This window comes from Apus apus, chromosome 5, assembly GCF_020740795.1.
Source record: "Apus apus isolate bApuApu2 chromosome 5, bApuApu2.pri.cur, whole genome shotgun sequence".
Classification (NCBI taxonomy): domain Eukaryota; kingdom Metazoa; phylum Chordata; class Aves; order Apodiformes; family Apodidae; genus Apus; species Apus apus.
This window is the reverse complement of record NC_067286.1, coordinates 26,193,020-26,253,967: the sequence shown is the minus strand read 5'-3', so window position 1 is coordinate 26,253,967 and position 60,948 is coordinate 26,193,020. Positions and strand designations below refer to the sequence as shown.

Here is a 60,948-nt window from a genome sequence, read left to right as displayed (position 1 = left end):
AAAGTTACATAATACCTCATTGTCTGTCTTAGGGACTTGAGGATGCAGTGACAGGTTGTCAGCATCAAGCTGCTGCATTCACTGCTTCTGAAGAGAAAATGGGGTCCTTCTTCTGGAAGTCCACTGCAAAGGACTAATTGGGAAGAAGATGGCAGTTCAGTGGTGTATCTGTGCTTAAAATGTTTAGTTATTCAAGGGAAGAAGAAACAGCAGCTGAAGGAACATTCTGAGTGTCAAAGGACTGTTCACAAGTCCTCGCTGCTGCTCTTTTACTAGTGATGTGAAAGTTCATGAGGCCAACCCAGGCTACACAGGAGAAACAAAGCAAGGGGCTCTCCATGTGAGGTGGCAACACAGGTTGGTTAGTGCACATCTGCTCTTAGATCCCATCAGGGGTGTCTTTGTACCTTTGAAACTTCAAAAGCTGTGAATATGTTTTTGTTTATTCTGGAGATATTCTGGCATGTGATCCCAGTCTTGTACTATTAAGGGGGTGTTCCCCTGCAGATTAAGTTGATTCTTTAACCTTTTGATTTTCCATTTAGGAGATAAAGCCCCCATCTGTAAAAGAGCAACTGGAATGTATCAAGCTCTGCCTAGTGACAGATGAAGTCAGAATTAAGGGGCAAGCTAATATGGGTGACACTGTTGTGGATGTTTGTTACAGGCCACCCAATCAGGAGGTCAGTCAAGTCTTTTATGGACAGCTGAAAGTAGCCTCACAATCACGGGCCCTTTTTCTCACAGAGGACTTCAACCACCCTGATATCTGTTGAAAAGGCAACAGAGCCAGGTACACACAGTCCAGGAGGTTCCTGAAGAGTATTGATGGTCACTTCTTGACACAAGTGGTGGAGGAGCAAATGAAGAGGTGTGCTGATGGACCTTGTACTAACAAACAAAGAAGGACTGGCTGGGGATGTGAAGACTGAGGGCAGCCTTGGCTGCAGTGACCATGAGATGGTGGAGTTCAGGTTCCTGCATGGAAGAAGCAGGGCAAGAAATAGGCCTGCATCCCTTTCAGGAGAGCTAACTTTGGTCTCTTCAAAGACCTTCTTGGAGGAGTCCCATGGGTTAGGGCCTAAAAAGTAGGGGATCCAGAAGAGCTGGTTAATATTCAAGCACCACTTCCTTCAAGCTCAAGATGGATGTATCCCTATGAGTAAGACATCAAGCAAAGGAGAGAGGAGATCTTGGGATCCTGGTAGACAATAAGTTAACCATGAACCAGCAGCATGCCTTTGTGACCAAGAAGGCAAATGGAATCCTGGGATGCATTAGGAAGAGTGGCCAGTATGTTGAGGGAAATTATCCTCCCCCTCTCTTCTGTCCTAGTGAGGCCACATCTGGAATTCTGTGTCCATTTCTGGGCTCCCCAGTTCAAGAAAGACAGGGAACTACTGGAAAGAGTCCCGTAGAGGGCAACAAAGATGACTGGGAGACTGGAGCATCTACCATATGAGGAAAGGCTGAGAGAGCTGGGACTGCTTAATCTGGAGAGAGGACTGAGAGGGGATCTTAAAAATGCTTATAACTATCTAAAGGGTGGGTGTCAAGAGGATGGGACTAAGTGCTTTTCAGTAGTGCCCAGTGACTGGACAAAGGGCAACAGGTGCAAATTGCAACACAGTAAGTTCCATCTGAAAATGAGGAAAAAACCTTTGAGGGTGACAGGGGACTGAACAGGCTGCTTAGAGAGGATGTGGAGTCTTTGTCTCTGGAGATATTAAAAACCTGCCTGGACACCATCCTGTGCAACCTGCTGTAGGTGAACCTGCTTTGGCAAAGGGTGGGACTGAATGATCTCCAGAGGGCCCTTCCAACCCCTACCATTCTGTTATTCTATGCAGATGTTCACTTTAAGTGAGAGGATCCACAGAACAGGGAAATCAGTTTTCTCTAGTCTGTTATCCCAGAAATATGCACCTGCCCTTAATTAGTGGTCAAGTCAGTTGTTTTAGTTAGTTTTCACTCCATCACTCAAGTCTTGAGGCAGGTAATACTGGTCGGTACAGTGATCTGCAAGTGCTGAGGCAGCTGGTAACCGGAGGAAGCAGAAGGGCAGCTGCACATACCCCGGTACACAGCACACCCTGCACTGGGCAGAAGAGAAGTAACAGTCTCAGTTACTGCAGTCAGCAGACCTGGCTGCAGCAGCAGTTTCTTGGCCTTCCACTATTACTTCTTGGAAACAGCAATGCCAGAAGTTACACTCGAAACAAAAAATCCTTCGACCTGCCAAGTGCGAGTTACGTTTCTGTGCCTGCCCTGTCCAGGCAGCAGGGCTGGCTTGTGTCTGTTGTCAGCACTGGCGCTCCGGAATCAACAAGACCTGTCAGCTTAGAAGGAAGTCACTGAATCCCCTTTTCTGAAAGGTGAAGAGTCAGTGGGTGTCTTCCAGTAGATCCAGCAGAAGCAAACTGCTCAGCAGTGAGATGTATTTTTAAAAAAATAAATTAAAAAAACCAAACATAGAAAACACAGGAACTGCTGCAGCATCACCAGCTAAGGTGGTTTTTTAAAAAAAAAAACAACAAACAAACCCAAACAAAAACAGCCCAACAAAACAAAAACCAAACAAATTTGAACTTTAAGTCAGTAACAAAAATAGACCAAAGTACAGAAAACTGATTTTGGCAGTTTATTACTGGGCACAGCACAGTACCACCTCATCTACATACAAGCCACAGTAATACAAAAACTGCCTGTCCCCTTTTTTTTTTTTCTAAATACTAAAAAACCACATGATATTTGGGAGGAGTCAAGTGTCCCAGGGGTCAGCTCTCAAGAGCTATTTTGCTGCAGTTGCAGCAGTTTTCTTATAAAATACTGTGTTTTCATGCTGTTAATATGTGAAGCTGAAAAGTCGGAACTTGCAGCAGCACCTCTGCTTAACATGGTCAAGGCAGGCTTTTCAGTAGCTCAAAGGCTTGCAAATATGCTCAGTCACGGTCCTTTGCAGTCAAATGTCCCAGACAGACACCCAGGTATGGAACTAGAAACCTCATGTGCTTCTACAGCAGCCCACATCATCCTGCAGCACCAGAGGTTTATCCAGTGCACAGCTAGTTAAAGTGCTGCTGCATCTGGATGGCTTTCCTGCAGACAGCAGAGACTTCCCAGACAGGCAGGGCTGCTGCTTGTGCAGTCAGTTCTGTAGCAGCACAAGGTCAGCGACTCTTGGGAGAAAAGCTTCTGCTGTTAAAGCAGGCTTAGCTCCCCAGAAAACTGATTTGAAAATAGAAGGCACAAACGCAAGGTTGAATGTGGGCTACATACCACTGTGGCATGTGAGCAGTTTAGATACTCCTCCTCAGAGGAAATAACACACAATAAATACAGTATGACATTTTAGAAAATAAGTGCATTACCGTGATCCTTGACAACATCAGGAAGTAGGATCCACAAGAGCCTACAGAGGCAAATTTACTTAATATTGCACAGAGCTCCTAAAATTTAGTGTCAGGTCATTGTACTGGGGATGGGACATGGCAGGGGAAAAAAGAAAAGTGGTTTATTTGGCAGAGCCTGCCCAAGTCTCCACCACCCCACCAACAGTTTTTTGCCAATCTGAGGTAGAATTACATAGATACTGCTTAAATCCAGTCAAGTCCTGCTCAACTAGTCTTCAAAGAGAAAAGAAAAAAAAACAAGTGCACAGAATAGATAAGCCTCTTTCTTCTCTAAAGAAAGCAACTCTTACAGAGCAAAATTCCAGCGAAGATCCCTGCTCCTCACCTGGAAAGCAGTGATGATGCTTTTGTGGTGCTACAACTAAGGAGTGTAACAGTCCTTGTAATGTCAAGTCCTATAGCAAGCAGGTTTTACTCCACTTCCTCCCCTCCCCTTGTCCTTGCTAATTCTCCCTTTATTCACTCAGGCCAGTACATTTTATCAGAGTTAAGATTGTCCCCATTGCTTTCTCCCTACTGGGACCCTGCAAAATAATTTTCTATTTCAACTCTTAGACTTCTGAGGGACATTTGCAGTTTCTTCTAGAGGCTCCTCTGTGTAGTATAGGCATGGAAGGATGGAAATAAGAGCCTCTTCAATTGAGAAGAGATGTTTATCCTCTGCTTGAGGACAAAAGAAGCGCATGAAGTCTGCCAGTCTCAGCAAGTACTCAATGTTATGACCAGCACAACCACTTGAGACAATGATTTGAGCTGCAATGTCTTCTTCAGATGCTGGGCCAAGGTAAGAAGGGTTCTGGGGTGTCGCAATGTAAACAAGAGCCAGGATGGGTTCCTCTGCATCTTCCTCCTGAGGGTGGAACTTCACCAGCTTGGTGTCGTAGCCTCCCAGAACAGCTTCTCGCATGTTGAGGTACTGAAGTGATGCAGCGATTTGTTCCCCGCGGACTTCATAGGCTACACCCCACGTGCACGCCTAGAAGTGACAGAGCAAGGTGGTTACGGGATGCTGTAACTGCAGCGGACAAGTCCACCGACATTTCGAGGTACCCCTGCCTCGTTCTGGGGTCCCCGCACAACTAGTAACAGGGAAGAGGAGGATAACGCCCCCCCCACACACACACACACCATCCCGGGAGGGCTTCAGAGCCCTCGGCTACCGACATCAGCTTCCAGCTGCTGACGCGGGCACCGCCCCGCCGGCCAGACCCGCACCTTTCCCCGCCGCGCCGGTACTCACCCCGCAGTCCTCCAGCAGCGTCACCACTCGCCCGGGCTGGGGGGAGAGGCAAGGGGGAAGCCGTCAGAAGCCGAGCCCGCGCCCCCGGCCGCCCGAAGCCCCCCTCCCCCGCTCCCTCCCGGCCGCCCCGCCCTTACCATCCGCTGGCTGCCGCGGTGGAAGGTGTCGCCCTGCCAGAAGCGGCGGCTGTAGCCGCGGATGAAGCCCACCTTGCGCGACGTGAACTCGAAGCCCGGCCGCCACACCAGCGAGCCGTACCCGAAGATCCACACCGGGGGCGCCGGCGCCGCGCCCCCCGCCTCCCCCGGGGGCGAGGCGGCTGCGGGGGCGGCTGCGGGGGGAGGCGGCAGGGGCGGCTCCTCGGGGCGCTGCGGGTCGCCCTTCATGGCGCGGGGCGGGTGGGGGGGGGCGGCTGCGCGGGGCCCGGGCGCTCGTGGGGAGGCACGCGCCGCCGCCGCGCTTTAAAGGCCGGGCCGCCCCGCCCCGCCCCGCCCCGCGCGCGCCGGGTGATGCAAGGCGGGCGGGGGGTTTCGCGGGGCGGGCGGCGCGCGCCGCGTCCGGCGGGGGGCGGGGCGGTCCTGCCCGCGCGCCCGGGCTGGGCTGCGCCCGGGAGGCTGAGCTGCCCTGCGGGAGAGCCCCGCGGTGAATGTCAGGCCGCGTGAAACGACGGCTCCTGACCGAGGTCGGCAGGGCTGGGGCGTGGGGCGCCGGCGGAGCCGCGGCAAGACCCGCCCTGAGTGCAGCCAGCTCGCTGCCTGTTCCCTGCTGTCGTGCTCAATCTGGAGCCAGGGCTTGTAGGGCGTGACATCTGTGGCAGAGGTGATCCGAAAGCTGGGGAAGAGATCGGCGTTTGGATCATGTCCTGGAGGCCAGGCTGTACGTCGTGTCTGTAGATCAGCTCCGAGCAGGTGGTGACGGCTGAAGAGCCTGGCCAAAGAGATGGGCTCAAGTAGCAAGGCTGTTCATTTTGGTGGTGGAAGAGAGAAGGGGGGTGGGAAGAATTGAGAAGCAAATCCACTGAGATACTTATGTAGAAATATTTATCATGATTGTTCTTTTCCTCGACATCTAATCTCTCCAGACGGTCTGTTGTTTCCTGTTGGGTCCCATCCAACCAGCACCCACCTTTCCATTCCACTTAACAGGGTGTTGCAACTACAATGCCCGCAGGCGGTGGTGGGTGCTCCCGCTCCTTGGCACGTTCACCGTGAGTGACACCAGCAGCCTGCATGGCTCCTGCCTCTGTCCATACACAGCATGCCCTGCTCTCCTGCCCTGCGTCACTGACTCTCTGACTTGTCACCTGGGATGACCCTTCACAAGGTCAGCTTTAACAGAGCCCAAAGCTTCTTAATTTTTGTTTCCACTTGCGCTTTTCCCAGCCACCTTGTCTGCCTTACTCAGGCTCAAAGGTATGGATGGGGCCTGGCCAGTGTTCTCCCAGCCCTTCACACTGCACACCCATGATGTCACAGGCTTGCAGCCTCTTACTCCCTCTCCATAGGTCCCTTTCCACAGACAGAATGTGAATCCATCCCATTTGAACAGCTGCCACACTCAGAGGCCTTAGTAACAGACAAGAAAGTGCTCTAGAAAGTGCTGTTCTTAGCTGTATGTATCAAATCTCTGCTTGGCAAAACAAAAAATAAATCTCTAGTCTTGTGTTTTCAGTCTTTCAGTGGATCTGGGCTGATAAGATACAAGACTCCTGCCTTAGCCACATAGTTTATCAATGCTAAAACAATGTGGTCTTCCAAGGGAGCAAAACCAGTCCTGTGTGTCCTATTGCAGCCAGCATGTATTTTTCATATTTATTTCTGGAAATTTCTTGTGCTAAAATCAAGGAAATTTGAGCAAAACGCCAATATGTAGTTAATGGAAGCATTAAAATATTTGGCTGTAGCTGCATCACCCTTATCAAGCAAGGGCACAAAGAGTGACAGAAAAATCAGTGTCTGAAAGATAAGCTGAAGAAGCTTTTGCTAGGTTCTGGTCTTAGTGATACCAGTAAAAAAAACAACAAACCCAAGTAGCCCCTTTCTTCAGCTTTCCCCAGCATGTAAATTTTATCCATCCAAGAAATGTGCCAGATTATGAATATCTTACAAATGAAGCATTAGATTTCCTATCTGCTAGTACAAGCTGAAGAAAATTGGCTAAAGAAATAAAAAATATGCCACTGGGAAGTGACTGCATGCTTGCTGAAGGGGGAAAAACTGCTCTTTTCTCTTGCAGAGCTGTCTCAATTGTGTGTCTTACCTTGCTGAAGGACTCTGCTTCGTTTGTGATGGAGCTCCAATGCCTAAAGCAAAAACCTTAGGGGACCAGCTTCAGATCCCACCAGGTAAAAGCTACAGATCTCTGTTGCCTTCAGTGCTGTTACATGCAGAGCAATTAGGCATGAGGTTAGAAGCTCCTTTTGAAGTCACATCTCTGATTTTCTCATGTAAAGATGTTGGAATATTTCTTCATCATTAGGAGCCTGGGGGGAAACTGTTACTGAAGCTGTGACATCTACAGAAAGAGGTTAAGAATTTTTTTTTTGTTTCAAGCTTTCATTAATAATTTTCTTTTTACTAAATGTACCTTCTTTGTACTTTGGTTAAACAAACCAAAGAACATTAGAATCACCAGGGGTGAAGGGCTGAGCAGAACAGGTATCTTGCAGATGGTATAGATGCAGCTGTAAGTTAAGCAGGTAAATGCTAAGGAGAGGATTTAGTGTCTGTTAGTGCATTCGTAGGGCAAAGAGTACAGCCTGCCAAGCTCAGCCACAGGAATGCTCAAACAGGTGTGAGGGAGGATGTGGTGGAGTTAACTGTTAAGGAGCATGATGTAGATTCAGGAGTACAACAAAAAGAGATGTAAAATAACATGCAGCTTAAAAATAACTAAGAGGGAAAGGAATGGAAGAGAATGGTCATACTCTATTAATGATAATTTTAAAAAATTCTTAACAGCATTAAGATTTTTTTATTTTGGCCCAGAAAACTTCAGAAAGGAGAAAAGGCAATTGTAGCTTTATTTGTTACATCCTGAAATGCAGTTTTTTCAGGTTCCGGGAAAAGGAGGAGCTAGTTTCAGCAGTATATGCTCTGCTTCCCCAGAGTGAGCATTCCCATATTAGTGCCAGGTGACTAACCCTGCCAGGGCTGCCTGTTTTTCAGGATAGTGGTGAATCAGCCCACAGCCAGAAGAACCAACAACAGGGCTGGCATGACACATTGCAGTGGATTGAAACTGCCATTAGCTTCATCTTGTGTTTCAGGCTCTTACTTGCATGAATAAGCTGAGGGTACACAGTGGGTTTTACCAAAAGTTGCTCTATTCAGAGAATACTGGCTCAGGACAAGAGGATTGCCAGTTCCTTTCCATCTTGGCACTGCTCTCCTCTCTCCATAGCGAACAGACAGAAGAATCTAAAAATAATAAGTTTTCCTTAAGGCTTCAGTAAAGAACACAGCTACTGCAACTGGAGGTGAAGGTCAAATAACACCGCTGACATGTAAATCTCTTTATTCACAATGCCATATCCTTGTGCATCACCAAAGGTCTTACTCACTTCTCTGTATTAAATTCAGTTCTTATGGCATTTACAAATCTCCTTCAGATGTGAACACTTACCATACAAATATGCAGTCATCCTTGTTTCAAACATGGAAATACTGAAGTAGCATTGTCAAAGCTTGGGGTTCATCAATAATGTATGGAACAGTAGGCAGGGGTGTATTTGGAGCATCCAAAGGGAGTGCACTTCTGTTGGTAAATGTTTTAACTCATGGGGTTAAATCCAGCAAACAGAAGGGAAAAAATGGCAAAGGACATTCTGTTACTTTAAGGAGAACAACCCTAAACTCTAATAGATACAGTACTCTAAGAAAGCCAGAAGGTAAAACAAAAGTCTGCATATCGAAGACAACCCGGAAACTGTGCATACAAAGCACCATTCAGGTGGAAATTAAACAAAGAAAAGAAACCAGTCTCCTCCTTTCGGTGGCCTGTCTGTCAACTCTAATCACAGGATTAACAGTATGAGGGATTCTTCTGCAGAGCAGAACTTAAGCTGCTGCTGCCCCACCCCAGGTTCAGTCCCTATGGCTGCCACTGCTTTGGCTGTTGTCGGTTGTATTGGTAGTTCTTGCAGTGTGCCTGATTCATATCCCAGAGACTACCAAAGGCCCACAGATGGCAATGACAAACTTGATGTGAGCCACAACAAACTTAATTTGTATTTGAACTAGTTATGTGAGGGAAAAAAATAATTAAAAAAAAAAAATAATCAGAGATACAAAGAGCATCAATCTCCAGTGGCCTGGTAGTTGTCCAGAAAGCCCTCTGAAGAAAACCCAGCATTAACTTCTTTGCTTTCAACTGTTGAACACCAAAGCGATCTGCTGCATTATGCTTTTCACAGAATCACAGAATCCTAGGGGCTGGAAGGGACCTTGAAAGATCATCTAATCCAACCCCCCTGCCAGAGCAGGGTCACCTAGAGCACATCACAAAGGAACGTGTCCAGGCAGGTTTTGAATGTCTCCAGCAAAGGAGACTCTACAACATCTCTGGGCAGCCTGTTCCAGTGCTCTGTCATTCTCACAGGAAAGAAGTTTTTTCTGATGTTTATGTGGAACCTCCTATGTTCCAGTTTGCACCCACTGCCCCTTGTCCTATCACTGGACATCACTGAAAACAGCCTGGCTCCGTCCTCCTGACACTCGCCCTTAATGTGTTTGTAAACATTGATGAGGTTGCCGCTCAGTCTCCTCTTCTCCAAGCTAAGAGACCCAGCTCCCTCAGCCTTTCCTCATAAGGGAGATGTTCCACTCCCTTAATCATCTTTGTGGCTCTGCGCTGGACTCCTTCAAGCAGTTCCCTGTCCTTCTTGAACTGAGGGGCCCAGAACTGGACACAATATTCCAGATGAGGCCTCACCAAGGCAGAATAGAGGGGGAGGAGAACCTCCCTTGACCTACTAACCACACCCTTTCTAATGCACCCCAGGATGCCATGGGCCTTCTTGGCTACCAGGGCACACTGCTGGCTCATGGTCATCCTCCTGTCCACCAGCACCCCCAGGGCCCTTTCTCCTACACTGCTCTCCACCAAGTCAGCCCCCAACCTGTGCTGGTACATGGCGTTTTTCTTCCCCAAATGCAAAACTCTACACTTGCCATTGTTGAATTTCATCAAGTTTCTCCCCGCCCAACTCTCCAGCCTGTCCAGGTCTCACTGAATGGCAGCACAGCCTTCTGGTGTGTCAGCCACTTCTCCCAGTTTAGTGTCATCAGCAAACTTGCTGAGGGTACACTCTGTTCCCTCATCCAGGTCATTTGCTGACTTACCCTCCTGTTCTCACTTCAAGCTGGTGGGCAGTGTCGACCCTGCTGGCAGGAGGTGGCCTCCATTGCTCTGGTCACTCTACCCCTCTGTCACAGTGCATGTTGCTGAGTAATAATGAGGTTTCCCCCAGCACTGGTCCATAAAAACATTCTTCATAATAAATCAGAACTCCAGTTTCAGACTGGATTTTATCTTGGTTAAAGGCAGATGTAGTGAGCAGAGACTGTGGAGTTAGTGTGGAGGGTTGACCAAACACTTGCTATGAGCACAACTTGAGGGATGAACTAATTGGATACTGCACATATAAGCCAAGTACCTACCTGCTTGAAACCCCTTTTGCTGGATCCCACAGTATCCCAAGTGGAGGATCTCCTCTGAGTGCCAGACTGTGAGCTGTGAACTAGATCAGCTCACCCTCTGCTGCAGTGTAACTCCCTGCTCTTCACTCCCCATGGGCTCACTTTGCTCCCCAGACACTGCACTGACACCTAGAAGGGTGTTTTGAAGAGTCATGTGGATGTCCACATTGGCAGCTTCAAGGTGAGACACAGGCAGAGGGGCCATGGGCTCACATGGCTTGAGCTGGGAACCTCAGCCTTGACTGTAAATGTCAGCACCTTGTCAGGGCTGATTGAGCGATGTCATTTAGCTTCAGTTCAGGAGGTGATTTAGTTTCACTTCAAAGAGAAGAAAAGTGGGTTTATATCTAAAATTTTAACAAAGTGGATTTGAGAAAAACCTGGTCAATACAAGCAGGTAGGCTGAAGAGTCCAAAGACAAAAATGTGGAAGGCCCTCAGAATTTTAAGTCAGAGGTAGAAAGGGGTCTAGAATTTGCATTCTAAGCAAGGAAGGAAAAGTGTTCAAGGAAATTACCAGCTGATTTCAGAAAGGGTTTAGGAAATGTTAGGGATCTCATACAGGACAGGAAAGGGAAAATGCAACAAAGAAACGTCTGTTTTGGCACTTTACTGTGGAATGAGGCAAGAACTGCACAAGTTAATGGTAAGTTACACACTGCGGAGAGTTTAAAACTCAGACAGCTTTTTAGTCAAATAAAAAGAGGATCAAATAAGAAGAGAGAGCACAGGCAGCCATATGACTGTCAAGACTAAAAATAGCTTAGATGCAAAGCAATAGAAGACGTGATTGAAGACGTGACAGGATGGTGATTGTTATGAGGCTTTTAAAATTACCACACTTGAAGCAACAGCACAGTTCTAAAAACTCCTGGTGCTAGTGTCACAGGAGGTGAAAGAACAGATACAAACCAAGAATTTATTAGCAAGGAATGTAAATATATCTAAGCAGGGCAGGTACCACATGACTGGAAAACAGCAAGAAGTGCCTGTATTTGAGACATGAAAAATAAAATGCAATGTAGCAAACTAAAGACCTGTTAACCTGGCCTCAATAACACAAAAAACTTTCAGTTATGTGCTTTGACAGAAAGAATAACTCAGGGTATAGTTGAAATATGAAACAAAGTTCACCCAACAGTCTAAGTACTGTTCAGTCAGTATTCTTTATTCATGGCGCCAGACGCACAGGGGATAGCTCCTCCAAAAATATGTGAGCCTCACAGCTGATACTTAATTATGTGTAATATTTCTAAGAAACAGTTTACATATTCATTAGTTTCCCGATAAATCATTTACATAAGTATCCACCCATTATTGCATGCATGTTAAGTCCATTAGGGTGTCTGGGGGTCATTTACTTCATCCTCGACTCTTCCTCACAGGAACCTCTAGCGGAGTTCTGTCTCTTCTCCTGTTTATCTCTGCTGACTCCGAAGAGGAATTGGTTACAGCAGGCATCCCTAGTTGCAGTTGAGTGGCTTCTTTCTTCTTCAAGGACTCTTGTATTTCTTCCCTAAAACTACAGATAACCTCACACAAAAGGCTTTTACAGCTCCCTATCAGCAGGCCCAGATGAGAAATTTAGACCCTACAAGCAGTTAACTATTTGAAGTCAGCGTTTGGTTAATGCTCTGTTTCAAATACACAATGGGCTTAGCAAAACATTTCACTGCAGACTAACTTCACAACTGTCTTTGATAACTGGCTTTTACAGGGAAGAGAATGTGCAGTAGGTGTAGTTTGTTTAGGCTTCAGCAAAGTATTAGAGTAACGCATGACAAGTTATTAGGTGAGATGCAGTCAGGAACTGTAAAAGGGGGGAGGACTGCACCAGATGAGAGAGAAAAACTGGGGGACATTAGCTGGGTACTGTTCTTTTGAAACACACCTGTGTGGCTGCAGGAGGGGAACACTTGCCAAAGTGAGTTAGTGCTGTTGCACAATACCCCACTGAAGCTGCAGCTAAAAGAGTGTTTACGCTTCAAAAGAAAGATGCAAGTATGGACAGAACAGGGAAGAGCTATTAGGCTGATGGAGTGGATGAAGAGCCCTCCCTCCCAGAGGATGTTGGACTTGCTTAGTCTGGACACATGTAAATGGGGAAATAGGACTGGTTTACATCACAGAGTTTATCCTAATGAGTGGGAGAAAGAGGAGGAGGAGGGAGCTGTTACTCGAAATGAATTGGCACAAAAGCACTTGAGCATTAACTGGACACGAGTGTTGTAGCCTGAAGATTGAAAATAATATCCTAACCTGCAGAGCAGCATGCTCCACTCCTTCAGATGAAGAACCAGCAACTGAAAAAGAATTAATTTATGTAGATTTAACTGCAACAGGTACTGTAGGATGTCATTATATCTATTACTTACAGTGCCTTTCCACTCAATGCTCATTTTTGAAGAGCAGAAAGTTCCCATTTCAGGAGCATCACAGGAAACAGCCAGTGTAGCTTCAGTGAGTTGGAGTCAAGCTCCAGAATTTCTGCAGATTTGCCGTGTTGGAAAGGCTTCATCACTCTGCAACAATAAGGCTTTGTCTTGACTTGCTTGCAGCTGTTGTCACCCACGTTTTTATGTCTTCATACCAAGAATTGCTTCTCTGTGGACTAGATGTTATGGATTAATTTTCTACTAAACCAAAGACACAGATAGCAGGAGAATGAACACAAAGCCCCAGACAGGCACAAACTGGGTGTCCTGAAATATCTGATTGACATACTAACAGCAAAGCAGAAGCTGCAGAACAAATGCAAACCCTGAAGCTCCATCTTACCCACTGACTATTGAGAAACCCCAAACAAGGTGACATTACAGCATCATCTGGAATTTTGAAGGGTGGAAGGAGGCTGAAATTCACATTCTACTTGCCAGCAGAGGAACAAGGTACAAGATCTGTCACCAAGCTTTAAGAAAGTCTAGAACTAACCAGCATGCTTTCTGAAGACAGGAAGCAGCAGGTTCCCAAGTGTAGTAACAGCAGAAGAGCCTCCTTGGGAACAAAGCCCATAGACTACACAACTAAAGAGATGTGAGAAATGCCTATAGCAAGGGAATAAGGGTGAAGTCTGCAATGAGGCTAAGCAGCCCAAAAAGGAACCAAATCCTCCTACTACCAGCCAGTGGGTAGAACCCAGCAGGCATTACTGTAAGAAGAGCAGCCAATCCCCTGGTATCTCTAGCCTTCCATGCTGTGGCCAAAGGGAATGATTTGCACCTTCAGCAGCCACTAGTAGTCTTCATCTGAGAGAGAAAGGAAACCCACCTGCTACCCACTCATCCAAATCCTTATCAAGGAAAAAAGGAGGGTAGTAAAAGTGCTTCTGTTTAGACTCCTGATTGCTGCAGAGCAGGAAAATGTGTGTGTGACGTGTCCAATCAAAGTAACAAAACACTCACCATGTAGGACTTACAGATCAGTGTGGAGAAAGAGAGATAAGCAGCTGTTTTGATAAGAAGCTGCTGCTTCACTGGGCCCTTTTTCCTTTACAGTTCCTAATGTGTAAGTATGCCTCACTTGCATTTCATTCTTCTGAACTTTTGAGTGTTGCTGCAAGAAGCTGGGCTAGCTAACATGATTTTTAATGCAGAGGATGACAAAATGTTTACATTGTTGTATCAGCAAATGAGATTTACTCATTTCCAGAATTACTAAAACTCTGGTTATTGTGACAAAAAACTATAAATGGTCGTGAAGTTATATCTCACACAAAGCAGATTATTGTTAGTTGCAAATACTGAAAGACTTTGCTTTAAAAATTACCACACTAGGTGGAATTTTGCATTCTGATGTTGAGATTATGTCTCTGTCTGAAGAGAGTTTGCAGTCCTGGGGAGAATACCTATAATAAACAGCTGAAAATATTTGCCTTTATATTTTAGTACCTCTGGCACCAATACTGAGAACAGTTTGTAGTTTGAAAAATAGCTGTAGAAGTGTTGCATGTGAGCTAATGTGTTTGGTTTTGTGGTATTAATAAGATGGATTCTGGCTCAACAGTAACTCCACTCCTTTTGTGATTTCCTAAATAATTTCCACTTAAGCTTTTGGCCCTTAGTTCTCAGCTGTCTTCAAATAAAACCCAGTTTTCTTCTCTCTTTAGTTTGGTAACCTAGGTCTGCTGAATCTTTTTGCGATTAGCCCAGCAGATCTAAAGATCTGTCCTTTCTAATTACAGGTGCTCTTCCCAAAGATGAAGAGCAGAACGCACCAATGATCATCACCTTTCTGAAAGCACAGTGCTATCTGTTTAGAACAAAATATTATGGAAAAAAACATGCTTAATAAGCCAAGAAATTACTCGCACACCTGCTAAGTGTTGCCTGTCTTCCTTGTGCCCTGGCAAAAATGATAACTGAATTCTGCCAGCTCTTTAATTCAGAGAGAGCATCTGTGTGTCAGATGAGGCTGTCTCTCTGCCCCAGAAGACAAAGCAGAGTGCCAGCATAACAGGCATGGAGGACTTGACTATGTGCAGGTCCCACAGAAACACTCTCATTCAGTCTGGAGGACAAGTACATAAGGAACATGTGCTGCCACGCAGTCTGTCCAGACCATCCTTTCCATGCTGTGGGCCAGCGGCCAGTTCTCGAACATCTCTCTGAATTTGGATATGCTGCTGCCTGTAACCTGAGTACCAGTCATGCTGCTCTATGAAGTCAAGTGCCTGCCACCTTCTTGCATGTGGGGTCAGCAAGAACTTGCATGATGGGACAGCTGAGAGTACTCACAATTAATCAGTAGCTGTTGGACTTTTGGTACGGCCAGGAATTGGCACTGTCTTCCTACGCTCGACCACACACAAGATCAAAACACGAGAAGCATCTACCTGGACCAGAGCTGTTGTGTGTGTTGGCTGTGACCTGTCCCGGGTAGTCCTGGTGCATTCCATGCTTCATAACCTAAGTGGCAGTTCACTGTAGTAGCATTTGAAAGCTTGGTGTTATCACTTCCATCATGGGGATATCATGACTCTCAAATACTTAAAAACTATGAAAGATAATGAAGATAAAATTATTTCAACAGTAAACCTCCTTCAGTTTAGGAGTTAGGATGTTTTCAAGCCCTCTATAATGAAAGGTCAGAAAGTGTAGCTGTAGCCCATGTGAGAATGGAATTTTTCTAGTAAAACAGAACAATTGTCTTTTTCAGAGAAGGTGTAATGTTTATGGTCAGATACCAGACTGTCAATGACTCTGGTTGCAGCCTCTTTGAAGTCTGGGCTTGGCTTAAAAAGAAAAAACACCTATATGTGTGTCTTAATTTTGGGGGGGAGCATAAGCTTCGTTTCTGCCTCATGTGAAAAAACTGGGCCATGTGGCAGAATGGTTGTGCTGTCCTGCACTAAGATGGAACGAGAAGGTTTGTGAGGGCAGATTGCATCGAGTCACAGGCTGTGGTGGTAACAGAAGGCAGGTAGGAGGAACACCAGTGGTCAGGCTTCAGGCATTTGGCTGCCTGGCCAAGGTTGCTGTTTTAGTAGCTGCAAAGAGAGAGGCTGATCAACAGGGTGAGTCAGATCATCAGCATAAATTAGGGTGAATTCCCTGTGGCTGCACTGTGCAAGGGGGTGTGTTTCGGAGAAGTTGACTCCAGGCACGTACAAAGACTGGGAGCCTCTGGGCTGCTCCACCTCTACTGCTCATGATTTATGTCACTGTCAGTGCAGAGAGTTTTGGACCATGTGGCTGTACCAGCTGGGCTCACTGTGACGGCTGGCGTTTCTGCCCTAGCTTTGTGTCACCTAGATGTGCTTGTACCTGGAGGCACTGACTTCACCTCCCTTCTCCATGCAGAAACAAGAAGTTGCTACCCACAGGCTTTTCTGCCCTGGGCTTAATAAGGCATGGATGCATTTTGCATGAAATGGTGGCTGTGCTGCCGTGCTGTGCCTGAATGCCTAAGCAAGCAGGGCTCCTGCAGCCCTGGACAGACAGTCCATTAACCAGTTACAGCTTCCCTGCTCCCAGTGCAATGTCAGGTGGCCATTGACAGCCTTTTGGTTGAATGCACAGTAAGGAAGGATAACTCAACAGCTTTGCTAGGTGCAGGGAAGGTGTTCCTGATGCACATCCTTGTCATGTAAGCTGTGCGTGGGAAGTGTTGACAGTGCAGTTCTGTGGTCCATGCTCCTAATTGGGAGGCAACAGGAAAGTGACTCATGTGACACTGCATCCCCATCTGCACAGGGAACACAGTGACCCGAGAGACATGTGCTGGACCGCACAGTAGCTGAGCGATTGACAGCAAAATGATGTAAACTGGCAGTGACCAAGGTCTTGGCTAGTTCGTATCACTAGGCATTTGAGCTCTGCTTATGAGTTCCTCAGTTATCCATGACCTGTAAGTACAGCAAATACAGTTCTGTTCCCTCAAGAGCTGTCATGTTGCCAATGTTTTAAATCCTCTGACCAAAACCAGCATCCAGTATTGGCAGAACAAGGTATTTACTGTTAGTCTGTTTGCATGTCTGCTTGGATAACTGTGTGTGTAGCTGCAGTGGCATATGCTGAACTTTTTCCTGCACTCACTGACCATGTGCTGACATTGCTTCTCTCGTGGCTGACTTTGGCCTATCAACATTCCCAATGAGATTGTTTATCTTCATCTGCTCTGGTTCTCCTATTGATCCTGACCTGGCACTAACCTTTTCCAGCTCTGCCGTAACAACTCTCTGTTGCAGGTAAATTCTTCTCATGGTCCTAACCTTGTCTTATCTCAGCCCCTGCTACATACTGAGCTTTTTGGAACTTACCTAAGAGCAAAAGCTAAGCTTATGCTGAATTAATTATCTTCATCTATTTATACCAAGGCCAGAGTTTTCCTTGTTGCTCATCCCCATCTATTGTCAGCTCTCAGCAGCTATTTGGCAGTTTGATGTGCTGTGGTATCTTCTCAGTGCCAAATACCCTGCCTAGTTATGTCTGTCTGTGTGTGGTGACAGCAACAATGTCACCAGATCAGAAGGTAAGTGCAGTTTATCTGCCTTGGCTTGAGTGGGTGCAGTGACATAGACATCTGGGCCTATTGGGCTTTTGAAAAACAAAGGGACTTTTTTGAGGAGAGATGGAGAAGAGGGAGAAGTGAGGCTGCTGTGGCTTACATGCTTTTTTATAAGTAATCTTCTTAAATTAATCCTATCTGAATTCTATCACCTGTATTGCCTGTATGTCATTTGCAGCACTCATTCCCCAGAGCTACCCAGCCAGTCATAACAATACAAGGTGAAGTGGGATCTAGTTTGAATGAATCTGGATCCTCATTTTACCAGGGCACCCTCCCTGTTCATGGCTAGTGTGAGGTCTGGCAGTGAGCTGTACAGTGCTGACTATGGGGAATCTTCTCTTGAGGCAGACTAAAGCTGCAGGCACTCTGGTTGCACTCTGGAGGCTGATGACTGATGTGTCAGTGGAATATCACAATCATAGCCTGAGTGACTGGTATGTGATGTAATGATTCCTCTGGAATGCTGTACACAAGCAGAGGCATCGTCACCACCTGTTTACTAACTCTGGTGTTACACATAGCCTGAGGTTACAGCAGGCTAAGGAGAGCACAGCCAGATTTTTGTGAGGTGGGAGCAAACAGTAGGCTGGTGCCAGAACAACAGCTGACAATGTCGGGTTTTTAAATAGGTATCTTCCCCTTTCCATTTCAAAGAAAAACCTTTAAATGTTCCCTTGACGGTATCCTTAGTATAAGATTTCACAACTCTCAACTAACATTTGTATTTCAACCCCTCAAAGATGTGGGAACCCCACCTTGGTACAGATTTCACTGTTGAGGAAAGAATCTCTGTCCTGTTACCTGCGTATTGGATAGAAACCAGTTCCTTGAGTCCATCTTTCCTGTGAGAAAATAAATACTCTTATCCCAGAGCTCCCAGACAATTATAACAAAGTGGTTGTGCAGCTGATAGTGTTCCAGCTTCTAATGAATATGAAATTGCTCTCGGCAGTGCTGGGAATGCACAGCCCCTTCTTAATCTTGTGGGGTACACATACATGTCATCTTGCAGTATAGTGGGGGCTTTCCAAAATATTTAGTCTTCTCTATTACTACTCCCATTTTAGGAAATCTGAGCCATCTAAGATAGGAAGGCTGTTGCTTAATAGCCCTTTAAGAGGCTAATGGTTCTTTAGGATAATGATTTTCTCTTTTTTAAAATCACCTTCTAATCCCATAGCCCTTGGTTACAACCTGCCAAGACCTCAGCCTCTGGCAGCAGGTAGCTTGCAATGTCAGCTGGAGTGCCTGGGCACTGTCTGGGTCAGAGAGGCCTAATGTGGAGGCAGATGCAGGGAGAAAGGACAGCCGTGTTCTGCTCTCTAGGATCTTAGTTGGCAGACGCTTATTCCTAAAGTCTGCCGCTGCAGGCTAATGCCAACATTTTAGCTTTATTCCATATTTCACTGCTTCAAACAGGAAAGGGCAGTCACCATGCTGCCCATTTGTGGGCTGACCATCTGCACTTGTAATGTTATGCTTTAAAGCTTACACAAGAAAATAAGGATCTTAGCAAAGCAAGAATTGATCAAAATTATCAGAAGTTCCTGGGCAAAGACTGCTAAGAACATGTTCAAATCACTTGATGCTGAATTTAATCTTGTGCCTAAGATCAGTAATGATTCCTTTAATTTGAGTGTGAGTCTATGCATAACTGATGCCTTGAGAGTCAGAGGTATGAAGGATCCATTCAAATCTGCCAGTGTCTTTTCTCTCCGATTCTGGAGATGATTGAGGTGATCAAACTGTTGTCCAGGGACTGTTTGATGCTGCAGCTCTACTTGAATCATTGATCACCTATTCCCCTCCTATCCTGCACTTCAGGCACACTCACCTCCAAGCAGTCCTTTTTCCCCTTAGCTGCCTCATTCAACTGGCTTTCCAAGTTTGCACTGCTGCGTAATGCAAAGCAGCATAGCAGAGCCCTGGGCTTTCTGCACTTGGATTTCCATGTGTGAGCAGACGAAGGGGAGTGGAGCAGACAGCTGTCGCATGGCACAGGCTTGGCTATGAACGAGTGATTGTGGATGGATACAGGGGTTGGCAGGTTAAGTGCAACACCAGCAAGGATTCTTCACCAAAGTGGTGATGAATGTAGCTGAAGAGGGCTCTCTTCATCTAATGCAAAGTCTATGTGCCGCATTTCTTGCAATCAAGCAGTACGAGAAAGCAAATCTAAGCCAAGAACTGTCTCTTCTCTTCAAGCCCGGGTGACTTGGTGTAAGTTGAATGCAAAGTTCTGCCATTTGTCTTCTTTCAAGCATCAGAAGGTGTGAGGTCTTCTAGTTCTGTCATGGTAATGAGCTCTGCACCAAAGAAGAGTCAAAAATAGACTAAATGGAATCCTTTGTGAAACTTTTAGCCTAAGAAATAACCCCTGTGTCAAACTTTAGCCACTTTCCTGTAACAGATGTTGCCTATTTTCTTTGAGCTATTTTTGGCTGTTCTTTATATATGTATTTGGTAGAGGAAGATTCTGAGAGCAAATAAAAAGGAATTTCAAGATACTGTGCTGGTGGTAATGGAAGAAAGGTGTCATGGTATGGTTGTGCAACAGCCTCGTGTTTTCGATATTGCTCATCCTGACATGCACTGTGAGGTGAGAGGACTCGGTACCTGAGTGGAAGGCTCACTGTGGCACGTTAAAGTATTGGTGATACGTGTAGCAAAGGTTGCATTAGATGACTGAGCATGAGCAGTAAAGAGCCCTAATGTGGGAGAAATCCATGTGGGAAGGCCAGTTGGTGGCTATGAGTGCCTTTTCCCGAAAGACATCAGATCAAAATAGTTACAGCCTGAATACCCCAGTTTTTCTGTGCAGTTTGCTGAGAACCTAGTGCACTTGATTTGAAAACGAGTAATTTCACACCGAGTGACCAGGCTAATAAAAAAGCAACTATAAATGGGAAACTGAGAAACAATGGCAGGGCAGAAAGCAGCATTGAGCTCTCAGTTGGACCCTTTTAATTGAAAAAGCTAAAAAAGTTTGGCATGGGTTTAATAAACAAGGGAGCTGAGCAACAACACAGTTTGAAAGTATCATTGTTTTTTGTCAAGTTTGTATTGACAAAGCTTTTCCCTGGTATGTGCAAACTACTTACATACTATTATTTGTTAAATGTTGTACTTATGGATCCTCTAAGAAAACTGAGCAGGCAAATTGCTTATCTTCCCATGCAGGGTTCTCACTCCTTTGTTGTTTGTTTTTTTTTTCCCCTCTGTTGATCCCTTATTCTCCTCATCCATTTCTGAGGGCCCTAAGCAGAACCATTGGCCTCTCAGCAAGCTCTAATCTGCGTGTGGACAGATGACGTTAAAAGAGGATGCTGATAACTGTGACACCTGAAATGATTTTATGCCTTCAGCAGACCACAAGCACCACAGAACCAGAGTGTTGGCCTTGCTGTATTCATTGCATACTTCCTGCCTGAGCAGGCTCAGATATTGCATCAGTGTCCTCTAGTAACACGCAGAACTCTTCTTACGCTGGCTAATTGAGTCTAACTATCCCTCTTGGAAGCAGATGAGTAGGTATGAGTCCCACTTTACACCTAGGAAGAGTGGTTGGGGAAAGTGGCTTGCCCAAGGTTAAGTGGCAACCAGTATGGAGTACCCTGGTTGCCTGCACCCAAGCCCTGTGCATGCAGAAATTCCTTGTGGAACATGGGAGATGAGTTAAGTGTTGGGCTATGCATTCTGTCTTAGATACTATAGTGCTTGCTGGGTGCTAGGTAATGTATTGAGAAAGGCATGAGGAGAGCAGGCTCAGGCACAAGTGGCACAGCCAAGCAGAGTAACAGTTCTAGTGACATGGTGGCAACAGGCTTGTCCTGGCCTGCTGAGTGCTGGCAGGAGGATAGCCTGGATAGTCCGATGGCAGAAGGGATGCTGGCCTCATTTCAGCTGCTCAGTCTGACTGCATCAGTGCCCTGGTTGGTATTTTCTTCCTTCTTCTCTAGAGAAAAGACAAGATAATTTGAAGCACAAAGCCAAGACTTTGCCCTCTGGAGGGATTCCAGGATTGCAGATGGACTGGGCTCTTTGCAATGCTGCTGCAAAGCAATTACATTTGCAGTTCAGGGGATGGGAAGAGGAGGAGGAGGGAAAGTCAGTGAACTGACAGCAGGGATAAGAAGGTAGCTCATTAGCACATCATCTTTTCTGCACCCTTCTGTGTGGGAGCAGATCTCCATATGATGACATTCAAAGTCTGGCAGGAATGTCATCCTGAGCTAGTAGAAATTTCTCTGCAAGAAAGTGTGAGTGGGTAGGTTTAAAGAGATCAAAAGTGAGCTCCTCTGTGGTCCAAAGAGTATAAAGGTTAATCCTTCATGGGCATTCTTCAACATCATCTGCTGACCTGGAATTTGAAGAGGATGCACGGAATAAGGAGGTATTTTTAAAAATGAAAACAAAACAAAATAAAACCAACAACAACAAACCCTTCTGCTGCACATCTCATCCACTTTCCTTGCTCCAACCTTGGAGTGCACTCCAAGAAGTACCTATTTGTTGCACTGTGTCTATGGTAAATCATAGCTGGGAAATACAGTGTCTCCCTTTACTCCATGAACATCATATATGGGAGATAAATTTTTAAGTGAATGTTAGAAATAGAGAGCTGATAATGTGCCAAGCCTAGCCTTGTGCTTGGAGAATTACAGTAGGAGCTATGCAGAAGACCCTGCTGTCTCTGTATGGCATTGATCATGATTTGGAGAGCGTGAGTCCTGTGGCAGTGACAGTGGCCTGTTGGACCCCCAAGGTACACTAGTAATAAAGATATAATACACTTAATTACGAGCTGAAGGGTGAATTCCTTACAGGCTTATTCAAAAGACTTGGAAGTGTTTAACGGCACTGAAGTATATGTTCTCTCATCCCCTGAGCAGTCACCATGGCCCCAGAGGAAAATGTCAGTGAAAGCACAGCTTAACCCTTCCCTAAAGGCAGTAGTTGTGAATGGGAAATGTGTGTGTCTCACCTGCCAGGCAAGTAGACGTGGCATAAATTCCCCAATCCCTATGGGTTTCTCAAAGATTTTGTTTCATCTCACAGCTTTGGGTGAGGCCAGGAGTTTTCAGTCTCATTGAAAATGTTTGAGTTGCCTCCCATTGGCTGCATGGGTCCATTCTGATCCCTTGTCTGCACCATGGTGGGGGTTTCAGTGCCACACACCCTCTTGCTGTAAGTCCAATGCTTCAGTTTGTGTCCCTTGGCAATAGAGACTTGCTATTTAACAGGGTCACTTGCGACCTTGCCATTGCGCTCCCAGAGTCGCGCAAAACCTTCCAATTCTAAAAAGCGCTTTGGCCAGGCAAGCAAGCCTGTGACCATGTGATGATGCACCTGTAGTCCTGATGTTCATAAGCCAGCCCTCTGGCAACAAACTTTGCTTGCAGCAACAGAAATGCCTGCGGCTGTGCAGCTCGGGGCGTGTCACTCTCTGTCGGCCCCGCTACCCTGTTTCCCACTAAGAGGAGAGCACAGTGACAGCACTGCTGTGTTTTCGGTTACAAGAGACCCTTCACCCCTTCTCAGTTAAGGTTCCTCTTGTGACAGGCAGGCGGATTCTGCCACCTACCCTGAGCTTCGAAGCCCGAGAGCTGCAGCCTCAGGCTGCAACTACTCTACAGACCTCTACTGGCCAAGCAGTGTTGGGCAGGGATGCCGAGGGACTGCGAGACTGCGTGAGCTCATGTGCGGGAGAGGCTTATGGAACTGGTGCAAATACTTGCTCCCTTTTCCTGCTGCTCTCCCTGCCCTGGCACAGATGAACGTACTTTCTAAAGACAAACTGTGAGTTCAATAGCTGCTGCAGGGTGAAGAGCTCCTTCAACACCAGAGCTCACACTCCCACAAGCTGCCAGTTTGGATGTGTATGGTATGATCTGTTCCTCTCCAGCCTCTTCCAAGCAGTGTGCCCCACAGTTACTCATGGTGGAACAGTCCGTAATGAGATTAATGTACAGAAAATGCTCTGCTACCATTGCCTGCTCAGATTTCTGACAGCAGTGCTCAAATAGACAGCAGTGCTCAAATAGAACAGCCATAAACATTGTTCTGCAATCAGACCACTAATAGTGATACAGTCTTACTTCCATGTGTTTTAGTAAGAAAAGAGGTAGTTCAAAGCACACATATGTCACATTCATTTAGGGTCAGGGTCAGCTAGGGATTTTTTTTTTTTTTTTTCAGATCAGTTATTGTCCCTTTGATGTCCAGGATCTTTCCTGTGCTGTGTCTCAGAAGCACCTGAATATTATGAAAGCTACAGCAAAGAACAGCTCCTTCTTCAAATAACTTACAGGTTAAATAGACAGGACAGGCAAAGGAAGGATGGAGGGGCTTTTTTTGCCTACTGCATATGAGATGTGAGGAAATAAAGTGCCAGCTCATGGTTTAAGCTTAGCATCCTGCTAAGCTTAAATGGGCACGTGCCTCTGGTGTATGTCTGCAAAGGCTATTTTTCTTCATAACTGAAAGGTGGTGACCTGACACAGTAGGTAACTGGTATTAGCTAGGCTGGGCTCTGAACTGGGTTCTGCACACAAAGAGGATTCACTTAATCTGTCTGTGACAGGTCATTGCTGCTATAATTGCAGGAGAGCAGGTAAAGGCAATTCAGCTTGTAACAGAGCTATGTAACAGATCCAAAGAGGCTCCTCTGTGCCTTAGTGTGAACTGGTATTAAATGCAGGTTATTCTCCCAAATGTCCCTGCCCCCCATCCCTTTAAAATCAGATGTGCGGAGTGTTTGCTTTCTGCCAGCCTGTAGGCTGCTCCCTGTCTCTGAGAGATCTCCAGGATCCTGTTAGGACTTCAGATACACTGTCAGGCAACTGGCGAGAAGACAGCAGTCCTCCAGGGGTTGTGGAAAGGGATCCTTTAAGCACCTTGGGTGCTTAAACAAGAGTGTAGAGAGTAGTAGAAGTTGTTCTTCCCACTTAAGCCAAGGAGCTCACCTCAGTGTTAGAGGCTCTGATGTTCAGTGAGAAACTTAAAGGGCTCAGCTGCCTCAGGTACTGAAACAGGGCTGGGAACATCACTTTATTATAGGTGCACAGAGAAAATACCACACACAAAGAGGCTCCAAATAGAGTAGAGAAAGACATACCCAGAAGCGGCTGGGTGCTGAAAGCAAATTCAGCTATGTAAGTGGAAGAGTATCTACCATGATGGTGATGAGCCACTGAGACTAGCTAGTGGGGATCACGTTAATCCCCTATTCTTCGGTGCCTTAAAGTGCTTTCCCTCAGCATTTGCTTATCAAGGTCAGCGCCATGTTCACTGCTGAGTGAACGGGAAGCTCTGTGACATACAGGATGCCTGAAGAGATGGACTCTGTGAGTCCCTCAGATCACCACCTTCTGCATCCACCCCACTCAGATGCCTTGCAGGCACCTCGCTGCCTTGCTCGTGCTCACCATCAAACCCTGGGAGTCACCAGCACCTCACTGCTTCCTCTCCCACTTTGTGGGATGCGTGAGAACCACTTCTCTAGCCTAGGGCTGGGCACCCAAGTGGGCAGGAGGAGGGAAGGGGCAGGTGGGGGGAGTGGGCTGTGCTTTACAGGGCAGCCAGCAGCACCCCTGCCACCAGGCCAGTGCCAATGAGTGTATGATTGTGTGAGCCAAAAAGGAGGGTGCTGGGAAGCCGGTCAGGCTTGGGAAAAACAGTTGGCAGGGTCGTAATCAGGCAGGAAGCAGGAAACGGTGTTGTGAGGTAACAAACAGGAAGCGGTGATGGCAGCACAACGTGGCTGGATTGGGCTCCAGCTCCAGGCGGGCGTCCCTCTGCTGCGGGAGAGGCGGCGGGAGCGAGGTCGGCCTCCTGCGCGCTGCTCCTGGCTTGCCCAGGTGCTGTTTACACTGAGTGGCTGTTTCAACAATAAGAGGGGACCGGTAAAGGCTTGTTGGCACTTCCTCAGCCACGAGGAGTCTGAAGGATATGAATGAGTCCTCACAACATCCTTCTGAGTCACGTTAGTGCTACCAACTCCATCTTGCATGTCAGGAAAGGGGAACAGGCAGCCTTCGAAGGGGAGGCCTTCCAAGGACAGGTAGGGGTTAACCATCCACATCCTGCTCCCTTCAGGGAAGCTGTTGCCTGCTCCTCAGGTTCACCCTAAGGATCACTCTTGCACAGCCCGACCTGTCTTAAAGGTGGTTGTCAGGTTTCAGTTAATGAAACTTCCAAGAGTCACCCTCCGCTCCCAGTTATTTCAGGTGCCTCTCCAGGGGATAACTGGAAGGGTCTGCTTTTCTCCATGAACCCTAAATAAGCCTCATGGTTGGCTTAAACGAGACGCTTCACGCTTGGATGGCTGCAGTGAGGTGAGATGAACCTGTGTCTGCTGAAGGTGCCTGAGAGCAGATTGTGAAGCAACTGCCAGAATAGCAAGGAAATTCTTCCTCCCCACCTACGAAGAATGTGTATCTGATGTAAGGGCTTTCTAACCATGCCGTCCCCAGGAAAAAGGAGCTTTTTATAATTATAAGCTTGTGGGCATTTCTACCTGTTCCTAGGATGTAAGTGAACTCTGTCTCCAGAAACCTGCCCACGCATTGTGAATTGTATCTAGAGTTTTGGAGAACTTAAAAAATCTCCTCCTAAGAAACTTCTGACAAATGCAAATACCATGAATCAGTGAAAATCAGTGCCATCCTCATTAAGGGAAGGGGTCTGGAGGAAGAAAAGAGCCTCTGCACTATAAGGAGATGTGAGAGGAGGAGAAGATACTGATTAAACTAATACCAGGAACTGGTGGGCTGCATTGAAAGAGAGGCATTTCTTTTGTAATTATTACACTTCTATCCTGTGTGAGGTTTTTTCCCCCAAAAAATGCATTTTGTTCAGATCATCCTGTGTTTTTTTGCTGAAAATCTTCCAGAGAACAAATGAGTTTATAGGCAGAAACAAAAATGCTTTGGCAATGCTTTGGCATTTTCTGCCAAAGCAGAAAATAAAAGGCAAATATTAAACAGTGTTGTGGTTTGGGCCCAACACAACAACAAAGAAACAGCCCCATGGCTGCTCACTCAACTCCCCCCCTGCACTGGGATGAGGAGGACAAAGCTCATGGGTCGAGCCAAAGGACAAGGAGGGTTCTTCACCGATTAAGGTCCAGGGCAAAACAGACTCAACTTGGGGAAAAAGAATAATTTCATTTCACACTAATCACACACACACAGACACAGACAAGACACAGAGCAGGGTTTGCATATGTTACCCCACCCCTCCCTTCTTCCAGGGCCCAAATCACTTTGTTCCCAGTTTCTCTCCCTCCTTCCCCCCAGGGGCACAGGGGGACAGGGGATGGGGTTTAGAGTCAGTTCACAGGCTGGTGGTTCCTGCTGCTCCTTCCTCCTCAGGAAGAAGGATCCTCACAGTCCTTCCCTGCTTCCCCATGGGGTCCCTCCCATGGGAGAGAGTCCTCCACGAACCTCTCCTTCGTGAGTCCTTCCCACGAGGTCAGGAGCTGCTCCAGCCTGGGCTTCCCACAGAGTCAGGGGCTGCTTCAGGAACAGCCACTTCCCGTGGCACCGGGGTCTTCCACAGCTGCATAATCAGAGTCCACAGGCAGCAAATCCTCTGGCCACAAAATCCAAGTCCACTGGCCAAGTTCACCCCCCCCTTGCGCCTTCAGGGAATGTTCCACCACGTTCCTCCATGAGTGCAGGGGGACAGCTGCCATCTTGCCATGGGTTACAGGGAAACTTCTGCTTGGACACCTTCTTCCTCACCAACCACCAGCACCGCTCTCCTTCCCCCACACTGCTCTCCTCCCCAGCACAATCCTTCTCCCCACAAGTGCCTCTCTGCTCAGGTGTTATAGCTGTTCTTTTGTATGTTAATTGGCTGGTTGTGGAGCAGTGGGAGCTTCTCAGCTTCTTACCAGAGCCACTCCTGTGGCCCTTCCCCTGCTATCGAAAAACCCACCAAACCAAACCAGAACAAACAGTTTTAATAGAAAAGGAATTTCAAATGCACCGTGCTTCATATTTGCACCAGGAATTTTCACCCTGCTCACAAACCATCATGGGAGCCATGTGTTCAAGTACAGGGGTTGTCAGAGCTTTTGCCTGGTGCCAGGAATGGTTGAATATTGTTCTGTCTGGTGATGGCATCTCCAGCTGAAAACCTAACTCTTAGCAGATCTGTTTGGATGTTAAATACGAGTTGGATTAATTTAATGTATAAAAACAAACATGGTGCCTCTGTGACCTTCTAGGCAGTTTGTGAAAAACATAATCAACAAAACTGCTGTGAAGCAAGTAACAGCTCAACAAATAAGTCATAAAGCACAGATAAAAATCTCATCACCAAACAGCCTCTCCTCAGACTGCATGTTTTCCTCATTTATCTCTGTATTTGCAAAACATTACTGTGAACAAGGTGCTGTTTTGCACCTTGGAACTCTTCCTCGGAATGACCTGGTCCTCATGCAGAGCAACCTGCAAGGTAAGTTGGCTGCAGGGATAAGTGGAGCCTGAGCACTGTCTCCATCTTGATTGGCAGAAGGAAAGACATGATAATCACAGAAGAAATGGAGAAGTATTAGGCCTTTCTGTGGTAGTTATGTACTACATTGCTACCTATGTAAGCGGCAAGTCCATTGCTATTTATGGTATGTGGAAGAGATAAAGCAATGAGTGTTATGCAGGTCACATAACATCCAGGGTTATGTTCTCTCCAGATGTGAATCATTCTATTTGCCTTTGCTGTCAGGCAAAGGCAAATGGGCTGGGAAACAGTTTCTATCAGGTGCAGATACAAGGAAACACCAGAGTCTCTCAGAATCAGGAGTTCCATTCTTGAAACTGTTGTTGTATCACATTGCTTTTAAGTGAGTTTGTGCAGCCTTTTAAAAGTGAAAGGCAAGTTTAGGTGCAGTCCTCAAGCCAAATCCATCATCTTGCCACAGTAGGTGCAAATCATGCTGAGAGAAGTTATTTGTATAGTTGGGTCTGAGAACTCTATAAGCTTGTTAAGAGAAAAGGCATTATTTGTCAGGACATGTATGGTCCTGGCATCATCTGTGGTCCTCAAGAGGAATCTTTGAAATTCAGGTTGAGCTTTTACAGCCCAGAAGGATCTCAGAGCTCCTCCTAGTGAGTCCATACACTGTGGCTCTGAGACAGACTCACTTGGGGGGGTCAGGCTACAGCAGCCCTCAGTAAGGAACTTTCTGGCCGAAGATGTGGGTTAAATCCAGGTCGCATTATGTGTTTGACTAATATGCTTGTAGTTTCTTTGGCAAGGACTTGGGGATGTGCACACGTGCACAGATTCACATACTCTTTCCATCTCCTCCTGTGTGGAAGCAGGCACCACCATTCCTGTTTTTCCTGTGTAGGACCTGTGATCTATTCTGGTAGCTGCATAGTGCAGTTCTGCCTTCAGTAAATATTCACAGATTTCCTTGTAAGCTGATGAGTTTTTTTCTTTCCTCTCTCCTGTGTGGATACACAAAGGCATGTGTTGTACCTGCTTTACCCTGTGGGATCTACATAATCAGGTCCACAGGTTTTAATGGGTTTTAACTCCCTTCTGTCCACAGATAGAGTTTCCTGTCTCGTTTTGAGCAGGAAGAGCCGAGTCTTTTTTGGTCTTAGCATTCCTGCTTGCCTAGGCTTTGGGAAGAGTTCTCTGGCTATTTTCCTGTTTGATTTCTGTGTGTGTTTTAAGCAGGACAGAGTGCATGTGTGTATGTAATCCATGTGCTCAATTAAGAGAGGCATCTGTTGGGTTTATTTCACATTGCCGAGGAAGGACTGCAAGCAGGGAGCATCTGCTCGGCTTTTTGTCAATGGCTTGTTTTTCATAATTTGCTCTACAGGGTGAATGTTTGGGGAGGGGGAGGTGGTTTTTATTTCTGAGTTTCATCTTAAATTTATTTTAATGGTAGCCAGGGAAATTGGCTGGGATTTGAAAGTTAATTTTTGCTAAGAAAAGAACTGAAGAGGGAGAATCAAAACCAGCCAAAGTAAATAGTATTCATGTAACCTTAATAATACATGCAGAGGGACCCTTATAAACCATTAGTTGCAGTATTTTAATGACAAAGTAAAAATAACCACACCAGTGAGGTTTCTGTTTTGTATTTCTTTAAAAAAAAAACTAGCAAATTTTGGTTAGATTTTATTTTGGAGAGAGATAGGGAAGGCATCCAACACCAAGATGCTTTTTTTGGCATTTTGTCAACAACATCAATAAAAAAAGTCTGTTTTTAAAACAGAGCAGCAGTGGTTTCCTGTTCTTACAGTTTTTGCTTTTGTGCATTCAGACACTGGCTGTATTGCACCTAGCTGATCTAGTGAGAGGTTTAATTGTCTGTAGCTCTGTGTGCTTCAAAGGCTACTGAACCTGCTGGGATTGTTTTATACAAGTGTGCTTTTTACACTTTTTTGGAGGGGAACGTCCTTCAAAACGGCTCTGGAGGCTAATGACTGTGATGCCCTGGGAGGACATGGCTGCTGGTGTAGCCCAGGGAACACAGGAGGAGAAAGCCTGAAATGCCTCCTAATCCCACAAGTAAAGACAATTTTTACCCATTGCAATCCAACAAACAAGGATACAATCTTGCATGTGTAGATGCAGATGCTGTGCAAGAGTAACATGAGCAGGGCAAGATTAGGGTTTTACTGAAAAGTATTTCAAGAAATAGGATTTTAAAAAATAGTAATAATATCTTGTTCTGTAAGTGAACCCAAAGGCAGCACATTTATTAAGCCACTTTTCAATGGTATTAAATCTGAATCTTCCCTGCCACAAATTATCAGGAAGAATGAAGTGTTAATAAAAGTAACTTTCCTGACAGTTCAGTCCCACTCCATAGTTAGAGAATACGTGTATATTTAAATATTATATAATATCACAATGTAAATATGTATAATTTTTCTGTCAGAAACAGCTGAACAACTTTGTTGACATCTGTTAACTGTTATAAAAGCAGCTGACAGCGGTTGTTGTGCAAAATGTAAATGCAGGGTTGACTGCAGGAAGCAGGCAGACAAGCTGACTTTTGGGGCTTCAGGTAACCTTTCCTGTCACAGAATCATGGAACCCGAAGCCTAAAAGGACAAACCACAGTAAACTTCATGGTAGCAGGAAAGTATTTTCATTGCTTGAAAAAAAAAATAAAATTCAAACTTTGTCATCACATTAAAAACATTACATGAGAAGTAATAAACATATTTACATTTCTGTTTTGATTATAAATATACATTATATACAAAATAATGTTATAAAACGTAGAAAGTTCAGTGCTTCTGATTTTTTTTAAATTACTGAAATACTAGTCTTCAAAATAAACTACAAACAGACAAACTAAAACCCATATTATTGATTTCTGAAGGTCATCTTCAAAATGGTCCTATGTGGTCAGAGCAGAAGGTCAGTAGTGGACATTATGAAGGGGTCTTGTCTGCACAGTTCAAGGCAGTAAATGGGCTAGTCCAACAACAGGATTTACAAGGGCAGGAACGTCGCTGTCCGACAGAGCATGGTCCAGGTTTCATCAAAGAGATCTTGTTTCCTCCCTCCTCATTCTGCCCCACCCCACGGTCTCATTAGTGTCACAGCACTTTCCACTGGGGTGTCCGACATTATTGCTGTAAATATGTATATAAGAAAAGAGCTTCTCCACATCTCTGGTTTCCTGGGGCAGGCTCCCCCTCTTCCGTGTGGCAGTCGGTAGGTATGAAAGAAACAGGACAAGCCTAGAACCTTCTAACTCTAATCTCCACCTGTCTTGGCAGAGGGCATCTCAGTGGGTGCTTCGCTATTGGGCATTTGGAACCAGGATGAAGGATGAAGTTTAGCAACCAGATGGAAAAATGGGGGGGGAGGGGGGGCACACTGCTCCTTCTCCTTCAGAAAGTAACAGCTGCAATTTTGAGACTATTTTGCAGTAGAAGGTGGCACCTAATTCAGAAACACGACATAAACCCCCAAATTTGTGTTAAAATAAGGCGGGGGGGGGGGGGGAGGGGGAATGAGGAAGGAGAAGAAAAAAGTCATGTCTATTCACAATCACTGGTAGTGCAAAGGGCATGAAAACAGCTGAGACAGCTCAGCATGTAAAGGTTCTAGGAGCTGATTGATTTCAAACGCATTTGTAAGGCTTTAAACAGAGCTGGGATCACACCTCCTCCTTATCAACGGGGAAGAGGCAGGACACATTCTTTATTACAAATTTTCCTTCTTGAATGTTTAAATCCACAAAAATCCTGTCCTATCTTGTGGCTTGAGTCAATCAGATCTCCAAAGCATCACCAAATGAGATTACATGTAAATTTGGTATTCCTCTTTCCTTCCTCCTCTCATCCCTTACACCATCTCCAGTCCATGCAGCAGGAGAGAGGAGATGCAAATAGGTGTGTAGCAGGAAGTATCAACCATCCCTACCCAATACTGTTCAGGTAACTGCAAAAAGAGCAGTCAAGTCTCTGTTTGGGCTTGTTAGATTCTCTTGACACATTTTAGGCACTTTTAAACCCAGAAAAAAACACTGAGACCTCGTTTATACTGTATCCATTACCAGCATAGCAATGTGTCTTTCTTCACACCTTCCACGGCAACATCTGTGATAGTTAAGTGCCTCCTCATCTACCGGCACCTCCCATAACCAGAGTTCTGGAAAGCCAGGGGTCTGTCCATGAGGAACTGGCCTCAGTATCTTTTAAAAACAAATTAAAACAACAACATTTTAAACCCCTCTCTCTTCCCCTCTGCCTCCCCTCTTCCATAGCCAATGAGATTTCTGGTATCAAACTTCAAACAAGGGCAGTAAGAACACAAAGGTGTATTGCATCTTTCAGTAAATTCACAGTCTGTCCAGTTCACCCAGTTCCATCCTCCGCCTGAGAGCAGCAAGTTGCATGTAATTAAAAACAGTCCGATCCAGTTCTGAATTGTAAACAATGCAGCAGGAACGTCCATCTACTGGCATTACCAAATCTGAGGTGCAAATGGGCTGATCTTCAGTCTTATACCTGTCAAGATATAAAATAATACCAGGAATGAGAAGGGTGTGCAGAACTAACAAACTGGACTTCAAGTACGTCAATCCAAAGCAATCTGGGCCAGACATTTCTGCAGTGTAACTATCGGCGTTCAGTGGTTTTGGCTGGGTCCAGAGACAGAGAGTCACCAGCAAAAAAAGTTGTCTGTATGATGAGTAGCCTCTCTGCCTGGACTGAGGGAAAGAATACTTATAAATCTGGGTGCTTAGCATTAGTTCTCTGTAAAAATCAGATGGTATAGTTAAATAGCTCGTGTGCAGAAGCATTAAGCCTGAGTGATGTGGAGAGAGGTTTCAGGAGCTGTCGTTCTGAAAATAAAAATAATTCTCAAGATGCCTGATGTAAATCTGGGATTCTAGCTTTGGTGAGCAAGATCTTCAAAGTAAGATACAGTATTTAGGTCAGTTAATGGGAATGAAGCATCTAGCTGTCATTTGTATCTTTGATAATCCTTTCACTTAGTCTTAAACTTTTAATATTGTTGGTTGACTTGTGTTCCAGCTTGCCTTCAAGAGGAAAACTGATATCCACCCTGGTAAGGCAGAAAGAATCCTGCAGATCTGACTCCACAGATCCCTGCTGTGTGGCACAGCAAGCTTCTCTTTCCTGGTGTCTGAAAACAGTCATACAGATGGCTATGCTGAAGAAGGCAGGTATTGGTTAATGTCAAACTGCCTTTAATTTTCATTGAGTCTTTTTCCAAAGGGTCAGTAATTCCCCAAAACTGGTTGGTTCCTCCATAGCTGCTTTTTAAAGACTTCCAAGTTCAATGCTAGGCCCTTCCTTTTTCCTGTATCTGTCCTCTGGCTTTCCAAAATAACATCAAAATCCAGACATATTTATCAATAACAGCATTAACTTAGGTTAGAGAATATATAGCTGGAGCTTAAATGCCAAGAGGTTAAAATTATCACAGTCTTATGACATATTTCCTAAATGGCTGTTACACCTATACACTTACACATTCAGCTACCTTCCATCTTCTCCTGGAAAACTGTGGTTTTGCCTGTTTCTCCAGAACACAGATTATCCGTTGTAATAATGGGAAAAAACGTGGGTTTACATCAATGGGCCTGTGCATTATTACAACTCCTATTTTTGCTGACTAACTATTTAAGAGAAAATAATCCTACAATGTACTGAATTTTTATGGGCTGATGTTCTATGCTTTTATCTCCTGCTGACTTATCTAAGCTTAAAATTTCTGGTTGAATAAAACCAGAGCTGCTAATTTATTTTCCCCACTGTATGTTCTGTGTGGGCCACAGAAGAGGAGGCGAAAGCTGGGAAGCATCCCTGGAAATAGAATAAACTTCTCAGATGCAATTCTAAAGGATAACTTACCCCTTCACTTTGTGAATTTATGCCTGTCCACCTGTGTGTGTACTTACCTCTGTGGCTATGATGCACTCATTCCTCTCCTCTGTTATCACAAAGACGGACTGGTACATCGAATCCCTCGGAGAGCATATCGCTGATATCCTACATTCTGGCTTTTCACTAATGCAGGACAGAGAGAAAAGTACATTAGTTGACTGCTAAGAAACCTAACTCTCAAAACCTACCATGAATATGGAGGGGTGGAATGAGATAGCTGTGAAGGTGCGGGAAGGAAGTGCAGAAGATGAAGTTTCAGGTGTTCTGTATGATGGCAGGACAACATACTAAAAAAGCCGAAGTATGAAATAGCTACTATCTTCCCATGCTTCTGCCATGGCTAACCTAACAGCATGCTCATCAAATCCCTCAGTGAAACAGCCACAGGCATACCCCAGACAAGACTTTCAGTACACATATCAGAAGTGCCATTATTCACTGATAAGCCAGTGAACACCTGCCTTTTTTTTATATATAAAAAACAGTAATTACTTCTACTCTATCATTCTTCTCAGTAAGCAGATAATTTTGTCTTTTTAATAAGTGAAGTACTTATTTTTCTACTCACTACACACCTGAACTGTTGTTCCTCAAAAATGTATTGAGGAAAGAATGGCAGTTTTTACTCCCACCACTGACCTAGCCAGTCCTGCTCCCCTTCACAGCACCCATATTAGCAGCACCCTGCTCAACACATGCAATTTAACTGGGGACAGCACTTGGCCGTGACACGCACGCTCCAGGTATGAAGATTCCTGGCTTTGCTCTGGTTTGTTTTGAAGATTTATCTCCTTGAGGTTTCTTTTTTCCCCATATTTTATCATCTGCTTCTAAACTGGCATGAAGATGAGGAGCCTTAAGAAAGACTAGAAGGAGGAAGGCATTCTCACCTGTGTAGTCGGAGGGGAGACTTCTCTCCTAAACACTTTTCACTTTTGTAATATTTATCTTCCTGGGTCCCTCTACTTGTCAGGTCTTTTACCAGATTGTAGTCCAGTTTATGATTCTTGGGTTTGTAGTTTAATTTCTCCAGCCCACAGTCCACTTCGAGGTCTTTATTTTTATTGGTGTTTTTGAGCTGGGAAGCTGGAATGAGATTGTCCTTCTGGAAGTCAGACAGGTTGTTCATTGTCTCCAAGTCCTGCTCTGGGTGCATCCTCATCTGCCTGATGACCATTGCTATCATGCAGAACAGTATGAGCAAAGCCACCAGCCCCACCCCCATGGATATAGCAATCCAGGGAACTGGTTTAGGAGGAAGTGTAACGGGCACTGAATAAACTGGCAATTCACAACGGTTGCCCATGAAGCCAGAAGGACAGTAGCAGACAAAGTTGGCACTATAAAGTCCGCTGTAGCATGTGCCTCCATTCTCACATGGCCCAGAAGCACATTCATCTCTGGTTTTGATGTCACAGTTCCTACCACTGTAGCCTGGCAAGCACGTGCAGGTGTAATCGTTGATCAGGTCGTGACAAGTTCCCCCATTGGAACATGGGTTTCTGGCACAATCATTGATGTTTATCTCACATTTCTGACCAGAGAAACCAGCCCGACAACGACACACGCGAATCTGACCAAGGTAAAAGCAATTACCATCTGAGAAAAAAAAAAACACAAAACAAGCAAAATAAAGAAAATTAGTCTACAACACACTTCACTCAGAAACATAAACTTCTCCCCAGTTAGCATTTTATACTGTCTCAAGAAGAGGGAGGTTATTTTCCAAAACAACCGTGCATCTAAAGGTTTCCTCTAATTTAGCTAATTGCATCACCATGCCTTAAAAACATGCCCCTTCTAAATATATAATAGTTAATTTAATTTACTAAATTCTGCCATCTTCTCCATCACATGATAAACCTTGTGCATTGTTTTGTTGCATAGCAAATGCCAGTGAAAGCCTCCTCCCCCAACAAGAGACCCAAATTAGGGTAGATGTGGAATGCAGGGTGGGAGGGGGAAGAGTAGAGGTCAGATTGGATTTCTATCACTTCTGCACTGAAAAGCACAAACAAGTCAGAGACACGAGATCTTTTTTATAAAAAGACTCACCATTTGCACACGGGTTGCTTGTGCACCTGTCTACTTTTTTTTCACAGTTCGACCCTGTGAAGCCAAAAGGGCAAACACAAGTGTAGCTGGCTCCTTGCTCTTTTTCCAAGCATGTGCCACCATTAAAGCACGGAGAATCCACGCAAGTCAACGCACTGTGCTCACAGTGAGAGCCATAGTAGCCAGGGGGGCACAGGCAGTGATAACCATTCTCCATATCCTGCAAAACACAACATTAGGCCACTGTTACTTGATGCTGCCAAATAATAGCTGCTTGCATGCTTCTGGTCAGCGGTGACTGCTGTTCTGTCCCTCTCATCCACACTCTGATGTGGCAAAAGTGACATTTGGGGAGTAAATAACTGCTGGCTGGACTGCAAGGGACAGAGCTGTGAATCAACCATACTTGGCACTTAGGAGTAACCATACAGCTCGACAAGCAGGGCAGGTGCAGTTGTAGGAAGCCTACAGGCAACTAGGCAAAAACATTACTGACACCACTACTGCCCAATGGAATCCCTGAAGTCCTCCCCAGGCAGAATGGCGTGTCAACCTACACAGCTGTGATCAGGCCATTTATCCTTGGAATGAGTGTCCTTTTTTTCTTTACATGGGCTGATATTGCTTTGCCATAGGTAAGTCCCACCACTTTGATCAAAACAAAACTGTCTGGTCTTTCCAAGAAGAAAAAATCTAAGGCCTTGGAAGACGAGAGCTAGAGTCTTGCACTATTAGCTTTAAACATGCATCAGACTACATTTGATATCTATAATCAATCTAGCTTTATCAACATGCAGAATCAATCATTGACTGGGTCTGAAAACACACTGAAACACTAGACTGCAGGAAATGAAGAATGCAGAAGCCTGTTTCACAGAAAGTGCTTCAGCTGATTGCCCTCATACTGTCTGACTAGTGTCACGCCCACAGCAGAAAGCCAAAGTTTTCTTTTATTTGCTATTAAAAAACAGACTTGGCACATTTCTTGGTTTGAGAAGCTTATTTTTTACAGATCTACTCCCTCACCAACCTTGGATCTTGCCAGTCTCTCATAATGGCTGCCACAGAAACCAAAGGATCAGTTGACTAGTTCTAATCTAGGTGATACATCTCCTCCTGTAACAGACTTCCTCCCCTGACACCTCTCGGGAAGGGTTCAGTATGATAGTTGTGAGCCTCAGTAATGCACCTGTGTACTATCAAATTCCCATTATGCTGTTACAGAACCATATCTGAAAAGGAATACCAGGGCTGGCTTCACACAAAGACTTCACATTTGAAATGCCCTCACCGCGCAGCTACCGCCGTTCCTGCAGGGGTTGCTGTCACACTCGCTGATCTCATGTTCGCAGTCGACACCGGTGAAGCCAGGTCTGCACGCACACGTGTAGCTGCCCTGGCCAGTGTTCATGCAAGTTGCTCCGTTTTTGCAGGGCCTGTGGTGAGTGCAGTAGTTCAGATCTGCAAAGATACCAGGAGTTAGAGAAAATGTCTTTTGACAGCTGGGAAAAGACATTCAAACAAAAACACTTTTGTCAATAAAAAAGACAGAATTTTCCATAACGTGTTTCCATCACTGTAATCCATGGGCTCTGAATTTTGAGAAACACAGCAAAATTTTAACTTTCTCTGTGTTTTGGTACACTCTGCCTCTTTTGTGTGCATAAACCCATTAGCTGCAATAGGATGTAGATGCCAAGTTGGAAAACACGCTTCCTAAGTGTGTGTTCTCTGAAAAGCAAGCCAGGGCATTCGAGACACTTTGTGCACAACGAGTCACACCTCACTCACACAGCAAGACCCATCTTGAAAAAGTGTGCTCTGAGGCACATTGTGGGGAGTGAAGGAAATAAAAGATGGTTTTGCCTGGAGATTTAAACAAACACTATGAAGTTTTTATTGTTTATTTACCATACTCTCTTGATATGAATGTTAGTAGTTTAAACTGTCTAAATTATCCGCCAAGCTGGATGGTCTTTTTTTTTCCCCCTTTAAATTTGAGACAGAGGTTAAGCACACTAGTTCATAGGACATAAGTAGAAAATCTTTATTAGCTCAATAAATACCATAGAGTAATTTGAATGCAACTGGTTAATAGATAACTACAAGCAGAAAAAAATCTGCAACTTTACTTTCCCTGCTTAATTCCGACTTCGCCATCTTAATCCTATAACTGTCTTGAAAACACAGCTTGCTTTGAGCACTTAATGATCTCAGTGCCAGCAGTGCATATATGGCCTTGAGGACATGACTGCTCAGCTGGCTACGGTTCAGTGATTCAGTGGGTTGAATAGGTGGAAGTGGTCTGGTGTACCTTAAAATGGAACCTGTACTTTTCATTCTTGCTTACATGATTTTTCTCTCATGCTCCAGACTTGTCACATGAGTTAACTTCCTTGTATGCAAAATAAGGAAGGCCTAAATGATGGTGTTTACTGCTACTGGAAACTGTTTAATAACTTGTTATAGTTGTATAGGGAGTTAAGTTAAACTTAGCTTGAACAGGCAAAAAAACTTGCCTGTTCAACAGGCATCCAGGTGACTGTTGTGGGTTTTTTTCCAGGATAAAAACTGCAGGTACCAAAAAGGTTTGCTTGTTTTCAACCAAAATTACTACAAATACTGGTATGTAAGACACCCATGGTACAAACTCAACACCCATTAACATGTACCTTGTGGAAATATAACGCCAGATCCCATGGGTCAGATTCCTTAGTCCAGTACTGAGGAACGCCCAATCTAGAGCCACAAGCACAACCTTCAGAACTAACCTTGATCACAGAAGAGGCCACCCCATCCCTCATCACATATGCACTGCCATTGTGTTCTACAAGTCCCGTGGCGGCAGCCTATGTGGGGAATGCATTCATCACAGTAGCGGCCTTGCCAGCCGGGGCGACAGCTACAAGAAAAGTCAAATTAAAACATTCATGACATGGAAAATAGTTTCAGTTTCTGTTACAAGGTGACATTTTAACTGAAGTTCAGATTGCAATTGCCATCTACTTACAGGCACTCTCCAGGCTTGTTGCAGTATCCGTTTTGTTCAGTACATCCAGACAGACAGATGGCTACAAAGAGAACATAAAAAAGCAGAAATGTTTAGATAAATACACATGGCAGCACAGAACACACTTTTAAAGGGGAAATGCCAGCTTTTAAAAAAAAAAATTTTTTTTTTTTTTTTGAAAACTGGCTTTGCACTTCTAAAGCTTTATTTTAAAAATTCTCAGTATGGGGAGTTCTGGGGCAGGAGGAAGTGAACAAGGAGAGCCAACATTTGACAAGTTGTCCTTTAGTTTTTCAGTTTATACAACAAACATGAACTCCTGCAACTCTTGCTAGAAAAGGAGCAAGGGGAGGCATCTTTGACTTGTGGGAATGAAAGATGGAAAAAAACAAATGGGAACCCTATGCCCACAGTAAAGATTCCCACTTCTACACCACACCTGTCTCCTCTCCTCTGGCAGCAGGAAGTGTGGAAGCATTTGTGTGGGCAAGCTGCTAGCACTTTAACTTGGGAATAGATATTGCCGATTCAGGGATATCCGCCAAGATCCTTTCCCTGCTAGCTTTTCCTTTGCTGCTAATGCTCGCAGAGGTGAAGCACAGCACCGGGAGTTGCAGCCAACGGGGGCAAAGTCCCCAGCGTGGGGCTTGCTTTGTCTCTCTGGGCAGGGAGTGGGAAGGTCAGCATAATGACATGGCCCAGGGTGCCTGCCCGGTTACCCCGCACGATGCTTTGGAACAGCAAAGCGTTGTTGAAGCCACCGTGTTTTAAGGACCGGCCGCAAGGATAGCTACAGCCAGGGCCAGATCATCTGGCAGAACTGGACAAGGGGACACGTTTTTGGGTCCCGGGTCCCTTGGACAAGCAGGTTCCCTGCTGCCGCGGGGCTGGCACTTTCCCTGAGGCCTCCAGGGCACCCTCACCCCGCGGTACCGCCCCGCGGGTGCAGCCCAGGGCCTGGGGAGGCCGGAGCGGCTCATGCCTCTTAATGCACGGAGGCCTCCGGGAGCTTCACCGACGCCCACTAAAGCCCCGGGGGGCGAGGAGGGCAGCATTATCCCTTTACCCCCTCCTTCGCACTTCCCTTGCCGCCCCGGCGGGCACTTACGCTCGGTGCAGTACTCGCCCGTCCAGCCGGGCAGGCAGGCCAGGCTACCATCCGCTTCACAGACGTAGTGCCCGAAGCGGTCGTCGCGGCGCTTGCAGAGGCGGGAGCAGCTCTCGCCGTAGTAGTTCTCGCTGCAGACCACGCGGTAGGAGTAACGCAGCTGGGTCAAGGGGCTGTTCTGCACGTCCTGCGACCAGCCCTCGCCCACCGACAGCGACCGCTGGATCGACACCTGGCTGATGAGCCACTCCTCCGACGGCGGCCGTGAGCCTGAGGGAGAACGGAGCCCGCGTCAGGGACCGCCGGACACCGCCCGCGACGTCCCCCGACGCCAAAACCACCCGCCGTTCGGGCCCCGCCGGAGGGCAGCGAAGCGGGGTACCCCCCTGCTCGCCTCTGTGTGTGCATAGATACATATGTAGGTATGTGTGTGTGTGTAAGGGCGTGCCCCGCGTACACAGGTGCCCAGCGGGGTGTGCAGGGCCGGAGCGCCAACTCCAGCCGAGGGGGGGCTCAGCGGAGGGGCCTTTGAAAACCAGGGCTGCCGTGAAATATCCTTTTCCTCTCCGCTCAGAAAAACATCCCAAAGCCATTATTCCTTTCCAAAGGGCGGAATTCGAGCAAGGTGTAAAATACAGGAAAAGGCGGCCGGGGCTCGCTGGCAGCCTCCCGGCTTTCTCACCGCAGCCCGCCTCGCTTTCCCACGCCAAAAATAACCCGGAGGAAACGCAATTGTGTTGGAGATTAGGCCAGGGCAGAATCAAAGCGGCCCCTGATGGATATCGTTGGGGACCGGCTCCTGATGCCGGGATAACGCCGGCCCTGCAGTGATGGTGTAAACAGCTGAGCCGGGGCGGCCGCTTAACCCTTTCGGGACGGGGACACGGGGACACGGGGGGGGGGGACGGGGGGGGCAGGGGGGGCGCTGCCGCCACGCGGGTGCCCCCTGCCGGCGCGCGCGGCCGCAGTCACCTTCGGGCAGGTAGTTGGCGGGCGCGTGCCAGGCCTGGATGATCAGCGAGAAGGTTCCCTGCGGACGGGAGAAACAGCGTCAGCCCCACCTCGCCCCAGCGCCCCGGAGCCCCCCGGAACCCCCCGGAACCCCCCCGGCCCTGCCCGGCACCCGCCTGAGCCGCCGGGAGCAGCCGCGGCGCGTTCTCCCGTCTCTCCCTCCTACAGACCGCGGATCCACAGCCCTCACCCCCCAACCCTCGCTTTTATTTCTCTTCATAACATTTATTAGCCCAAGTGCTTCTTGGCTGGATGCGCTTTCTGATCGCCTTTTTTCTTTTGGTTGGTTGGTTTGTTTGTTTGGGGTTTTGCCTTTTAGCTTTTTGAAAATTACCTTTAAAGGAAGTTCTGGAAATAAAGTCTAAAAGGCGAAAGTAGTTTGTTTACATTACAGATTAGCAGCGCGCTGCGATTAGCCTTCCCTTGCCGCCCTCCTGCCCCACCATCGCGATCGGGTTTAAAGTGGAATCTCACCGGCCACGTGAAGTTAAAGGGCAACTTAATGGGGCTGTCAAATCTCTCTGTATCCTTGATGCTGAAGGAGTTTATTCCCAGAACCGGGGTGATGATGCTGCCGAAAGTGCAGGAGCCCGGAGAGACCACTGCCTGAAAATGCTTCAAACAAACGCGAAAGAAGGTCCTGCAGTGGGGGTAGCAGGGCTTCCCGCTGGCCAGAGACCCGTGGCTATTCACGAATTCGTGCAGCTCCAGCTGGAAGACGCCAGAGCCGGATACCCTCTGCACAAAGGGGAGACACACAAAATAGCCAAATCAGACCTTACCCCGGCTTTGCCATGCACACTTGCTTCCATCACCCACTTTACATTTCGTAAACCCTTTATTTTTATTATTTTTATTTTCCGATGTGCCATTACCTGCTGCAAAATCATTAAGAGAAACGTCAAGCCAAAGATGCGCAAGGCTGTCATCCTTGTGTTATTCAAGCCTCCAGTTCTTAGTGGGTTTAGTTTTTTCCTCCTGTATTCCTCAAATGGTCCAAGCGAGCGCTTCTCGGTCGAGGGAGAAAAGAGAGGCGTCACGACGATTTTCCTGCAGCAACCTGCTCTTCCAGATATTCCTCGAGCACCAGCAGAAACAGGAAGGTTAAATCCAGGTGTCGATCCGTTCGCTTCTGGCAATTAATCCTGCAGCCAACCGCCGACCTCTGGTCGCTGTCGTCGCCTTTATAAACTCCAAAGCCGGGGAGGTTTGGTGAGAGACGCGGAGGGGAGTGCTCAGTGTGGAACCGCTCCTCCTTCACCCGGTGCTACAGCGCCCAGTAAATGGAAAACTTGCTTCCCTTCGAGCTGTTTATATACTTGCCTCGCATCCTCACAAGCTCATTATGTAAACTGTCAGTCAGACTCACGGCCGATCCCTCCCCTTTTCCATCTTTCCTTTCTGGAAAAAAGAACCAAATGTTGCGGAGAGCCCTCGTATCCAGAATTAATACCCTGCTGCCGCCGCTGCCGCGCTGCCCGCCGCGGAGCCGAGCTGATTACGAACCAGCCAAGCATCTGTTGAGATATTTACGGCGCTCGCCCTGGGAGAGTTCCCTCCAAGATCAGACGCCTCTCCACAGAGCAGCTTTCCAGGGCGGCCGAACAATAGAGGACGAAATGTTTAAAAGCCACTTTCTGTCGTTATTTAGTTAGTTTGCTTCTTTACCCTCCGATCACTATGTGTCTTCCGTCCCCCCGCCCGCCCTGGCCCCGGAGCGGCGGGGTTGGGGCAGCCGCAGGACCTGCCCCCCACCCCCCGGCGAGGGCTGCCCCCAGGTGGAAAGTAAAAGTAAAACGGTGCTTGCCCGACGGGCGGGCACCCGGGACGGCCCCGCCGCCGCCCGCGGGGCGAACAGCTGGCTGCGGGTTAGCCCGGACCCGCCGCACCGGCGGCCGCCGCCACCCTTCCTTCTGACCCCGGCTAACGGCGAAACCCGCCCGAGGAAAGGGGCAAGCGGGGCGGGGGGTGGCGGGCACGGCGGGGATCTGCAGGCCGCTTTTCCGAAAATCGGCGGCAAAGGAGCGCGGAAGCCAGGTGGCCGAGGCTGGCTGCGGCGGGGACTGAGCCCGGCTTTTCCGCTGCAGTCCCGGTCCCCCGAAAACACGGGAAGGAGGGAGACTTAGGCGCTTGCAGGCGAGAGAGGCAGGAGCGGGGGCTGCGGGGGGCCTCGGGCAGTGTCAAGCTGCTTGGCATGGCCGGTGCCGGGCTGCGGTCTGGCGTGTGCCAGTAAAGCCCTTGGCCTGATTGCAGCCTGCGCTCATTGTTGGGTCGCGTGTCCCTCATTAAAGCCAAGCACAGAGAAGGCCTTTCATGTGGCTTTTTATTTCAGCTTGTTAAATGGATGGGAGGCCGGAGCGGGAGGGGGGGGAGAGATAAACCCTCAGCTGTATGATAATGAGGTCTTGCCACCTTTATGCCAGCGCCCGACGCCCAGGCTGCGGACCTTTCCTGCGTGGATCACCTGGCGAATAGCGCCGAGGAGTAGCTCTCCAAGTCACCCTTCAACCTCTGTGCTCTGCCAAAGGGAGCGTTAATCCCCCGGTCCAGGCCCCCCTTTTTATTATAACCATTTCTTTATTTACTTATTTATTTTACTTGGGATCATGTAGGTGGGAATAAAAAAGGAAAAGCCGGGGATCTGGCTTGTTTGGAGGCGAGGTAGCATGGGGTGGGCGCATCCAGGTTAAACTTCCCCGGCCAAACTTCCCCAGCCATCCTGCTTCCTCGTGCATTTCCAACGAAGTGGTCGTTATTCCTAGATCCCAGCTGTGGCTCGGGATGGGGTTCGGGCCCACGTGCGGCCAAACATCCGTAGTGTGGCCAGGACGGCCGGGCACGGCTTCCGCGGTAAAATAGCAGAGCTTTAGGTGAGGGAAAGCCACGGACACAAGAGCCACCGGCCGCCACCGTGAGCGGTGCCATCGCACCGGCGCGGGCGCGTGTGGGCGGGTTTAGGGAGGGGGCCAGGCCAGGAGTCGGAGTCGCCGCCAAAGTGGGATTAAAACTTCTCTTGGTCACCAGCGCTGGCCATGTCGGGGGGCTGAGTCCGGGACCGGGCGCACTTGGCTTGGCTCCGTCCTGAGTGGTCCGGCTGTCTCCTGAGGGGCTGCGTGTGCGTGTGCGTGTGCGTGTGCGCGGGCTCGGTGGGCACGGACGGGAGCAGTGTCTGTGTTGAAGACAAACCGCAAGGCAGAAGCACAGACGAGGAGCTCTTTTGTCTCGGCCTTGTAAACAAGTGGGAAAGAGGAATGTGTCACCGCTGATGAACTCGGAATTTTGCAGCAATCCGCCCGGCCAGATCCCGGCTTTACCAGCAGCAGCGTCAACTGTCAAAATCAAATCTGATGCTAATAGCTTCGGTACTAAATAAAATGAGAGGCCAGATAACATCAGTGCTTGATAAATGGTAATGAGTGTCTAACCTAGGGGAACAGAAGGGCTGTGGGGCTCTTTAATTCAGTATTGAAAGGCTAGCTGGGTACTGCAGCCTCTAGCAGATGTTAGTATGTGTGTGTTTTGATTTTTGACTTGTATTGGACGTTTATTAGGCTAACCAGAGCCACCCCACGCATGGCCACTTGGTCCAGGCACCATCTGGCACAAGCAGGGCGGCGTGCAAGAATAGGGCCTCGCGTTGGTGCGGAGGATCCACAGGCAGCATCTACCATATGGACCCAGAGCTAATGTAGGTTAAAGCAAGACAAGCTGATCTCTGCTTTTCACAGTTTCGCCAAACCTTTCTGCCATCCTGGCGCCATGTACCTTGACGGCTGGGGAAGCGCTCCCACCTCCGCCTTCCCCAAAACCTGGCAAGACGGGTGCAAGCCCCCAAAGTGCTCCCCAGCCCTCTCGGCCTTCCTTGAGTGGCCACTGTTTTTCAAGTCACAGTTTGCGCCTACTGCCGCTCGCTCCCGGCAGAGCAGAAGTCGCTCCAGCTCCCCACGTGTGAGACCCCCCTCTTCAAACAAATATTAGCAGAAGCTGGTGTGAGTGGTGCAAAACAGACGCAGAATTCTCGTCCTCGAAACTCCAGGGCATTATTGTGATTGCAGCTATAAAAAGAGCCCATAATAAAATAATAACCGGGGAATATAATAAACCACCTGCTGCATGTTGACACACACGCACACAGAGTTCAGATAAAAAGAAAAAAAAAAAAAAAAAAAAAAAGAGTTGCATTAATTGCATCAAACATCTGAGCCTGAAAATCGACCAAGAAAAGATTAGAAGCACAACTTCTGCGGACTCTCTCCTGTGCCCAACGCGCCATCCTGGGTTACTTTGCACAGCCAGAGCGCAGCGACCTCCCTCAGGAGCCTCGGCTCCTTTCGAGGGGCCCATGTCCTCGGGCCGGGGGCAGGGGGCCGGGAGGAGCGGGCCTGCAGAGCCCCCGGCTTTGCCGGGGGGCGGCAGAGGGTGCCCGCAGCCCCCGCCCGCGCTGCCGGGCAGTGGCAGGCCCTGCTCGGCGATCGTCTCCTCCCCAGCCTTTACTTCCTTCTCCCCACCTCTCCAAGCCCCTTACTCGAGGTCAGGGCTCTCTCCCCCCTCTTTCGCGGCCCCATTTGCTGCCGGTTTATCTCCAACCTGGCCCGGCTCAGCATACGCGTGGCCAGGCTAAACGCATCTCGCTAACGAGACAACGTTAATTAATTCCGGGCGGGTGAAAGTTGCCAGCCTGCCCAAGCCTTCCCTCCCCCCCGAGCCCCCGTGCCAGGCTGCCCTCCTCCTTCCAGAGGGAAAGGCGTCCAGCGCTCCCCCCCTCCCCGCCCCCCGCGATGTTCCTGGGCCCCCCACGGCTCCTTCCTGCCGCCCTTGTCCTGCTGCTCCCCGGCTGCAGACCCCGGGGTGGGAGGCGGGAGCGGGGGGACTGAGAAGATCTCGGTATCACCCGCACAAACTCAGCCAGGAGCACCTGCACCGCGCCTCCCGCCTCAGCCCCGCTCTTCTCCCATCCCTGTCAGCTCCGTCTTTCCTAACCTGCCCCCTGCCCCACGGGGGACGCTCCGCAGGGGGCGGCTCCGTGCCTGAGGTAATTGTGGCCGCCAGCGGGGGCTTTCCACGAGGCTTCTGTCAAGGTTCTGCTCACACAGAGCACCTGTACCTGCGGCCGGGGCAGGGCTTGCCTGGTGCTCCGGCCACGCCGTGGTGCCACCCGGGGTTTTGGAAGGGGACATGCCCGAGCTGGATGCTGCCACTGCCTTCCCAGTCCCTCACTGCCGGGACGCACCAGGTGTCTAAAGCAGCATGAAGTCACAGCCAGACTGGCCTGGCTTCCCGGCAGGGTCAAGCTCGGCTGGGAGCGTCCCGCGTCTTCACCTTCCCCCTAACCTGGGGGCAGAGTCTCCGGCCCCAGCCCTGCCCCGTGCCGCGGGAGTGGTGCAGGTGCCCGGGCCCCCGGGGGCACCGCCGCCCGCGCCCCTACCCTACCCTCAGGGCCCACAGGCCTCCCCGCTCCCCGCTCTCATTTCGGAGCGCATTGCGGGCCGCAGAGGCGCAAGGGCACCTCGGTGCCCCCCGCCGCCTTTCCCTGGGAAGCCGGACCCCTTTGTCCCCCGGTCCGCGGGGGGCCGAGATACCCCTCGCAAAGCGGCTGCTCGGAACCCCAGAGCCCCGCGCTTGATCCAGGTCCTAGCGACCTTGTCCGTCGGCAGCGCATCCCGCAGCGCCTGCAGCAGTAGGATGGGGTACTCTGTTAGGCATCTTGCGCACCTTTCTGGGTAGCCTTTGCGCTTTCTGGCTCTGCGTTTTGGGACTGGCTTCGCTGGTTGCCTTTTTGTCCCTAACTTAGCGACTCGCCCGTTTATTCAGTGCTCGCCAACCCCTCCATGTGCACAGCCCCACTTTGTGAGCCGGGTTCCCCGATGGCTATTAAACCCCTTAGCTAGAAAGTTGCGCATCGGCTCAGAGCTGACACACACCGAGAGCCCCTAAGGAAGAAAATTTAAAAAGGGAGGAAAGAAAAAAATCCCCCTTGCTTGTTTTGTTTCTGCCTAAATGTCCATAGCGCGGAGCATCTCTCCTGGGAGAGCCGCTCCGAGGGGTGTTAATGTGGTCGATTTGGGGTACAAATGTTTGGAAATGTTTCCCGATTTGCACAGAAGGAGGGGGGATTTGCAAACTGTTGCTGCCACATGGCTCCTCCAGCCTGCCCATTCTCATTGTAATGAGGCCGGCGCGTGCCTCATCTGCCGCGCGGGCGCTGCCACGAGCCGGCCACGACGCGTGACAACTGGGGCGGCACCGGCACCGCAGCCACCGGCACCGCAGCCACCGGCACCGCCACCAGCACCGGCACCACCGGCACCGCCACCGGCACCACCGCCACCACGGCCACCGCCGGCACCGCGGGCTGCGCTCCCTGCTGCCCCTTGGTCCTTTGTCGCTCCTCGCCCAGCCCATAAAAATAAGAACATTTCTGTTAAAGGCTGTAACGATCACTATTGAGTCTCTCGCTACAAATCGATGGCTTCTTTTCCATACAAATGCCTGCTTATGCCTTTATGTTCTCCATCTGTTTGTAGCTAACACCTGCCATTCAATAAATCGATTTGGCCATTTAATGTAACAGCTTCCCGGGACATTTTTTCATGCCAGATGCCACAGCAGCTCCAAACCTCTACCCCAGCCCAGCTCCCTGCCGGCACAGCCACCCAGCCCGGGGCTTTGCCTCAGCAGAAACCCTTTGCTGGGATACGGATCAGAGCTGAAAAGTAAAGACAACATTAGAAAGTGTGGGGGGGTTAAATTTATTTTAAAATGTTTTTCAGTTTTGTTCACTCTTTGATCACACCTTCTTCTTTAATGCTGTGGTTTCTGAACACCTGGGGATCAACATCCCAGCTGACCCACAGCCCACTGGCCTGTGTACACATGGCACTGGGATTCCGGTGGGTCACAGTATCAGGGCAGCTTGTGACATTTTTTATTCCCTTTTGTTTTACTTGCCGACAGATACTTGGCATGTTTTAAGGGATTTTGTGTTTTAAGGACACAAACACACTCTTCAACCTGTGTGGTTCGTTGCCCCACGGCATGGGACAAGGCTGCCTCGGGCCTCCCTTACAGGCACCTTGTGGGATAAGGGGCCCCATCCTTCCATTTTCTTGGCTGGGGGGGGTCAGCCCTACCTGAAGGGCACTTTTCTGGGCACCAGTCTCTGAGCTGCAGCAGTGCTGTGGTCCCCAGCAGTGAGAGCAAGGAGAGACAGGTGCCTGCCTGGCTGCTGCTCTGTCCCATGCTGGGGCAAATCTGGGGTTTCCCTCTGGTTACCCCACAATGTGTTGCTCCAAGCTGGGCTGGGGGAGAAAAGTAGATCTCTCTAGATCTTGCCCTGGAGGGAAAACATTTTCCCAGTGGAGGGAAAACAGCATCACTGAGGATATGAGAAAGCGGAGTGAGTAATACAGCACGGGGAAGTTACGGGAAGTTTTCTCATGGGAAGGGAGAAGTGCTGGGCTGGCCTAGTTCCTCCAGAGGGTGTGATTTTGGTACTGCTAGGATTTTGTTTGGCCATGTTTGTTGTTTAATTTATTGTGCTATGAGTGATTAGAGCCTTTGAAAGGTGCCTTTGAATAAATACATAAATCTGTAATACAAAAATTGGCTATGAATATGGATGTATTTCACCTATGAGGGTTAGTTTCTTAATCAGTTCAGTGCAGGCCATGGACACCAACAGGAAATGCACCTGGCTGTAAAAGCCTAATTTCCTTTGAAAGTCAGCAAGAAAGTAATGTAGTTATTTGGCATTTTTATCTGAAATAGCTGAATGAAATTGAGAATAGTCATGAAAGGCATCCTTGGAAACTGTAGCTGGAACTGAGGGTAGGCACCTGGGAGATGACCAAATCTTTCTCCGTTTTTGAACCTCAGAGTTGTGGGTGAGACTAGCAGAGGAGAGCTGGAGAAGATGGAGATGCCTTGTTTGTATCAGAGATTCCCACATCTTTGCTCATATAGAAGTCATGTAAGGGTCAGTTTTCATGACTGGGATGCTGGCTTGAAGCAGCACAAGAAAACAAGTGCAGGCTGGCTGCAGTTATAGGGGAAAAATTTCCTTTGCAGGCTCCATAGTAAATGTCCCATGGGTCAGGCTTTGGGAACTCCTGCCTCAGAAGGTCTGTGTCTTCAAACAGATGGCTGGGCAGCCCTTGGCTACTTAGAATATGTTTGGGGCTATATTATATAGCACTGAGTAAAAAGATCTGTCACAGAAAAACAGTAAAAGGCAGTTTTAACCCTTTCCCCAGGGAGTGGCATGGATCCATGTGCTGCCTGTGTGACCTGTCCCTCCTCTCCCATCCCTCATACCCAGCCCACGGGATGTTTGGTAGGAGCCCAGCATTGTGGTGCTCATTTCAGACAGTTGAAGGAAGAAGTCTCAGATCTCTTGGCATGTGAGATTTGGCAGAGCAAATCCTGGAGTCAGATGCCTATGGCCTTGGCACAGCCACCATGCAGGCTGTCCCAGTGGGGCAGGACCAGGACAAGAGCAGAGGGGGGGGATTGGGAAGAGCTTCTGGAATGGCCAGAGGTGCACAGCATCCAACCCTGCACCAAGCAGAGGTCAATGACATGCCATCACCCTGGTGGGATCTGCCTCCTCTGGGCTGGTTCCTCGTAGCAGGGGTTGTGCTGCCACCCGGAGTGATGGCTGCACTGTATTTTTCCTGAGCTCTTCTGCTTTCCTCAGTCTCCTGGTAGTCTAGCCTTGGCCAGAAGCTGCTAAATGCCCAGGACTGAATTCTGGAGAGGTGCGAAGGCCATCACTGACAGGAGAAGGTCTGTGGGACTCAGTGGAGTTGCACCTGCTTGTGCACCAGCATGAGTTGCAGCAAGGCAGTTGTAACTTCTCAGAGCTGCACCCTGGTAAAAGTTAAAGGTATTTAAAATACAGCTGGCCACTTAAATAGACAATCCATTTTAAAATCCCTTCATTGGAGGTAAAACTTGCTAATGACTGAAGGGAGAGAAAGACCATCCTGAATTTTTATCCACAGCATTTATATTTATTTCTAGTGAAAAAGATATTAACCAGGAGCAGCTGCTTCCACAGCCCATCAAAAGCAGTCCTAGATTGTCCAGATGGAGTCACTCAAGACAGAGACATGAGCAAGGGCTGCCACTGGCTCCAGGATTTCTGGGTTTGTCCTATTTTAAGAAGATCTCACATCCTGCAAACACTGCTTATGGGAAAAGATTGGATGCAGAAATCCTAGTGGGGCCCATGAGGCAGCCTCATGTGGAGATGTGGCAATGTGGCATGCTGACATTTTGACATAACGTGGTGAAGATTTTATGCTAGCATCAGCCCTCTGAGAGGAAAGTAAATATGTGACATATTGTTCAGGGAAACAAAACAAACCAGACAATGAGGTCTTGTGCCCAATGACTGATGTAGTCTCTGCAGGCCCATGGAAAGCCTCTTTTCCTTTGTGATCTGGGGATTCTGGGAAAATGAGTGCATCAGGGTATCCAATACCCATCCCTAGCCCATCCAGCCCTCCTCGCTTTTTGTCTTTGTGTGCGGCCATGCAGGGAGCAAACACAGAGCACCCGCTGTGTTTCCATTGTTTCTCCTGTCTAATGGCCCTACTTAGCCATGGAGGAGCGGGATGGATTTGCGCCTTGAGCACATTGTTCTTGGGGTTCAAAAGAATACTTAAACTAGAGCAGTAGTTAGTATGACAATGGAACAGAAATGAACATTCACTCCAGTGGCTGTGGATGGCACAGGGGCTTAGATAATGGGACAAGGGAGAAGAAAATTAATGAATCTCTCTGTCTGTTGACCTATCAGCATAAATATCTTGTCAGTCATAGGTGACAGCAGATCTAGTTGACAAGAGCTATGCTTGGCCTGGCTCTCAGCTGTATTCTTTAAATCAGGTTTCATCAGGTAATTTAGCAGACTGAAGAAAGCTGGTACTCAACCACATAGTGAGCCCCAAATGGATGTGCAATAAATGCTTCATCTGTGAGTGTTATGTGATGCAAAACAATGGTATGCTGAGGGCATGGGTACTGCTCCATGGCCACACAGTGGCCCCTGGGCAGGCATGGAGGTGCTCTTCAAAGCCTAAGCAAGGAGCCTTTCTTGAGCTGAGCAACTGTGGGAACTCCACGGAAGGCTCTTGAATAGGGCTGTGCTGCCACCCTTAGCTAGAAGGCAGGGATTAAGAAGTCTTCTGTCACTAGGTGCCCTTTGTCAGAGGCTGCTGAAGGGGAGCAATCACTGAAGGTTTCCCGGGTGGCCAGGTCACCTGCAGGAGGGCAGACAGCAGCATCCACTCAATCCTGGAGGGGGTGTACTGTCACGATGGAGGGATTAAATAGGCGGGTAAGGCTGATGTCTTATTTTGTTCAAAAGCCTGGGGTGAGGAATGAGCCCATTCTGTGTGGCTCTTCCTGCACGTACATACAAAAACCCAGGGTGAGAAACCCTTCTCAGAGTTTAGGATGGGATTTGTCTCAGCTTATTTTAGCCATGTAATAGGTATATAGTCTACATTAATTACCTACATTTCCTCTTGAGTCAACACTGAGGGATGGGACTGTATTGCTCAATCTGTGGGGAGATTCTGCACTAGACAGGATGAATCATCACACGCAGAATCCCTTCTCTCTCCATGAACTTCAGAGGAGCCTGCATGACTAGGCCAGGTGAGACACCTAGGTTTTGGAAAGCTGAAGTGAGGTGAAGCTAATTCCTTCCTTGTTGCCTGACTAGAGCAGGGATAATGCAGTTTGCCCCAGGGCAGTGTGGACAGTTTCTCTGAGCATCAGCTACTGGCCAGTACCCTGGCTGAGAAAAGGATTTGGGCTGTTTTAAGACAAAATATGCAGAATAAGCTACAAGGTCTAAAGAAGTACAGCCTCATAGATTGCTTGCAACTTGACACACTTTATATTGAAACCTTCCTTATGCCATAGCAGGGTGCCTGAGTAAAAGGCATTTCTACCACCTGGAAAGGGTGCAAAATGGGATATCTGGATTAAGCCATGGTTCTGCATCGCAACCACCATGCTGAATGCACTAATTGGTAAAATCAGGGCGTGCACCTGGGATTGGATTTTGAGCATCCTTTCAGTTTTGGGGGAAGGAGAGTTGAATGCATGATTCTGTATTAGGCCCATTCCTAATAAAATCTGGAGTGTTGCTGCAAAGGTAGAGGAAGAAATGTTTCAAATTACATGTACCACAGCTAACAAACTATTCATAGGTTGCAAAGCATTCCCATGTTATTGTCTATACATTCAGAATGCTCCAAAATAGATATTGTGATGAACCAATAGCTTTTAAAATATGTCTGGGTTTTATTAATTCATTAGGGGATCTCATAGTTAACCCTTGAATAATCAGCTTAAAAGCAGATTTAGTAGCATACGGTTTTACATGGAAATTTTTCTGGTCAAATGCCAAGACATATAACAATTTAGATGTTCAGTGTGTTTATTATCTAGGATCTAGCAGAAGCTTTAGCCTTTGGTCTTGAAACATTCACAGTGGCATCTCAAGTCTTTGAAGAGTATCACTAAACTGGGGTGCTTTATCTGATGTACTGGGAAACATTATATCCTGTTAATGAGGAACTGTCCAGTGAAGGCCCTTTACACAACATATTGTACAACTGCTTATTTTGGTGCCTGCTTGTTTTCCTGTTAAGACTTTTGGCCACATTTTCATTTTGTGTTTCTTTTCATGCTAGCTGCAGCCCCCCCTGCAGACGAGTGCTACTTCTTGTTTCATTTTAGAAACAATTCACAGCTGATTATTTTTTACTGACTCTTCAAATTGATGAAACCAGTCAGCATTCATTTACAAGGACTAATTCCAGCTTTAAAGCATTCCTAGATGTAGCTTTTTTATTTGAGATTTTTGGCAAGGCCTTTATGAGCCTTTTGCCTGGTCATTTCCCATTTCTTTTCCTGTCATACATGGTGGCAGGAGCTGGCACAGGACCGTACACTATGTCCTGCTGCCTTCAATTTTAACCACCATGGTATCTGCTTTTTCTTAGATCAAGTGTAGATGACAGGGCAGAAAAATCATCAGGGACAGCTTCCTCTACATTAGGTCTCCAACAGCAACTCCCACCAGTGGAGTTCTAGGAGGGAAGCAACGGCAGAAGATGCTGGAGATAAAAGCCTGGCAGGGATATGACTGCTAGTGCAAATTCTGCTTTCTCTCCCCTGTCTGATTTTCTTGCCTGGGGGTGGACCCAGTTCACTGGTACACTTAGGGCAGGTGGCACAGGAACTCCATGATTCCACAAAATATCTTCCATGATGGACCTGTTTCAAAGTATTTCTTCATCCTGCAAGCAGCAGAGAAATAGTTAAAGATCGGAAATATATCGACCTGCTAATTTACTTCTCTGGTTTTCATGAGGCTCTTAATGAAAAGCCTCACCTGAGGCAAGGCAGTCCTGCAAGGAAGCTCTTCCTAAACCTAGATGCAGGCATTCCTCATGCTGGAAAATATGACACTGACCTGAGCTGTGTTGTTAGCCAGCACTACAGCAGGATAAGAATGGTGAGTTGGAGAGAGATCAGCTGTGTGAGAGGAAAGCATCTTGTTCTTGCTCTGTTACTGGTACAGTTTTGCTTGCAATTTGCATTTGAGGTAAGAGATTGTGGGATGTGCTGGATGTTTCAGATGAGAATAAGCACCAGATAGGTAAGGTGACATTGGCTGTAAAATTCTTGGTGGAAAGAATGAAAGAAAGCTGAAAAAGGACATAAGAATAGAAGAAAAGGAGAAAAAATATGGAAGTACTTTCTTTGTACAACACAAAACCAGAGATGGGACAGAGTGTGGGGGACTGTGTCTGAAGGGGTGCCTGGCAAGCATGCTTTAGCACACAGGCCTATGATATTCCAGACATGGGTGCATCTGCTCTTTTGAAGGCAACAGTCTGAGGAAAAAGCAACCAACAACTGCCTGCCTCTGCTGTGCACTCTGGTGTCAGTGCTCAGAACAAGTTCTTAGCGCTATTTACCTGATAGGCAAATAGATGAAATCAAGCTTGAACTTAAAATTGCTATTCACATTAATTTCATTCACATTCCTTCTAACTGAGCAGTCATTCAGAGCTAGCCAGAGAGGATGATTGAAAGAGTGATTCATAGAAGTTGCCATAGTCTGAGTATGGTGTAGATACTGATTATACTGCAGCCTGGATGAGGAAAGACCAACAAAAGCTGCTGTACATGTGGAATAGCTTAAGAAGAGAACCTGTCTTATCAAAAGATAGCAATGATGACAATATGGATGAGACTTGTGGTGTGTCAACATCAAAGTGGTTTCAGTTCACTCCTAAAATTACACAGATTGGTAAGGTTTTTTTTGTTTAAAAATCTGCAAATGAGTCCAAGCCTTGTACTGCCATGGACTCCAAAGCACCTCTAACAACAAGTGTACAGTGCAGGCCTATTTTTGTAGTGTTTTGTGTGATGTGCACCTGGAAATGTGCTGTCCATAATCCTCCCAGATACAGCTAAACTAAAGGGGCTGCTGAATTCTATGTCAGTGGGTTGCAATTTAGGCCACTTTCCTGTCATACCCCAAACTTATTTTCTCTGAATTCAGTGCTGCTGGGAGATTTTTGGCCCACAGCTTTACAGGCTGGTGCTTTCCCTTACTTGTGAATCCAGTACAGTACAAGCAGGAGCAGTGCAAGCTATTCTGTGCTGCTCTTCTTGTGTTCCTTCATGCCAACATGGAGGGGTAGTCAGTGGTGTTAGAAAGTTCATACTACATCCAGAGGAAAGATTCTTGCAGGTTTTGTGTGCGGATTGACATCTATTGGCAATGAAGCAGCAGAAACCACCTGATTCATCATATGCAAGACGGGCAGTACATATAGATGACAATGACTTTTGGTTGCTAACATGTTGGGTGGTGACCTGGAGAGGTGCCACAGGTCACAACCAGTTCCCTGAGCCAGCAGGTCTTGCTGGTGATTTTGCCAGAGACTGCTGAGTTGTTAGTTGCCAGTAGTGGTTAGGCTCAGGGGTTGTACTCCAGAAATCCTCAGGGTTGGATGAGATGCAGAGCTCTCAGTTGCTAACAGATTAAAGTGAATTTACATTGTTTTGACCTAAAGGTTAGTAGGTCTCAGAAGTCATTGCTCTGTTAGAAGTCCTTGAAACTTGCAGTACAAAGTTTATACCTGTACCTGGTAAAGTTGCGTAGGGATGATCAGAAAGTACCTGACTCTCTTTCCTGAGTTGTCTTCCCATTACTGTGGCACTGCATTAGGACAGGATAGAGAGGATGTCTCTTGGCAGAGCTCAGTGCCATCAGGATTAGCTGTGCTAGATCCTATTGTTTTCCTCCCCTCCATCTGGGTGAGATCTTACTGCACTTGGGGCACTGGAAAACCTTTGCCTGCCATGAGACACGTGCAGAGGTAGGACATTTGGACAACAGGGAACAGAGCAGCACCAAGCAGAGTGTAAGCCTAATTGCAACATGGAAATCAGGATTAGTGGTTTGCACTGATCAGAGCATTATTTTTTCTTCCAGGTTTGGAAGCTATCTCCATAGGGACCTAGCCCTCCAGTGGCTGTAGGTAAGTGCTGAAAAGCAGTCTGTTAAAGGAAGCTACTTCTGTGGAGATGAGATAGCAGCTGACCATTTGTGCTGGCTCTTCATCAAGAAAGCAGTTCACAAATCAGAGAAAACCAAAGTATGAAACCTCTGGGAACAACTTCTTTGCTGTGGCTATTTCCCTGGAAATCAAGGGTGTAGACATGTGGGAGCATACATACTACTGTTCAGATGAGATTTCTTTATACCTGATATATTAACATATGTTTTGTCTCCACAAACCAGAGAGTTGCCTTACAAAGCTGTCAGAGGTTGTGATGCTTTCTGTGGGGTTTGGTTGTGAGCCTGCTGGTAACACCTAACGCAGAGTATCTGCCTGTCCCTGATGTTCTCTCACTCTGAATGCACGCAGGGACCCTCACCACCCTGATGCTGAAAACTCACTGCTCTTCCAGGACACTACTGGATATTGCATGGTTATTAAAGTCCTTCCCTTGCTATGTGCACAGGCAGGGCCTGAATCCCAGGTGGCATCACATAGCCCCATGTTACACAGGAGGTGGGCACTTCTGCCCACTGAATCTGTGAAGCTCTCAATAGACAATGGATCCTCATGCTTGCTGTAATTTTTCACACCTCCCTTTGTGAACAGGAGAGTGAAATGACATAAGATTTTAGGACAGGACTCCACTGCCCCCAGTTTGGAACTCTGCACATGGCTGTGGTCCCTCTGTCTGTAGGAAGGGGACAAGAAAGGGCAACACAATGACTGAGGACACAGTGGTGGCTCCATCCTCATCTACCAGTGGTTGGGTGGAGGGCCTGTGAGAACACACTCTACCAAATCTAAGACAAGACTTCAACACCACAGTTAATGGCAATATATATGACCTTGGGCTGATACGATTAGAAGATGAGACTGCTTAGCTCTGTGGTGTATTTTCTAAGTAGACAGTATAAAAATTTTAAACTGGAATTATATCTTTATTGTTTCTGTCTATCCAGACATCAAAAATGTAGGAAACCACTGGAATGAACAAGAGCCAGCCTTTTCTTTGGTTCTTTGCCACCCACACATCTCTACACCTTCAAGGAGTCATAGTTTATTTACCTTTACAGCAAGTTCCCTCAGCCCAGTAACCTGATTTCTTTGAATCATTCTTGTGGCATTAAAATAGCTGTAGCTGCAGAGAGCTGGTATTATCTAGAGATCACAGATATGTTCTTATCATCTGGTGAGCCTAAGGCAGAGTTAAACTGCAGCATGACTCAGAGGAACCAAAAGCAGGTCCATTTGTGGTAAACGTGAAGTCTGCAGAAAAAAGGTGGATTGTCTGTGACCACACCTCTCCCTGCTGTCCAGGTGTGTCATACACTGGTATTTGCTCGGCTGCATGGGCAGGGCTGTGTCCTTTCTCCCTCTAATGATTAAGAGAACTTCCAGCAAGCAGGGTGCTACTGTCATAGGTACCTCACTTGGCTGTGGTCCTTGACTGTGGGACTGTATGTGGCAGGGCTGCAGGAGCTGGAGGAGCTTCTCACTGCTCCCCACTCTCTGCACGAGCTGTCTTCCTGGCCCTGTCCTACCTGTGCACTGCTGGGGTCCAAGCGCTCCGGTGTCTTGGACTTTCCTGCTTCACCTGAAAGCAGGAGTGTTAACCTGGAGTCACTTTCCTGAGAATAAGCCAGGGATATAGCCCAGGGCATAAGCAGGATTGCACAATGTGTGTGTCCTGTAACATGGTCCCGCAGCCAGGGAAGAGCTGCAGTGTGCAGCTTTCTCCAGCCTCTGGGAACAAGTTGACACCCCCCAGCCAGAAACACTGAGCGCTGCTGCCTGGTGCACCCTCAGCCTGGGCCATAATGCAGCTTTTGGGGGAGATGAGCTGCTGCACCTCAGCTACACAAAGAGGGTTATACTGACATTGCTTCGCTGAGAGCTGGGAGCATAGAGGCTATGACACATGAACAGTGGATCAATGGATGCGGGGCAACCTCTTCTGCTTCTTAGCTCTACCTCCAAGGAGAAAATTCACCTTTTCCTTTTCGCAGTCACACAAACGCAGCTGGCTCGGTCGGGGCCCATCAGAATATGGTTTTGTTGACTCAAGATTATTCACTTAGCAGGTTTCCGTTGGAGCTGCTTACAAATGTGGGAATTGCTGGGTTAATCTTCATAAAAGATAGAAAAATTGGCAGCAAAAGGATTTTTTGAAAAAGCAAATTAAAGGAAAGAAGCGGGTGTGAAGTAAATGATTTGCAGTGGAGTGTTTTCCTTTCTGAGCTAGCACAGAATGTAAGGGAATTTCCTGGGGAGAAGAATGTCACATTTCGAGGTGTCCTTCCTTTGCTAATAGAGAGGTGAAAATCCCTAACAGTTAAATGTTTCCAGCTCAAACATGCCCATTACTGGCAGAAGAGGCTGTGTGATTAGTATTTGCTGGGCCTTTGATACTTCAGTTTAGTTCCCACATACATTTAATTTGCTGCAAAGAACAAGGTCGCAGTACAACTAAATGAACAAGGAAGTTTTTCCAAATAATGGCATTGTTCTGCATGTGCCTGAGTGATTTCTGTGAAGAAGGAAATGTGAACTAATGTATTTATCGCACAGCTTGGAGAGTGCTCTGGCCATTGCCAGAGAAGTTTTCTGTTCATAAACCTGCCTCTTGTTTTTTTCTAGGTGGAAACCTGGTTCAGGGCCCTGCCCCACCAGAGTTGCTTTGAGAGCAGCTGAGTTCTGGTGAGCCCTGGGGAGCAGAGGGCATCACACTGCTCTAGAAGCATCCTGAGGATCCTCATGCAGGAGCTTTGGCTCCAAAAACTGATGCAAAACTTCCAGAGGGAAGGGGTCAACAACATATGAAATTAAAATGATTCAGTGGATCTTTGTCATCTCCCAAGTCTGAGAAAGTAGGTCAGGCCATGGCTTTTTTGGTAGATTATTTGAGTCTGGTAGACCCCTAGCTATTGGCTGTGTCACTTCATCCTTATAACCTGATCTAGTTGAAGATCTCTCTGCTCATTGCAGGAGGGTTGGTTTAGATGACCTTTAAAGGTTCCTTCCCAACCAAACTCTTCTATGATTCTATAATGGAAGCAGAAACATCTTTCTCTGTGAGCTCAACACTGGCTTAAGGACCTGGAGGAAGAGATGCCAGGAGGTTCTTTGGGCATTTCCCAGATGTAGCTGATATGCTTATTTGAAGAGGGGGTTTAGAGCTTTTGTCTTTCATTGTTGCAGCCAGCAGCTCTTTCTGACGAGCTTGGACAAGTCTATCCTCAGCTTAGTTTCAAGTCTAATTTGTGAAACTTACAGTTTTCCTTAACAAGAAGGTTCTGTATGTTCTTATGTTCCTCACGTCTCACAGCAGGTCTGGCTTTCTTGGTATCAGAAGTCTTGAAATATGTCCTTATGCAACCTGGAATGACACTGCTTGAGAAATGTCTCCTACATGAGATCTCCAGTGCTTCTGAGTCCCTTCTGAGTGAAACGCATCATGAGACCAGTTTTCCCTCAGACCTGGGAAGTGCAAGTGTGCCTTGTCTTGTGAATGTGACCATGTGTGTCTGTGTATGAGCAGGAGAGCAATGCTCTCAGGACTTCCAAAGCTGAGGTTTGCACTGAGGGTATGGAGTTCTCTTAGTGAAAATCAGCTTTCCAGTTTAACGTGTTCCGCAGAGCACTGCACAAACTGCAGAGCTTCTGCCTCGGTCTGGATGTCCCTCTGACTGAAGTGCTTTGGGACCTGAGCTGATGATTATCCTCAGTACGTTACCAAGCGGTCAGAGCCAGAGCTGCAGGTGACGGGCTTGAGCAATGTTGATGTTTGGAGGCAGGACCAATTCTGATTCCAGGTTTAAAACACTGGATGTGGAATGTGAAAAACGGTTTTTAATCAGCCTTCACTCCATTGTATTTCTCTCATTAATCCTTCAGGGCAACTAACCTATGCGGGAAGTGAACTTTTTCCTTTTTCCCTTGTCACATATCTAGGTCCCGCTTCATGCCCATTCTAATTATTAGTGAAATACAGCATCTTTATGATGCCCTGGTAGTCCAGAGTCTCCAGTCTGGGGCAGGAAATTCCCATCATTAAGGGTTTGCTGAGCTCTCTCTCTCCAGAAAATGACATTTACTAATTACATCATTTTGATGTATATGATACCCAAACTAAACATATTATAAATTAGCAAAAGCTCATTTGTTTCATGAAAAGTATTGTTCTTCTTTTATTCAATGACCTTTTTGTTCCTCTACATCCTGGACCAATCAAGTGCTGGTGCAGTCGCTGACTTCTGAGCACAGACAATAGCTTATTCCGTCTATTCTGTTCAGATGACTGCAGGAATAGGCAGTCACTTTGTCATGTGGAGACTGGAGGTTGTATAAAACCCTTTTTCCCACCATTTAGAGAGAGTCTGAATCCTGAGAGGAAAACCCTGTCATAATAATAAAAATAATAATAATAATAATAATCCAGAAGCTAGAATCCATTGAAGTTTTCTCAGCTTTATGATTTGGGTGGGGTTGGAATGCAGCCCTCCCCAGCCAAGGCTCACTTAAATTTTTTAGAGCTATAGCATGGATTGACTTTCTCTATGTTTCTAGCAGCAGGTTGAGGTTTTTTATAACGAGCTTCACATGCAGTTTCCACAGGAAAACCCCAGCGCTTGCGAAGGCAGCAGGTCCAGGGGCTGACTGGTGCAAGCCTGTTGCTTTCTTTTCCAAGCCTTCTGGAACACGGAGTCCTGTGAGCTTGTGGAGTGGCCAGCAGGATGGTCCAGGGTTGGATGGATGGCCTCTGAATGTCTGTCATGGAAACCCCCAGCCACTATCAGCCACCTTATCAACGCTGTAGTGCCTGTCGCCTGTTACTAAGGGATGGCAGAGGACTCTGCTCCATGTAAAGCATCCCCTGACACATTTCCCTGGGAAGGCTCCAGGCCAGAGGACAGAAGGAGTAGGGCGATGGGGGAACTGTCACCCTAACAAAGTCCTTAGTTGCCTTCTGTGAGTGGCCCCAGCAAATGCCACCCTGGGACTGGAGCGAGGGCAACGCGGGTGGATGATGGCAGGAGCTGTTGCTGTGTCAGGAGCCTCTGCCTGGCAGTGTTTCCTACCATCCTTGCACCAAGGCATCTTGTCCACAAGATCCTCATGGCCAGCCAGAGAAGAACTGTGTCCAGTGGGACCTCTCAGCAGTGCCAGAGCTCGTGGCCACCCCACACCTGCAGCCTGCAGCAGCCCCTCGCCATGCCACAGGATCCTAGGGATCAGGCTGGGACAGAGTGAGGAGGAAAGAGAGGCAGGAGGAGTACTAAGACCTTTGAAAATCCCAGGAATGGCAGCAGGTCTCCAGTGCCACTAATATCCACAGGGGAAGTGCCGAGACATGAGCTGAGAGGCGTTACTTGTGCTTAGTGGGGCTAGGAGAGGGC

The 60,948-nt window shown here is 47.4% G+C and overlaps 2 protein-coding genes and 1 long non-coding RNA gene across 4 annotated transcripts; 1 reads left to right on the top strand and 2 right to left on the bottom strand.

The window, feature by feature from the left end:
- Positions 1 to 2,488: 2,488 nt before the first annotated feature.
- Positions 2,489 to 5,086, bottom strand: CHAC1 (ChaC glutathione specific gamma-glutamylcyclotransferase 1). The gene is made up of 3 exons (XM_051620725.1): positions 4,791 to 5,086; positions 4,654 to 4,689; positions 2,489 to 4,389 (listed from the first exon to the last, which is right to left on the bottom strand). The coding sequence occupies exons 1-3, from the start codon at positions 5,037 to 5,039 to the stop codon at positions 3,958 to 3,960; spliced, it is 717 nt and encodes a 238-aa protein (XP_051476685.1). The 5' UTR covers positions 5,040 to 5,086; the 3' UTR covers positions 2,489 to 3,957.
- A 141-nt stretch (positions 5,087 to 5,227) lies between these two features.
- Positions 5,228 to 19,867, top strand: LOC127385187 (uncharacterized). Its single transcript, XR_007889614.1, has 4 exons — positions 5,228 to 5,529; positions 5,799 to 5,976; positions 6,889 to 6,997; positions 14,532 to 19,867. It is a non-coding gene; the product is annotated as an uncharacterized LOC127385187 (long non-coding RNA).
- A 10,596-nt stretch (positions 19,868 to 30,463) lies between these two features.
- DLL4 (delta like canonical Notch ligand 4) lies at positions 30,464 to 42,409 on the bottom strand. 2 transcript variants are annotated; one of them, XM_051620724.1, is made up of 11 exons: positions 41,825 to 42,407; positions 41,424 to 41,687; positions 40,911 to 40,968; positions 39,939 to 40,208; positions 38,831 to 38,891; positions 38,592 to 38,722; positions 37,112 to 37,281; positions 35,821 to 36,040; positions 34,656 to 35,364; positions 33,780 to 33,888; positions 30,464 to 32,358 (listed from the first exon to the last, which is right to left on the bottom strand). In XM_051620724.1, exons 1-11 carry the CDS (start codon positions 41,876 to 41,878, stop codon positions 32,353 to 32,355), a joined length of 2,052 nt encoding a protein of 683 aa, XP_051476684.1. In that variant the 5' UTR covers positions 41,879 to 42,407; the 3' UTR covers positions 30,464 to 32,352. The 2 variants fall into 2 exon arrangements, with proteins under 2 accessions (XP_051476684.1, XP_051476683.1); XM_051620723.1 differs by lacking the exon at positions 30,464 to 32,358 and having other exon boundaries at positions 32,381 to 33,888; positions 41,825 to 42,409.
- Between the last annotated feature and the right edge of the window lie 18,539 nt (positions 42,410 to 60,948).

What these genes read in the sequence shown, in the direction of transcription:
- CHAC1 (XM_051620725.1), bottom strand. Translation starts at nt 5,039, where the DNA reads ATGAAGGGCGACCCGCAGCGCCCCGAGGAGCCGCCCCTGCCGCCTCCC. An exon ending in ACCGCGGCAGCCAGCGGATG is followed by an intron (nt 4,690 to 4,790) that starts GTAAGGGCGGGG and finishes CTCTCCCCCCAG; the next exon opens with CCCGGGCGAGTGGTGACGCT. An exon ending in CGCTGCTGGAGGACTGCGGG is followed by an intron (nt 4,390 to 4,653) that starts GTGAGTACCGGC and finishes TGTCACTTCTAG; the next exon opens with GCGTGCACGTGGGGTGTAGC.
- DLL4 (XM_051620723.1), bottom strand. Translation starts at nt 41,878, where the DNA reads ATGACAGCCTTGCGCATCTTTGGCTTGACGTTTCTCTTAATGATTTTG. An exon ending in GGGCGAGTACTGCACCGAGC is followed by an intron (nt 38,892 to 39,938) that starts GTAAGTGCCCGC and finishes TTCTCTTTGTAG; the next exon opens with CCATCTGTCTGTCTGGATGT. An exon ending in GGAACGGCGGTAGCTGCGCG is followed by an intron (nt 36,041 to 37,111) that starts GTGAGGGCATTT and finishes TGTGTTTTGCAG; the next exon opens with GATATGGAGAATGGTTATCA.